At 42.1% G+C, this 61,529-nt stretch overlaps 3 long non-coding RNA genes across 7 annotated transcripts; 1 reads left to right on the top strand and 2 right to left on the bottom strand.

The window, feature by feature from the left end:
* Positions 1-1,324: 1,324 nt before the first annotated feature.
* Positions 1,325-29,379, bottom strand: LOC117803813. Of its 4 annotated transcripts, none has more exons than XR_004627906.1 (5): positions 28,782-29,379; positions 18,723-20,551; positions 18,169-18,291; positions 5,801-6,029; positions 1,325-1,384 (listed from the first exon to the last, which is right to left on the bottom strand). It is a non-coding gene; the product is annotated as an uncharacterized LOC117803813 (long non-coding RNA). The 4 variants fall into 4 exon arrangements; XR_004627907.1 differs by having other exon boundaries at positions 18,723-20,482; XR_004627904.1 differs by lacking the exon at positions 28,782-29,379 and having other exon boundaries at positions 18,723-21,628.
* Positions 25,699-48,497, top strand: LOC109489865. 2 transcript variants are annotated; one of them, XR_004627910.1, is made up of 7 exons: positions 25,699-25,775; positions 34,763-34,844; positions 36,874-37,006; positions 37,127-37,228; positions 37,442-38,214; positions 46,667-46,742; positions 47,834-48,497. It is a non-coding gene; the product is annotated as an uncharacterized LOC109489865 (long non-coding RNA). The 2 variants fall into 2 exon arrangements; XR_004627909.1 differs by lacking the exons at positions 46,667-46,742; positions 47,834-48,497 and having other exon boundaries at positions 37,442-41,544.
* LOC105238302 lies at positions 30,336-36,161 on the bottom strand. The gene is made up of 3 exons (XR_002143014.2): positions 35,829-36,161; positions 33,195-33,346; positions 30,336-32,162 (listed from the first exon to the last, which is right to left on the bottom strand). It is a non-coding gene; the product is annotated as an uncharacterized LOC105238302 (long non-coding RNA).
* Positions 48,498-61,529: the final 13,032 nt, after the last annotated feature.

The raw sequence follows: 61,529 nt of genomic DNA, 5'->3' as shown, positions 1-61,529 counted from the left end.
GGACACAGGCAGTGTGCACTTATTTTATAGGGACCTTAGGGATGTCGGCTTCTTGATTTTTCAGCCTGCCTCCTGGGGGAGGGGCCTGCCGCGCTGATACTCAGGCAACCCTGTTTGGGTAGAGTTGCCCCATCCCCTGCAAGGGGGCATGGGGGTGGGCATAATGTGAGCTGGCATTTCCGGGCTTTTGTTCTCTGGCAGCTTTCCCTGGCACTTTTCTTTCTTTTTTTTTTTTTTTAAAGATTTTATTTATTCATTTGACAGAGAAACAGCCAGCGAGAGAGGGAACACAAGCAGGGGGAATGAGAGAGGAAGAAGCAGGCTCCCAGCGGAGGAGACTGATGTAGGTCTCGATGCCAGAATGCCAGAATCACGCCCTGAGCCGAAGGCAGGCGCTTAACGACTGAGCCACCCAAGTGCCCCTCCCTGGCAGTGTTCTGTGCCTCTTCTGAGAGTCAGAGCAGCAGTGGCCGTATCCTAGCCTCTCTCTCACAGCAGAGATCACAGTCCACTCTCCACTGAGTTCTCTTGGCCACTTTTTTTTTTTTTAAGATTTTATTTGTTTGACAGAGATAGAGACAGCCAGCGAGAGAGGGAACACAAGCAGGGGGAGTGGGAGAGGAAGAAGCAGGCTCATAGCAGAAGAGCCTGATGTGGGGCTCAATCCCATAATGCCAGGATCACGCCCTGAGCCGAAGGCAGATGCTTAACCGCTGTGCCACCCAGGCACCCCTCTCTTGGCCACTTTAACTCTGTTTCTGTCGGTGCTGCCAAAAACCCTGCAGTGTCTCAGATTGTGCACCCCACAGCCTGTGTCCCAGCCCTCACTTACAGGGCTGGCATGTCTCTGTCCTTTGTGCTTCTAACACCACCAGCTGCCCCTGGTTACCAAGTGCGCTCCTGAGCCCCGTTTCAGTGAGGTCCACACGTACTCCAGAGCGCTGGTTTTCATTTTGGATGCACGCATGCTCCCAAGCTCCCGGTTTTAGCCCGGTTCCAGTGAGCTCTCTGGAGCTCCAGTTTTCAGACTGGTTGCCCACATTCCCCAGCTCACGGTCTCAGTCTGCTCTCTTGTGGGTGCCTGTCCTCGAGTCTGGCCTGCTCCCCAGTGCAGGTGGCTACTGCTTCCTGGCACCCAAGCGTGGTGGCTCCCTCCCCCTTCCGTTTATCTTCCAATATCTGTGCGTGGATTCATGGCTTTCTGTTTCATACCTCAATATTCAGCGCTGGAGACGTTCGTTTGTAGAGATCCAGATGTATCTTCCTGCATCTCAGGCTGATTCTGTGGGTTTTCAGGATGGTCTGGTACCTATCCAGCTCGACTTGGGACCAGCTGAGAAAGGGTCTCTTACTCCTCCACCATCTTTTCTCCTCCTTCCAGAATCTGCTTTTAACAAATCCCTAGTCATTCATTTGCACATTAATGTTTGAGAAACACTGGTTTAGATGTTTCATCTTAAGTTGGTAAGAACCATTTGCACCGCCATCCTGGACGGGGTGCACAGAGGGAAACTCAAAACTTTAAAAAGACAGCGGTATTTTCAAGTCATGTGTCCCCTGTCAACAACTTAATCCTGGAAAAAATGGTAAAGGGGAGATGCAGCCAGGACTCTCAATGGCACTTTGAACACCTTCAGATGGATTTTAACTAGCTCAACCTATATGGGATTTGAATATGTTTTAGTTAATGCATATCCATATTCAGGATGGGCTGCAGCATTTCTTTGCTGAAAATCTACAGCCTTTATGGTTACTAAAAAACTGCTTGATTTTTGTGTTTTCCAACTGAAGCATCTTGACTTTTACATCAAGTGATAGGGATGCACACTTAACAGACACCCTTGTGAAAAAATTCTGTAAGATATTATCCTTACTTATAAATATACTGTTCTTATCACCCACAATCTTCTGAAAAGGTTGAAAAGACTGGTGGAAATCCTTAAATTTAAATTAACAAAACTTTCAGAAATCTTTGAGCTCCCTTGGCCAAGGCTACTCCCCCTAGCTTTTATGACTATACAGTATACTCCTTCAGGGACACATCAGTTATCCCCCTATGAATTGGCAACTGCAAGATCCACACATTTGGGAATTTTATTTCTAATATTAGAGTCCACCCTACTTCATGGTGACGTGGCAAAAAATTTAGAAGGTACTCTTGTATGATACCCAGTTCTATCACCAATGTTTAAGAGTACCTCCCCAAAACATTTTTCTAAATCATCTCTTCATGATCTTCAACTAGGATATTTTGTCTATCGGAAGATACGTCAGGGGAAAACCACTGCCCTTGATCTCAATGGAAAGAACTTTATCAGGTACTATTAACAACAATTAAAACAGTGAAATGCCAGGGAATCAATGCTTGCTTTCATGTTTAACAATTGAAGAAGCAATTCAGAATTCCACACTATTGGAAGGTTATTCTAATTGGGGAATTCAAATTGAGGTTACTCAGAGATCTTGTAGACCAAATGATTTTGGGAAGGATACAGCTCATCTTTGGAACAAGGTTGTGGCTTCAGACAATGAGTAGCTTCTGCCCAGAGGGTTGGACCAAGACCTCTGCCTGATTCCTGTTTTCTCTATCTGCTAGTAATCATTATCCTTATTTCCAATAGACCCATGGCTGTCATTCACACATAATGGCCATTTCTCTCCTTTTTTCCCCTCCTTAAGTAATTGTTAGGTCAGAATATATTCATTCTAGGGGCGCCTGGGTGGCACAGTGGTTAAGCGTCTGCCTTTGGCTCAGGGCGTGATCCCGGCGTTGTGGGATCGAGCCCCACATCAGGCTCCTCCGCTATGAGCCTGCTTCTTCCTCTCCCACTCCCCCTGCTTGTGTCCCCTCTCTCGCTGGCTGTCTCTATCTCTGTCAAATAAATAAAATCTTTAAAAAAAAAAGAATATATTCATTCTAATGCTCTCATTAGACTATCTCAAACAGTAGCCACTGTCTTCAGTCTTATTGGCAGCTGGATATGCCATTTATCACTGCATTCCATGATAAAACCTCTGGGCAATTTCAGTCTCACCAAATGAGACCATAAGGAATGGTCTAATGAAACTATAAGAAATGGTGTTTCTATTTGCACCTACATGGAAAAATGACCTTAAATAAATAAGCCTGTGACTTTACCACTGTCTATGTGTGAAAAAGAACCACTTATTATAATGTATTTATCAGACCCTATATAATTTTAAGCTGTATTTCCCACAACCTTCTCAGGGTAATAGGCCAAATGCTCGCCATCCTGATGAAATTAACAGGGATCCAAATATGTAGCCTAGATGATATAAGGCCTTGGTTTTGACCTTGTGACATGTATAACTCATTTTTTCCTAGATCTCATGTGTCCCTATTAGGTACTACATTGTTTGTGATCAGGATGCCTGATTCTGTTTGTTTCAGACTAACACCTTTAAGAATAGTAGTCCAATATTTTCTATAAACAGAAACCCTAATTCTATAAATCACTGTGGCTAGAAATTCCAACTCAGACATAAGCTTCAAAATGAAGCCACTCTTGATTATTCAGGACATGGCTGTAGGAATTACTGATTCATTGTTCATCACATGTTCCCATTAGTGGGGATCACACAAACAGAAATACGTGTAAGAAACTTAGCACTAATTTGCAGAACTTACTAATGATACCATGTCTTGCTTAGATGGAACAGAGATCAGTTTCAACTAATTGGCATGATGGATAATAGCATTGTTGTAAATTCCTTTTTGGCTAGTCATGGTGGCACTTGTACTATTGCTAATAATTCTTGCTGTACTTGGATTAACAAAGCAGTCGGTGGAACAGGCTATACATTGCTTTATGGAGAAAGCTATTTGGCTTTCTAAAGTCAATCCTCATGGCTGATGGTATTTGTTCTCTTAGCTTGGGTGGAGCAACTGGGATTTGTTTTGAAGCATTTTATAGGGATTATTAATTGTTCTTGTTTTTGTCATGTGACCATTATGTCGATCTGTTGCATTCTATCCAGAACCTTACATGTTCTCACACAGCTGCTCTCTCATCAGATAATCCCAATGATGAAAGTTCAGGAAGACCTTGCATATGGTTGATTATGGAGGTAACTAACAATCTCTGATCAGTGAAGATCTGGATCACTAGCCTTCCCTGAATAGGTCAACCTACTGCAAGTAAGTTAATGACTGATATGAAGGACTAGGAGACTGAATATACAAACAGGCAATGACCAGACTACAAAAATAGAGCTCTGATCCACAGCCTCAGTAGCAATTAACCTGGAAAGCCAAATCACTATGTCTGTAGCAACTGCCCCAATGGTCAGATCTTGGTTAATAACTGTCTGCTTCCCTAATTTTTGTCCCTCACTTCCAGCTTAAGACCAACTATAAAAAGCCAAAAATGCTTCCCTAATTAGTTACATAGCATTCCCTAATTCTAGTTAGTCTCATTCCAACTTCTTCATGACAGCAACTTCCTATCAGGGCATAGAAGGAGTCTTTCTTCCCTTTTAGTCTACTATACAGCTCTCCCACTGATCTCCCTGCCTTCAGTCCCTGCCAAATGGAAGTGATGGTGGCTGACTCCCATATGATAGCAAGCTCTGAATAAATAGTCTTTGCTCATTCTCATTTGGGTGGCCTTCATTTATTTCAAAAGCAGTACTGCTTAATCAAAAGATTTTCTTCCACCAGCCTCTTGGAATCCACTAAACCTGTGACTCACAGGGTCGACTCCTAGTTATTTGTTTTAATTCAGTCTTTTATATTAATATGTTCTCTTTTTTCATTTCAGGCATCCCTGTTTAAGATGTCTGGACTTCACAATTCTAAAACAATTGACCTTGGCTATAACCTCTCAAATTATGGTTCAACTTATTTTATAGGAACAACACCAACAAAAGTCCTAGAGAGATCCTGCTTTGTCTCACTCAGGAGGTTTGTACTTGTCTTTTAGTTGTTCAGAAACCTATTATATTCCTTCATATTGAGCAAAAGGAGGGATTGACAATGTTGGACATTGTCTGAGCTCCCTATTACTGGAAAACAGTGGTGGTTAATAAATCCCCCCATCTTTTGTGTTCCAGAAAAGTATTTACTGAAAAATGGCAATACTCTTCTCCATACAATGTATATAAGACTCCCAGTCCATTCTTTTTCATGACTCCAATAAGAGTTGTGTGTCTAGGTGTCTATGGGCAATTCGTTTTTAACAAAGATGCCAAGACCATTCAATGGGAAAAGAATAGTGTTTTCAACAAATGAATCTGGGATAACTGGATATAATCATATGCAGAAGAATGAAATTGGACACTTACCTCACACTAGAAGTCATTTTAATTAAAATGGATTTAAAAATGTAAGTATAAGAGCTAAAACTATGGAATTCTTAGAAGAAAACAGAGGTAAATCTTCATGATCTCAGATGTGGCAATGAGTTTTAGCTACAACCCCAAAACATAAGCAAGAGGAAAGACAGATAAATTGAACTTCATCAAAATAAAGAAATAATTCAAATTGGCAAAGAAGAAGTCAAACTCTCACTCTTCATAGATGACATGATACTTTATATGGAAAACCCAAAGGACTCCACCCCAAAATTGCTAGAACTCATACAGCAATTCAGCAACATGGGAGGATACAAAATCAATGCACAGAAATCAGTTGCTTTACTATACACTAACAATGTGACAGAAGAAAGAGAAATTAAGGAGTCAACCCATTTACAATTGCACCAAAAACCATAAGATATCTAAGAATAAACATAACCAAAGAGGTAAAGAATCTGTACTCTAAAAACTACAGAACACTTACAAAAGACAGGGCGCAGCCCACGGCAACTGCAGTGGCGGTAGTGACGGGGTTGGTGGTGGTGACGGGGGCTACAGCCTCTCGGCTCTGGCAGGACCCGCTCGGAGATTGCGCCGCTGCCTCTGCAGTTCATTTATTGGAGGGGCGTTCCAATATGGCGGAGGAGCAGGAGTGCTAACGTTCGTCTGGTCCCAGGAATTCAGCTAGAGAGCTGCCAAACCATTCTGAATACCTATGAACACAACCAGAGAACAAAGAAAAGAGTAGCAGAAACTCTATGAACAGAAAAGTGACAACTTTCTGCAAGGAGAAGAAAAGGTGGCACAGCAATAGGAGACCCTTTCAGAGCTGGTCCCGAGTCCATCTACCAGACCATCCTGAAAACCCACGGGAATCAGCCTGAGACACAGGAAGATACATCTGGATCTCTACAAATGAACGTCTCCAGCGCTGAATATTGAGGTATGAAACAGAAAGCCATGAATCCACGCACAGATATTGGAAGATAAACGGAAGGGGGAGGGAGCCACCACGCTTGGGCTCCAGGTAGCAGTAGCCACCTGACTGGGGAGCAGGCCAGACTCGAGGACCAGCACCCACAAGAGAGCAGACTGAGACCATGAGCCGGGGAACGTGGGCGACTGGTCTGAAAACTGGAGCTCCGGTGCGCTCACTGGAACCGGACTAAAACTGGGAGTTTGGGAGCACGCGCGTGTCCAAATTGAAAACCGGAGCTCCAGAGTATGCACGAACCTCACTAAAACAGAGCTCAGAAGTGCGCTTGGGAACCGGGGGCAGATAGTGGTGTTAGAAACACAAAGGACAGAGACGTGCTGGCCCTGGAAGTGAGGGCTGGGACACAGGCTGTGGGGTGCACAACCCGAGACACTGCAGGGTTTTTGGCAGCACCGACAGAAACAGAGTTAAAGTGGCCAAGAGAGCTCAGTGGAGAGTGGACTGCGATCATTCTGCTCTGGACAGAGGCTAGGATAAGGCCACTGCTGCTCTGTCAGAAGAGGCACAGAAAACCGCCAGGGAAAGCCACCAGAGAAGAAAAGCCTGGAAATACCAGCTCACATTGTACCCATCCCCATACCCCCTCGCAGGGGATGGGGCAACTCTACCCAAACAGGGTTGCCTGAGTATCAGTGCGGCAGGCCCCTCCCCCAGAAGGCAGGCTGAAAAATCAAGAAGCCGACATCCCTAAGGTCCCTATAAAATAAGTGCACATTGCCTGTGTCCTGGTCACTAATTTGGGTTCTGGGCATCCCTGCAACCTCTCCTCATCAGAATGATGAGGAGGAGAAATCCCCCCCAGCAAAGAAAAGATAATGAGTCTGGGGCCTCTGCCACAGAACTAAAGGATATGGAAATAACCAAATTGTCAGAAATGGAGTTCAGAGTAACAATGGTCAATATGATGAACAGGCTTGGAAAAAACTCTTAATGAAAATATTAACAAGTTATAGAATCTGTAAGGGCAGAAATGAGAATGAGTCTGGCAGAAATTAAAAATGCTCTGAATCAAATGCAGTCTAAACCAGACGCTCTGACAGCCAGGGCAAATGAGGCAGAAGAATGAATTAGTGAATTGGAGGATGGGACGGTAGAGGAGAAAGTTAAAACAGAAACTTGCCTCAAAAAAATCCAATCTCAAGAATGTAGATTACGGGAGATTACTGACTCAGTGAAACGTTCCAATGTCAGAATCATCGGCGTCCCCGAGGGGGTGGAGAAAGAGAGAGGTCTAGAAGAGATATTTGAACAAATTGTAGCTGAGAACTTCCCTAATCTGGCAAAGGAAACAAGCATTCATCTGCAAGAAGCAGAGAGGACCCCTCCCAAGGTCAATGAGAACAGACCTACACCACGTCACGTCATAGTGCAATTGGCAAATATTAGATCCAGGGATAGAGTATTGAAAGAGGCCAGGGGGAAGAAAATCCTTACGTACAGAGGGAAGAATATCAGAATAATGTCAGACCTGTCTACAGACACCTGGCAGGCTAGGAAGGGTTGGCAGGGTATTTTCAAAGCTCTATCTGAGAAGAACATGCAGCCAAGGATCCTTTATCCAGCAAGACTGCCATTCAGAATTGATGGAGAGATAAGGACCTTCCAGGATTGGCAGAAACTGAAGGAATTCGTAACCACCAAACCAGCCCTACATGGGATATTAAGGGGGGTTCTGTAAAAGGAAAAAGGCCCCAAGAGTGATACAGAACAGAAATTTACAATCTATAGAAACAAAGACTTCACAGGAAACATGACATCATTAATATCATATCTCTCAAAAATCACTCTCAATGTGAATGGCCGAAATGCTCCCATAAAATGCCACAGGGTTGCAGATTGGATAAAAAGACATGACCCATGCATTTGCTGTCTACAAGAGACTCATTTTGAACCTAAAGATACATCCAGACTGAAAGTGAAGGGATGGAAAACCATGTTTCATGCCAATGGGCCTCAAAAGAAAGCCGGGGTAGCAATTCTCATATCAGACAGATTAGATTTTAAACTAAAGACTGTTGTTAGAGATACAGAAGGACACTATATTATTCTTAAAGGATGTATCCAACAAGTGGATATGACAATTATAAATATGTATGCCCCCAACAGGGGAGCAGCTAGATACCCAGGCCAACAGTTAACCAGAATAAAGAGACATATAGATAATAATACGTTAATAGTAGGGGACCTCAACACCCTGCTCTCAGCAATAGACAGATCACCTAAGCAGAAAATCAACAAAGAAACAAGAGCTTTGAATGACATACTAGGCCAGATGGAAATCATAGATATATAGAGAAAACTACACCCCAGAACAACAGAACACTCATTCTTTTCGAATGCACATGAAACTTTCTCCAGAATGGACCATATACTAGGACACAAGACAGGTCTCATCTGATACCAAAAGACTGAGATTATTCCCTGCATATTCTCAGACCACAATGCTTTGAAACTGGAACTCAATCACAAGGAAAAATTTGGAAGAAACTCCAACACTTGTAAACTAAGAACCATCCTGCTCAAGAATGATTGGGTAAACCAGGAAATTAAAATCAGTTTAAACAACTCCTGGAGACCAATGAGAATGACAACACATTGGTCCAAAACCTGTGGGTCACTGAAAAGGTGGTCCTAAGGGGAAAATACATAGCCATCCAAGCCTCACTCAAAAGAATAGAAAAATCTAAAATGTACTTTTTATATTCTCACCTCAAGAAGCTGGAGCTAGAACAGAACAGACCTAACCCATGCATGAGAAAGCAGTTGATGTAGATTAGAGCAGAGATCAATGAATTAGAAAGCAGGAGCCCAGTAGAGCAGATCAACAGAACTAGAAGCTGGTTCTTTGAAACAATAAATAAGATCGATAAGCCACTGGCCAGACTTATTGAAAAGAATAGAGAAAGGACCCAAATTAATAAAATTATAAATGAAAACAACCAACACCAATGAAATAGGAAGGATCATTAGAAACTTTTATCAACAGCTTTATGCCAATGAATTAAACAACGTGGAAGAAATGGATGCCTTCCTGGAAACCTATAAACTACCAAGACTGAAACAGGAAGAAATTGATTATTTAAACAGACCCATTAATTATGAAGAGATTGAAGCAGTGATCAAAAACCTCCCCCAAAACAAGAGTCCAGGGCCTGATGGATTCCTCGGGGAAGTCTACCAAACATTCAAAGAAGAAATAATATCTATTTTCCTGAAGCTGTTTCAAAAAATAGAAACAGAAGGAAAACTACCAAACTCATTCTATGAGGCCAGTATTGCCTTGATCCCCAAACCAGGCAAAGACCCCATCAAAAAGGAGAATTACAGACCGATTTCCCTGATGAATATGGATGCCAAAATTCTCAACAAGATCCTAGTTAATAGGACCCAACAGTACATTAAAATGATTATCCAGCAAGACCAAGTGGGATTCATCCCTGGGATGCAAGTGTGGTTCAAACATTCGCAAATCGATCAGTGTTATAGATTATATCAACAAGAAAATAGTCAAGAACCGTATGATCCTCCCAATTGATGCAGAAAAAGCATTTGACAAAATACAGCATCCTTTCCTGATTAAAACACTTCAGAGTGTAGGGATAGAGGGTACGTTCCTCAATTTCATAAAAACCATCTATGAAAAGCCTACAGCGAATATCATTCTCAACGGGAAAAAGCTGAAAGCCTTTCCCTTAAGATCAGGAACACAACAAGGATGCCCACTCTAGCCATTATTATTCAATATAGTACTAGAAGTCCTTGCAACAGCAATCAGACAACAAGAAGGCAAAAAAGGTATCCAAATTGGCAAAGAAGAAGTCAAACTGTCTCTCTTCGCAGATGACATGATACTCTATATGGAAAACCCAAAAGACTCCATGCCCAAACTATTAGAACTTATAGAAAATTTAGTAATGTGGCAGGATACAAAATCAATGCTCAGAAATCAGTTGCATTTCTATACACAAGCAATGAGACTGAAGAAAGAGAAATTAGGGAATCCATTCCATTTACAATAGCACCAAAAATCATACGTTATCTCGGAATTAATTTAACCAGAGATGTAAAGGCTCTATATTCCAGAAACTACGAATCACCCTTGAAAGACATTGAAGAAGACATAAAAAGATGGAAAAATATTCCATGCTCACGAATCGGAAGAATTAACATAGTTAAAATGACTATGCTACCCAGAGCAATCTACACTTTCAATGCCATCCTGATCAAAATATCAATGACATTTTTCAAAGAAATGGGACAAACAGCCCTTAAATTTGTGGAACCAGAAAAGACCCCAATTCTCCAAGGAATTGTTGAAAAGGAAAAAACAAACCTGGGGGCGTCACAATGTCAGATTTCAAGCTATACTACAAAGCTGTGATCATCAAGATAGCATGGTACTGGCACAAAAACAGACACATAGACCAATGGAACAGAATAGAGAACCCAGAAATGGACTCTCAGCTCTTTGGGCAACTAATCTTTGACAAAGCAGGAAAAAACATCCAGTGGAAAAAAGACAGCCTCTTCAATAAATGATGCTGGGAAAAGTGGACAGCTACATACAAAAGAATGAAACTTGACCACTCTCTCACACCATACACAAAGAAAAGTCCAAATGGTTGAAGGACCTCGATATGAGACAGGAATCCATCAAAATCCTAGAGGAGAACATAGGCTGCAAGCTCTTTGACATTGGCCACAGCAACTTTTTTCATGACACATCTCCAAAGACAAGAGAAACAAAAGAAAAAATGACCTTGTGGGACTTCATCAGGATAAAAAGCTTCTGCACAGCCAAGGAAACAGTCAAAAAACCCTAAGAGGCAGCCCACGGGTTGGGAGAAGATATTTGCAAATGACACTACAGATAAAAGACTAGTATCCAAGATCTACAAAAAATTCTCAAACTCAATACATGTGAAACAAATTATCAAATCAAAAAATGGGCAGAAGATATGAACAGACACTTTTCAAATGAAGACATACAAATGGCTAACAGACACATGAAAAGATGTTCAAAATAATTAGCCATCAGGGAAATTCAAATCAAAACCACCTTGAGATACCACCTCACACCAGTTAGGATGGCAAAAATTGAAAAGGCAGGAAACAACAAATGTTGGAGAGGATTTGGAGAAAGAGGATCCCTCTTTCACTGTTGGTGGGAATGCAAGTTGGTACAGCCATTTTGGAAAACAGTGTGGAGGTCCCTTAGAACATTAAAAATTGAGCTACCGTATGATCCAGCAATTGCACTACTGGGTATTTACCCCAAAGATACAGATGTAGTGAAAAGAAGGGCCATATGCACCCCAATGTTCATAGCAGCATTGTCCACAATAGGTAAATTGTGGAAGGAGCCAAAATGTCCTTCAACTGATGACTGGATTAAGAAGATGTGGTCCATATATACAATGGAATATTACTCAGCCATCAGAAAGAATGATTACACAACATTTGCAGCAACATGGATGGGATTGGAGGAGATAATGCTAAGTGAAATAAGTCAAGCAGAGAAAGACAATTATCATATGGTTTCACTCATTTATGGAATATAAGAAATAGGAAGATTGGTAGGAGAAGGAATGGAAGAATGAAGAGGGTGGTAAACAGAAGGGGAAATGAACCATGAGCGACTGTGGACTCTGGGAAACAAACTGAGGGCTTCAGAGTGGAGGGGTGTGGGGGATTGGGATAGGCTGGTGATGGGTATTAAGGAGGGCACATATTGCACGGTGCACTGGGTGTTATAAGCAAATAATGAATCATGGAACATCGTCTCAAAAACTGGGGATGTACTGTATGGTGACTAATATAACAAAATCAAAATTATTAAAAAAAATAAAGTTTTCTTGCCAAGGTTAAGATAATAGTCAATTCATCTATTCCATGATGAGTCGTTTCATGAAGAAATTTAATTAATATCCATTTGAACTTATCTGATTTAACGAGGTGGCCATCTTGAGAGTGCCAGAGATTATGTGAGTGAAAGATGCAACCAGATCCTTCCTTTTCAAAATCAGACACTATACATCGCTATTTTTAATGGCCTCTTGGAAACTCTCCAGAGATATACCCTTTGAGGGTTTAGGTAGGATCCTAACCTTGGTTAAGGCAGCATTTTTAGCATAAAGATCTGCTAGATCACTTTCTTTAGCTTCTGTATTATCTCTTTTTTACATGGGCCTCAGTCTTTATAACAGCCATCCTTCTAGGAATCTAAAAATTCTTTAACTTGTTGTCCATTTTTAGGAGGATACCAGAGGAGCTGAGAACCCTGTTTGCTATAATTAAAGCATCCCAGAGTCTTGAGCTACTCCAAAACAGAACCGCTATCTGCACATATGTCTATTTTCTGATTGTTAGCTAGTTGAAAAGCTCTAGGAAGTGCAATAAGTTTTGCCATCTGAGTTGATTTTACTTGAGGTAAAAGACTATATTCTAAAGAACGATCTTCTTAAATCACTGATAGCATATCCTGCGTATAACTTCATCTCAGTTGAGGAATCGTCTCTGAACAAATAACATTAAGTCAAATTTCTCAATGGTTCTCTAATACATTGTACATCTGCAAGTTACAGACAGATCCCTAACTGAATTAAGACAATCATGTTGTTGCCATTCTTTTAGGAGCAGGAGAGTGGCAAGTTTCAGGTTGTTTCAGGGTTGAAGAGTAATGTGAGAGGAGAGTAACAGAATCTCTCAAGAGGTTAACCAGCTGGCTGAAAAGTGCTGTGCATTCTCAGTCAATAGTAAGGTCTGTGTTGCATGAGGAAACATGAGTTTAAGTAGAGAGCCTAGAACTAGTTCAGCAGAAGCATCAACAAGTTTTGCTATGACACCAATGACCTTAAGTCAAGGGGAGAAAGCCTTTATAGGGTCAAGGGTGAGTCAATAGTAAGCAACTGGTTTTTGATGATTCCCATGAAATTGAGTTGAAACCCGAAGGGCTTGTTCAATTGTTCACGCACAATTTGATGAAATGGTTTTTGTAGTTAAGAGTGCCTAAGGACGGAGGCTATTATAGGTCCTTTTTAGGTTACAGAAGACCTGTTGTATTTTGGCTCCTAGATCAGAGTCTCTTACTGAAGACTTAGACAATTCATAAATAAGTGTTGAAATCACAGAAAAGTTTGGTACCCATTGCCTTTAATTTCCAGTTAAGCCTAGAAATCCTCCCAGTTGTCACCTTGAAAGAGTTCTAGAATAAGTTTGGATAGTCTTTAATCTATCAGGAGAGTGTTTCCCTTCCTTAGATAGGTCATTTCCTAAATAAAGGAACATTTGTAATTTATCTTTCGAAGCATCATGTTCCTTTCCTGTTAAGGATGAGAATAAGCAAATGATCCTTTTTACAAGCTTCCTTGTTCCCTGAACAAAGTAAGAGATTTACATTATTATATTATATTATAATATTTATTATATCAGAACTGAATCACAAGGGAAATTTGGATATTATAAATCCTGATTAAGGACCTGAGAAAAATAGTAGATGGTTTCAGTGCACCCCTGAGGCATGACTGCCCAGGGATGTTGTTGTCCTCCTTGGTGGAAGGCAAAAAGGTGTTGACTCTCTTGATCTAGAGGCAGGCTGAAAAAGGCAAAACAAAGATCCATTACAGTGAAGCAAGTGACTGCAGGCATAATAGATGACAGGATGGTATCTGAATTACATACTACACAGAAACAAAAGATCATAATTTTGTTGATGGTCTTGCAGTCTTGAACAATTTATATCTTCATCCATTTAGTTTCTTTTTTGGCAGGATGAGAGTGTTACGAGGGCTACTACAGACTATGAGAAGATCTTTAAATATAAGGATTTTAAAGATAAGTTTGAACTCTTCCTTTGTGTTTGGCCTCAAAGAATATTGGGAAAGTTTGGGTGATGGTTTGGTAAGATCTATCTGAATTTTAATAGGTTCTCTTCCAATTCCATTCCTATTCTAATGTTGGAATTTTTAGCCCCTAAAGTGTCAGGTATGGTGTCAAGATCTTTAACAGAGGAATGTATTAAATATTATGCAGAAGGCAACGGTGTATCCAGAGCAAAAACAACTTGATTATGAATAAGGAGTCCTCTCAAATCCCAAGAAATAGCTCCTCTCATGTGCATTTTCAAAGCCCATTTGCAAAATATATATCTCCCTATTAACTTTGCAAGGGTGGCATCACAGAGCAAAACAAGGAATGGTTTTCGGTCAAGGATACAAGGGTGACAGTTCAGTGCTGTAGATTACTTAAAATACCTGCTCCTGTGTGCTATGATTTCTCTGAGGAAGAGGTTGAGTAATGGTGGTAGGATTTAATACAGAAAGGGTAGTACCCGTTATCTACAAGGAATTAGTGAGGTTGACCATTTATATTTATAATTCACTTTGCTTAAAAGTAATTCAGAATATTGAATGCATTTTCCTCCCTTATTGGTCTAAATTTAAGGGGTTTTTTGTTTGTTTGTTTGTTTGTTTCTCTTGTTAAGATGAGACAATTCTTTTTCCAGTGCCCCTTCTCTTTACAAAATCTATCCTTATCAATAGGTGGCTGGTGGGAACTGGTCTACTTAACTATTTGATCTTTAGGGCCACAGTTTAAGTCTTGTCTCATTTTTATCCTAAAGCCATTTCAAAATGTTGTGTCAAGTGTTTTAGTTCAGATAATGGGACTATTTCCTTTTTTAAAAAAGTATTAATTAATTAATTAATTGTATTATGTTATGTTAGTCACCATACAGTACTTCATTAGTTTTTGATGTAGTGTTCCATGATTGTTTGCATATAACACCCAGTGCTCATTGCAATACGTGCCCTCCTTAATACCCATCACCAGGCTAACTCATTCCCCCATTCCCTTCCCCTCTGAAACCCTCAGTATGTTTCCCAGAGTCCATAGCCTTTCATGGTTCATCTCCCCCTCTGATTTCCCCCCTTCATTTTTCCCTTCCTTCTCCTAATGTCCTCCATGCTATTCCTTATGTTCCACGTATAAGTGAAACCATATGATAATTGTCTTTTCCAGCTTGATTTACTTAACGTAATCCCCTCCAGTTCCATCCATGTCAATGTAAATGGTGGATACTCGTCCTTTCTGATGGCTGAATAATATTCCATTGTATATACGGACCACATCTTCTTTATCCACTCATCTGTTGAAGGACATTTTGGCTCCTTCCACAGTTTGGCTATCGTGGACATTGCTGCTATGAACATTGGGGTGTATGTGCCCCTTCTTTTCACTACATCTGTATCTTTGGGGTAAATACCAGTAGTGCAATTGCTGGATCATAGGGTAGCTCTATTTTTAACTTTTTGAGGAACCTCCACACTGTTTTCTAGAGTGGCTGCACCAGCATGCATTCCCATCAAAAGTGTAAGAGGGATCCCCTTTCTCCACATCCTCTCCAACAATTGTTGTTTTCTGCCTTGTCAATTTTTGCCATTCTAACTGTTGTAAGGTGGTATCTCAATGTGGTTTTGATTTGAATTTCCTTGATGGCTAATTATTTTGAACATTTTTTCATGTGTCTGTTAGCTATTTGTATGTCTTCTTTGGAGAAATGTCTGTTCTTGTCTTCTGGCCATTTCTTGACTGGATTATTTGGTTTTTGGGTGTTGAGTTTGAGAAGTTCTTTATAGAGCTTGGATACCAGCCCTTTATCTGTAATGTCATTTCCAAATATCTTCTCTCATTCTGTGGGTTGCTTTTTTGTTTTCTTGACTGTTTCCTTGGCTGTGCAGAAGCTTTTTACCTTAACGAAGTCCCAATAGTTCATTTTTGCTTTTGTTTCCCTTGCCTTTGGACACATGTCTTGAAAGAAGTTGCTGTGGCTGATGTCGAAGAGGTTGATGCCCATATTCTCCTCCAGGATTTTGATGAATTCCTGTCTCACATTGAGGTCGTTCATTCATTTAGAGTTTATCTTTGTGTATGCTATAGGAGAATGGTCCAGTTTCAATCTTTTGTATATAGCTGTCCAATTTTCTCAGCACCATTTATTGAAGAGACTCTCATTTTTCCATTGGATATTCTTTCCTGCTTTGTTGAAGATTAGTTGACCATAGAGTTGAGGATCCATATCTGGGCTCTCTATTCTGTTCCATTGATCTATGTTTCTTTTTTTGTGTCAGTACCATGCTGTCTCTGTGATCACAGCTTTGTAATATAGCTTGAAATCAGGCAACGTGATGCCCCCAGCTTTGTTTTTCTTTTTCCTATTCTAATTTCTTCCTTTGAATAAGGCGCCCAGTTTCAGGTTCAGCTCCCTTGACAAAATGAGATGAAAGGGCTGCTGTGCAATCAGCATCTTCTTTCACACTGGCATGTTTTTTGGAAGATATGTTTTAATCTATCCTAAAAAATATCCCATAGTTTCATATTTACTTTTATTGCATGATTGAATGATGGTCCAATCAATGTTTATTAGAAATGTTTCATGTATGATGTTCAGGAGACTTCGCCCTACTTTTGGAGCTTCTTTTGGCTCTAAAGCTTATTGTGGAAAGAAGGATACTGTAGGTCCCATTCTGGTTGGGTCCAATCAGCTTTTGCCATATAGGATTCAGCATCTGAGCTTCCAACCAATATGTGTACAAGTTAATATAGGTCAAGTAACTCTGGGTCATATGCACCAAAAAGGGTTCTAAATTATTTTATGGGTAGCTGCTGGTCTTCTCTAGGTTTAGAGAAATCTTTATAGCTCTTAATTTAGCTTGAGTCCAAGGTTCGATTTCATAGTTCCCTACATACCTAGCATATGGGAAGGATAGATTTTTAGAGGCAACTGGCTTTGGTGGTTTTAGAAAAGTCGGGGAAAGGTAAAGTGTCTGAATAAGGGGAAGCAGATGGAGGGTTTGACAGAGCTGTGAAAGGAAAGAGATTGGAAGGATAAGAGGAAAGAGGGAGAAGAGGATATAGGGAAGCAGCTGAAGGACAAGGAAGAAGAGGGCTTACCAGGGAAATTATTTTGTTGCTTAAGTTTGTCGAATTCCTCATAGCTTTGGTCAAAGAATCTTTTAGTGAAATAATATTTTATTTAAACTTTCTTTGGAGGCCTCTGCATACCAGTCAAAAAATGCTGCCCATGTGAACTGAGAAATTGCATTCCTTTCTTTTCTAAGGAAGCTTTCAAAAGAACAATTTTGTGGAAGTCAAATGTCCCCCCACCCCAAGTGCCCAGTAAAGGCTTAAATCATACTTGGGAAAATTATGTCATTTGGAAAGATAAGTATTAGAGTAAGGACTGTCATGAGAGTAGATATATGAAACAAGAGTTTCCCCAGAAGAGGAGAAAATTGAAATTTAGATGATCCCATGAGAGCTGGAAGTGCTGGTAGAAAGAAATGCTTGTGCAGCTCACAGCTCAAGCCCCAGACTCATGATTGGTGACCTCCAAACACAGACTCGACAATCTGGGCCTTTGGATACATGGAATACCATAGCAAATGCCTCTCTGAATCAAAAAGGAAAAAAAAGCCCTCAGGACAAAAACTTGATATGGAAAGAGAACCTCATCCAGTTTTACGGTGACTTACAATAAAGTTTATCCAACTGGGCAGTTGTGGTAAGAACAGCAAACTCATTGGTCTGTGAGACTGCCATGAGCAATAGGCTTAGAAGGCATACACCTGTGATCTATCACATGATTCTCCTTCTTATGACATACAGCATTTTAAGGCAGCCCTGCACAGACCAGTAACACAAATACAACAAAAAGGGATGAAAAGAATGGCTTGATTCCAGCAATGATGCCAAACAAATGGGTGCGCACTGATCATAAAACCTGGGTACCAAACTCAGAAGAAACGACGAAAGAACTCAACAGGAAGAGAGTGGAGTTCAGGTCCGTGTTGACTTACCACTCGTTGTGGACTTGACAAGTAGCAAGCAGTGAGACACAGCAGGTTCTGGGTGCCAGTTGAAAACTGGAGGCCATGATGATGGTCAGTGCAAACTGTACCTTGATGGAAACTCCAAAAAAGCTGTGGTAATAAATGAAGATCATTGAATAAAAACAAATGCTATTTATTCAGAGCTTGCTATAACAAGAGAATTACCACCATCACTTTAGATGAGCAGAAACTCAAATGCAGGTAAAGTAGTGGAAAGCTCTAGAGTGGAAAAAGGGAAGGCTTCAGGTGTGCCCTAATTGGAGGTTGTTGCCTTGCAGAAGCTAGAGGACAAACTAGAAGTGATTGGTCAGGAGTCATATTTGGCTTTCTATGGTTCGTCCTAAGTTAGAAGTACGGGCAAGAATTAGAGAAGCTGGCAATTATTACCAGGTCCTGATTTGGGACTAACATTGAACAGGTTGTGCTTGCCTTCTTAGACTAATTGCTATAGAAGCTGTGTGTCAGAGCTCGATTTTTGTATATGGTCTGGCTGTTGCTTGTTTGTATATTCAGTCTCTTACCATTCATTGAGCTTTTTGAAGCTGAGATGTCAATTGTGTTGGTGGTGTTGTCCATAGCATTGGTTACTACTCCAATAAGGATGGCGAATTTCACCAGACGTGCTTGGTAGTCCAAACAGTGACCTATCCAGGGAAAGAACTGGACCATGAATGGTCAGCTTGGGATGACAAGTCCTTCTAGTCTTATAAAAAGTTCTTAGGCTTCAGCTTGCAATCACTCTGCAGATCTTGGAGGCAAAACCAGTTACAAGGCAACTTCAGAATCCCAATAAAAAGCTGGCAATCAATTTGTAGTTCTCAGTAACTCCACGTCAAGGATGCAGAAAAATTGGAAAGCTTGTTTACAGGCTAAGATTAGTTTGTAGCCAAATATTGAAGGAAACTAGAAGAACTGAAAATTTGGTAAGGGTTGACAAGCTGTGTAAGGTGAGAAAACGCAGTCCAATTTAGAAGGAAACATCAAATGGGTTTTTCCACAGGAAATGAGAAAGCTTGGTTACCAGACAAGACAAAGTTTGCATAGCGACCAGTTACCTGCGATTTACAGAGGTGCAAAAGAGCTCCAAGACAATGAATAGGGTCAGAATCTGATAATCCAGAACAGTAGGCTTAGTTTCCCACTGAAACACAAAATGCTCTTACAGTCCCTTTTCCCCTCTGGATCAAGACAAGCTCAAAGAAAGATGATTCTTGATCACAAAGCAAGGCTGGTCTCACTAGACATGGCCTGGTTGTTCACATACATGCAGCAAGAAGGACAAGTCTCCACATAGGCCTTCTATTTGCTTTGCTGGATGTTTTCACAAAGAACCTCAGACTGGACTTTTCAAAGGCCCTTGAGGATAGGAAGCTGAGCCCAAACTTCACCATCAGTTTTCACCTGCAGTACCTAGTGACTCAGTGGGAAGTCCTCTCTTCCTGAGGTCCCCAAAATACCCTAAGATTCCTGAGCCTGCCAGGAAGTACCTTCCTTGCTCACCTCTAAGGCTGGGAACCCTATAAAGCCGGTTACCAGGCCAGTTTTCCCAAGAGGGACTTTATAAGCACTGGCCCCAGAAAGTCCACCTTAACTCCTGAAAAGTGTCTGGTCACAGCTGATGAAACGAGCATCCTTCTCAACTATGACACTGTATGCAACGCCAGCCTTGATTGCATCACCCGTGTTTCTAATTCCGTCCTATTAACAAGGTGGACAGACTCTTACTGAATCCATGTAAATAACTAGAGTGCCACGAAAACAGGAATCCTCACTAAGAGGTCCTTAAATTTTGCAGGGTGAGTCGGCGCAGAAAAGATCACTGTTTCATTTCTGCCTTACAAGAGCACAGTCTACTAAATTGTTACGAGTGATAGATAGCTTGAGAGAAAAGAGAGAGTGGTGCCTTACATCCAGAAAACAGAGCATTAAAGCATCAGCACTGTTGCAAGCAAAGCCCGTGTCCACCCAGTTTACTCAGTTCATTTGGTGCTTTGTAATTCATTCTTGCTCCACTTGATCTGGGGTTAGTAGTCTCAAGAACACATTTGCTTCTACTAGACGTCTAGAACTCTTGACTCAGTCCACTGGTATGATCACATAGTTATTGAAGCAATGCCATCAAAAGTCTGTACCCAGGAGTACCTGGCATAGTCTTCTTCACCAGGCTCTTAGGCAGGGATCTGACTTGAGAATATTTGTTGAAGATGGAACACTCTGCCTTATAGCTGATTCCAGATGATTTCATGGAAGCATCAGGAGTAAAACAAAACATGCAAGCTTTCTGTAGATGACAAAAGACTAGAAATGTCTATTGTTTACTCACTGTTGATATTTTTCAAAAGAGAATGATCTGAAAAGAGTTCGTTACAAGAATAATGCAATTGACAAGCATATCTGATTGTTTCTTAGCATGCAAAACAAAACAAAGTCAATCCAAAAAAGTTTTTGACAAAATATGTGTAAGCACAAAGATTTATGCCTATTTTCAAAGAAGAGTAGAGATTACATCTAATTTATGAAAATAGATAAATATAATCTTCACAGAGAAAACATAACATATAAAAATCCTAAAACATTAGATACCATATATACCTAGCACAAAGTTAGAATATACCAAGAATATATTGGGATTACCAAGTAAATAGATTCAATACAGATAAAGTATGTTCTAAACATCAGTAGTAGATTAATAAAATCTATAGATAAATGTGAGTCCCCAATAGAACACTATTACCTGAAATCCACTAGATACAAGTTAAAAAGTAAAGTTTCAGCCAAGTTAATGTTTTTTTTAAAAGTAACTGAAATTTTGAGTGCTAATACAATACTGTTTTTGTCTTATAGGCAAAGCAATACCAAGACTGATAAACAGAAACATATCATGGACAGAAAAACATTGATCATTGTCTAGAACCTTCCCATACAGACTACAATTGTTTAAATATTTATGTTAATAACATCTTACCCATACAAATTTAACCTAAAGAAGTTTAGGCATTTTTTCTGATTTGAGAATATTTCCCATGTAACTCATCATCAGTAACGTAACAAACGACCGTCATTATTCCTAACATTTCTCTTTTTACAAAAGAGATTTTTCGGGGACCCTTTGGGAAATCCCCAAAACAATTTTAGGTGCTGACAGGACTAATCAAACTTTGAGCTTGACACAACTTTAAGACAGCAAGGCCCTCAAACCCATGTTTATTTTCTGTACTTTAACTTGTTTGCCCATCTCAAGTGCAGACCCCGCCCCATGTGCTTAACCACAAACCAATACTTCCCGCCTTGACTTCCCTGTCAGTAAACTATTTGATGAAGCTTAAGTTTCAAGAACCCCCTCCCACACCAGCTTTCACCTCCCCGCCTCCTACTTTCCACAGCCACCTATCCCAGGCATCTCTGCATTTAAAAGCTTTGCCTACCCATCCCTCCCCTGAGACATTTCTGACTTAGTCTTCGAGCATCTTCCTATTATTATACTCTCTTCCTCCTGTTGCAATAACCCCTTAAAGAAATCTTTCATACTAATGTTCAGATTGCATTTTTTTTTCTTTGACAGTGATGATGCTGGGACTCTGCCCCAGGACCTTGCTTTTTTCACCCAGGGGTCAATGCCGTCTTCACAGGTGCTGGGTCCTTTCCTGGCTGGGAAGTCGGGATCCACAGCGGTGAGTCTAACTCCTGGAATAGTGTTCCAAACATGTGTCTGTTGTAGCATGGTCCAGATTGGGCTTTATTCTTCATTTTTGTCTTTTTCCTTCCTTCTATTTCTCTGCCTTCTTCTGGCTTTCCTGGGTGTGATTAAAACCTCTGACTCTCCTGAGATATGACAGCTTGGGTTAAGATCCTCAGAACCAATAGGTATTCCTTTCATTATCATGGGAAATTGGCGATCTAACCATTGTTCTACACACTCTTCCCTGTGGGGGGTGTGCTTGGACGTTATTTATACTGATTTCACCCAATCTTTTCAAAATGACAACATTTCACTAAGGAAAAAAAAAAACCCATAGAATTTCAATAGCTTCTTTGCAGAACTTAGGATCTTTGTGAATTGGCTCATTCTGAGCAAGGATCTTGAATCCCATGACTCCAAGATCGCATCTAAACACTGGACTAGTTTTATTGTTTGGTACAAAGAAACAACAATGTCTGTTCCACAAAACCTTTCAAAGACCACTGCTTTGCTTCCTTCAAAGACCAGTTCCCTTCCTCAGTGTCCTCTAAGACCTATGCCTTCCCATCACCAGCCCCTAAATTCTACCTCCTTTTTTCCACCCTCAACTTTCCCTTCCGCTCTCTAGAATCCCTCGTTCTTCCCCCTTCAACACCTCTACCTCCTCCTCTCCACTACCCACCCCTGCCAGGCCTTCCTTCTCACTCAGGCCCTCAGCTCCCTGTAGACACCTGAGGCTTAAGTCCCCTGCCACTGCTGGGGCTCTGCGGAGCTCAGTGACAACAAGAGCAAAAGCCTGAAACTGGAAAAGCTAACTGGGAAAAGGCTTCATATTTTCTCCACTTAGATGGACTTTGGAGGCACATGGCCACTTGGTTTCTCCTCCATCTCCCTCCCAAAATGCAGTCCACAGCCTCCAAAGGATTACACATCAGGGCAAAGCACATCGTAAGGATCTCCTCCACAAATACCGAGGGAGCTCCTTCGGCTCTCACATTGAGCAAGTTGCTTCAGTTTGCCCCATCTGCCAAAAATATAATCTTTGTAAAAAAATAAAAGTGAGGCAAGGAGTAGAGTTAGCTCTTTTCTATGAACCAGGGAGTTTTGAGTGTTTGTGTTTATGCCTGAACCAGGGCTAAGATTTTTTAATTAAAAATTAAAGCTAGAAGCTCTTCGTGTCTGTCTATGTGTGTGTGTCTGTGCGTATGTTCTATTATGCATGTGTAATATTTTCCTACCTCCGAATGTTATTACACTGAACTATAAAATCCCTTAAAAGAGCTCCTTTTGGATTGGCTAAGAGATAAATAAGAGTTTATGTAATTTTAATATTCCTGAAGTTCCTGGAAATTAAGACAATTAAATCTCTAATATATTCACCATGGGGGGGGAAGTATTCTTATAGAAACTCACCAAAATGTTTTTAAAATTAAGGTCACATAATTTAGGTAAATCTTTGACAAATGAGACTATTTTAACGTTATTGGTGTAATAAATACAATTATGACCTTTGAGTGATCAGCCATTCAAGAATGCATTTTTATTTTACTCAAGTATGTTCTTCCTAAACTCAATCAGGTTAAGTTTACTTTTTGCTTGATAACAAGTGTATTCTAACAATATGCCTGATATGTTCATGGCATATCATGTCTCAGAATTATTATGTTGTATCTGAAATTTTTTTCTCTGTAAAGATTATGTCTATCCATTTTCACAAATTAGAAGTAATATCCAGTCTTCTTTGAAAATAAGATTCATCATTCTGTTTGGCATGTTTTGTCTAAAACTTTTTGAACTGACTTTTTTTAAGTGTCACAAAAACAATCATATTTCCTTATCAGTTGTACTATTTTAATAGTGAGCTCTGATCAGATCTTTCACATTGGAAAATTATAAAAAACACAACCATGGCTATTTTACATTTTCTGTCATTTATTTTTTTGAGTTTTACTCTGATGCTTCCCAAAGAGCCTTTGTAAATCAGCTACTGGTTGAGTGCTTTGTCTTCAACAAAAAGAGGACTGTCCTAGAGACCCATGGAAGCGGACCATGCCAAGTACTCCTGGGTACAGACTTTTGATGGCATTGCTTCAATAACTATGTGATCATACCAGTGGACTGAGTCAAGAGTTCTAGACGTCTAGTCAAGAAAGCAGATGTGTTCTTGAGACTACTAACCCCAGATCAAGTGGAGCAAGAATGAATTACAAAGCACCAAATGAACTGAGTAAACTGGGTGGACACGGGCTTTGCTTGCAACAGTGCTGATGCTTTAATGCTCTGTTTTCTGGATGTAAGGCACCACTCTCTCTTTTCTCTCAAGCTATCTATCACTCGTAACAATTTAGTAGACTGTGCTCTTGTAAGGCAGAAATGAAACAGTGATCTTTTCTGCGCCGACTCACCCTGCAAAATTTAAGGAACTCTTAGTTAAGTTAAATTAACTGAGTTAAATTAAATCCTAGAATCCTTAGAGGATTCCTGTTTTCGTGGCACTCTAGTTATTTACATGGATTCAGTAAGAGTCTGTCCACCTTGTTAATAGGACGGAATTAGAAACACGGGTGATGCAATCAAGGCTGGCGTTGCATACAGTGTCATAGTTGAGAAGGATGCTCGTTTCATCAGCTGTGACCAGACACTTTTCAGGAGTTAAGGTGGACTTTCTGGGGCCAGTGCTTATAAAGTCCCTCTTGGGAAAACTGGCCTGGTAACCGGCTTTATAGGGTTCCCAGCCTTAGAGGTGAGCAAGGAAGGTACTTCCTGGCAGGCTCAGGAATCTTAGGGTATTTTGGGGACCTCAGGAAGAGAGGACTTCCCACTGAGTCACTAGGTACTGCAGGTGAAAACTGATGGTGAAGTTTGGGCTCAGCTTCCTATCCTCAAGGGGCTTTGAAAAGTCCAGTCTGAGGTTCTTTGTGAAAGCGTCCAGCAAAGCAAATAGAAGGCCTATGTGGAGACTTGTCCTTCTTGCTGCATGTATGTGAACAACCAGGCCATGTCTCGTGAGACCAGCCTTGCTTTGTGATCAAGAATCATCTTTCTTTGAGCTTGTCTTGATCCAGAGGGGAAAAGGGACTGTAAGAGCATTTTGTGTTTCAGTGGGAAACTAAGCCTGCTGTTCTGGATTATCAGATTCTGACCCTATTCGTTGTCTTGGCGCTCTTTTGCACCTCCGTAAATCGCAGGTAACTGGTCGCTATGCAAACTTTGTCTGTCTGATAGACACTAATTAGCTTCCTTTCCTACTGTGGATAAACTAGTGTTTATACCTACTTATAAATGGGATTTGGATCTGTTACTTCACAGAGATTGACAACCCTTACCAAATTTTCAATTCTTCCAGTTTCCTTCAATATATGACTACCTTTCAAACTAACCTGTCCAACTTTTCTCCCTTCCTCTGTACTTCGAGTCACGGAGAACTAAAACACGATTGCCCAGATCCTTATTAGGACTCTAGGTTGCCTTGTAACTGGTCTTTCCCCCCAGGTTCTAAAGAAACACTGCAGCAGTCCTTGCACGGACCAGACTTGTCCCCGGACAAGCTGCTGTCTGAGTCACTAAGAAAGTCTGCTGACATGCTCAGGTCGTGCACGCCCTCATCAGGGAGGTAACGCAGACTCTGGGCACCATAACGAAGGGCAGAATACAACTCGGGGAGCAGTGCCACATCATCACACCACTTCATCCACTGATCTCCTGAATTTCACTGGACTAGATAGTCTCAGGTTTCAACCGCTGGCTCTTTACTTTAATACATTCCTTTATATTAACATTTATCTTTTTTTATTTTAGGCATCCCATTAAAGGACACATCCCATTGCCTACACACCAAACAGATGGGAAACTAACCTTCTACTAGGGATATTACTGAGAAAATGCTGACCCTGAGGTCTGTTTCACTCAGCCTTCTCCTATTTGAGTTATTCCTTTTCTCTGAATTGTTCGTGGAGTATCTCTCTGAGCCCACCTTGAACAAGGAGAGGGACTGAGAAGGCTGATGAAACTGTGTGCTTCGCACGAGTTTAGGCTGCTTTGCTGAAGACCACTGGGTCCCAACTCCAGCTGCACTTAGCTTGTTTGCTTCACCTGAGACCTGGAATCCCAAGTCCACGTGCCTGAGTACAAACCAACTTTCCTGCCTCAACTTTTCTATTAGTCCAGCATTTGATGCAATTCATTACGTTCCAAGGCCCCTCCCGCACGCCAGCTGTTAGCATGACATCATTCTTGTGCTTTCCATGGACACCTATCCCAGGGTCTTCTGCTTACAGAAGCTTCGCTCCCACTCCCCTTGCCTGAAACTGTTCTGGCTTGGGCTTTGAGCATCTCTCTGCAATAGTCTCATTCAATAATATCTTTCCTTACTCAGGTCCAGACTTGACTTTTTTTTTTTCCCTTGACAATTTCCTTGGCCAAAGGTATTTAGGATTTGATTTCTGGAAGGTAAAATATAAAAAGCAGTCAAGTTTGAACACTTGATTAAATAGAATCGTGGATTACTAAGAAACAATAGTTGGTTATCTAGTTAACCAAAACGACAATATAAATTTTAAAGTAGACATAGGAGGTATGTGACTATAAAGAACTTCAGTTCTTTTTAAGTGAAAAGTCTTTGTTCTCTCAAATAATTAAAGATATGACAAAATCAACAAGCATAGGAATTATTCTAATAAGACCCTGAATAATTATTTTCTGGGCAGATTATTCTCAAGGTAGAGAAAAGTATTTTATAAGCTCTTATTAAGAGAACACCAGTAATCCAAGAAAAAAAAAATGTCATTTGAATAGAGAGAAAACCAAATGCTAGTTTTGAAACAGCATATTTGGTACTAACACTCTGACTAAAAATCTTATAAATAAACTCATAAACCTCAGCCAGCTTTGACTATAAGAAGTAAAATTCCCTTCCCGTGAACCATCTGCAACTTTCTCCATCCAGACAAGTTTTATCATACATTTATCTCTCTCTCTCTCTCTTATTTTGTAATGAGTCATTTTACTTTGGAACAAAGCTTCTCTTGTTTTCCTTAACAAAATACTTCCTGCACACTTTGCATGCAAACTTGTTCCTCTCTGCTGCTCTCACTCCTAATAGAACCTCATTCACATATATTGATTCTAAGTTTTCACTACAGTCACTTCTATTGCATAGAGAAGACTAGGAAGTGGTGTTAGAGAAGAGGTATTCCCAGGGCATGTGTTAAAATGGCGAGGCAGAACTTATTAGAGCTACTGCAGTAAAGGAGAGAGGCTTCACTATAGCCCCAAGTCCCATTCTATGCAGCACCAACAACTGGAGAACTGCAGCCAAGGAGCCAAGTGAGGGGGTGAGTGTAAAAAATTATTGAGAGGAACTTGGTTAGATACCAAAGTAGGGGGATTCTTGCTAAACTGGCGTAACAAGATTCTTACTAAAAGCAGGCCAAGGACTTAGATATCCAAGGCAGGGGATGGGGAGCTCGACCAGATATCAAGGATGATCAGATATAAAGAGGGGTGGTTGTCAATTAACTAGCTTAGGCTTCTTTGCTAAAATGGGGTTCAGCAGGCCAAGGCCGAGGTCTCTTCTAGAAGAAGGTTCACAGGAGCCTGACTAAGGTCTGGTCAAGGAAGGAGTGTCTGTTAGTAAATAACTGTAAACTGCCTTTCATATACCAGTATTTTCTAGCAGACTAGCCGAGCTTTTAAATATTCATTTCATAACTTTTTATAGCCATGAACATCCCTTATAGTATAGCATTTCTAGGTGGCAAAAATGAACATGTCCATTAACAGACCCAAATATATAGCCTCTCTGTATTATATAAAAATAGGCAAAAAGTACATAAAAGTGAAACTGTATTTAGCAATTAATTCTTCAGTATTTTATCCTACTTAGATATGATCTAGGTATCTAATGATTCATGAATTAGCTCAATTTAGCATCAGTCCAAGGTTTTAAGTTACCCAATGATTTTGGAAACTGTCTTCAAGCTGACATTCTACAAAACATAATTACTTTTGAAATAAAGTTAGTCCAAATAATGACTTAATTTGACTAAATACAAATTTATGTTTTTTATAATCTTAAAATATAGTAACTGAAATTATAGCATATTAAATCAGCAAACCTTCACAAGTTGAGGAGAAACATGCCCGAGTAAAATAAAAATGTACGTTTGTACTACACTTAATGCTGACAACTCAGAAGATAAAGCTGTTCTTATTAAACCAACAATATTAAATTAGTCTCATTTGCCAAATTTACCTAAATTATGTAAACTTGAATTCTTAGAACATTTGAGTTACTGCCTATAAGAAAGTATTTTGAGCACATTGAAAGTATTCAAAATTTAATTTTTTCAATATTTGAGAATTTTTAGGAATAGTCCCATTTGTATAAGACCTTAGTTAGCTCTAAGTCAATTAGAGTAGAGCTCTTTTTTAAAATTTTGTAATCTAACTTAGTAATACCGTCTAGAGGTAGGAAAATATTACATACCTATAGACACATAAACATACAACTAGATCTAGAAAACATGGCTTTGATTCCAAAATCTCAGTCCGTACATCAGGGGTAAACCCAGAAATATGAAACTCACTTTCATATAAAAAGAGTTCTTTCCCTCCTAATGGGTACAAATTCATAATGGATTTGAGTTCAAAATGGAGAAAAATGGATAAACAAGCAGGAAAGAGTAATGAACTCAATTTTCCGTCATCTTTCATTCAATAGAGATAAAATATCTATAAACTATTTAAATCATTTACAGAGATAGCCAAATGGTCTAACCTTAAAAAAAAAATTCCATCACTGGAAATCAACTAAAGTACTCAGAAAGAATCTAAATCAAATTCTTACCATGCTTCCAAGAGACAAGAGTTTGGAACATATAGGACCAGGATCAGGACTCACCTTTAGATCCCTAGGTTTCCAGCCAGAAATGGAGCACAAAAGGCTCTAAATGGCCTTATTACCTGGCTGGGGTAAATGAGAATCTGAAGACAAGGTCCAATCCTGAGTCATGGCACCAAACTGTCTAAGACAAAAACCAGATAAGTTATGAAACTAATATGACAGAGACTGTCACAAGCAGTATCAATCCCAGTCTAAATGTCTTCAGAGCACCTCAGCTTTTATACACGTTTTCAAATGAGGTGGTTTACACTGTGGTTTTGCAAGCTGCAGACATAAATTTTAGGCTTCAAAACAGGAAATGGCTGTTTTTCCCAAATATGGCAAACTTCTGAGAGCACAGAGTTTTAATCTCTGTTAATCAACCATGAGATAAAGAACAGGAAGCTGAAGTTCTGTTTTGCCTTGTCAGCAGATTCAGAACAAAAGAGAGAGTTTGCTGGGTTGTGTCACACGTGATCAAAGATCTTATAGCAAAGAGTTTCAAGAAGAAGAAACAACAAAGGGAATGAAATTTCTAGTCACACCTGAAGCTAGGCTCCCATGTCTCCTTCCTCAGCCCAGCGCCCCCTTCTGTATGCAGTGCACTTACTTTCTGTGCCCCCCCCACCACACACACACACACACACACACACACACACACACACATCTCTTTACATGGAGCTTCTCTTCCCCTCTTAACACTTCTACCCACATCTCTCCATTTCCATTGATGCCTGCCCAATCGCTGTATCATCTGATCCCTTCAAGGCCACTACCTCCTGAATGGTCTCCTGCCTTCCAGTCTTTTCTACTATAATTCGGTTTCCATGGAGCAGCCAAAGCAAACTAAAGTGAAAATCTGATTTTTTTACTAATCTGTTAAAAAATTTCAATCTCTCCCTGTTAACCCTTTCAAAATGGTCTATACTGCATAGCAGAACATTCAAGCCCTTCCCGTTCTGATTCCCCTCCTTTCTTTTGCCAGCCCTGAGCAGACTTTACACTCCAGCTCCATTGAACACTTGTAGTTCCTGAACACCCCATGCTCTCCTCCATGTCTAGACGCTTGCTTGTGTTTTCCCTTCTGCCTCCAGTGCCTCTCTCTATCTAGCTAAGCCCTTAAAGCCCATACACATGAAGTTTAGATGACACTTACTCTGGGTTCATCCCTGGGCCCACTTGTTCTTTCCACTTTCCCGAATCTGAATGGACTGGAATTCCTCCATCCCATACTCTCTTCTTTCTTAGCTCTTACCATGCCATTTGGAAAATTCCTCCTTCTTTGCCTGTTTCTGCAAATAAACCAGAAACTCCCTGCAAGTTGAGACCATGTGTTCTCTATTGCTTTTTCATAGTAAGGGGAGGTGGGGGTTCTGGTAGTGTGTGGGCATCAGTGCCCAGAAGGCAGTGCCTGTTACACCACAGTCATGACTGAACACTTGTGACATTAGTAAGTGGGCGAACTTACCCTGTGCCTTTACAGTTACACAACCTAGTGGGATGATACGACACAACTCACAATTGTGTTGTGGAAACAAAAAAAGCTTATAGAAAGCTAAAGACTATATGAGGTCGAATATGAACTAGAGTGATTTATTTTTTAAAAACCATGTCGCATTTCACAAAATCTAATGAACGTTAGCACCCACCAACCAGCCACCTTAGGGGTCTGGATATACACTTCTTTGGCAGTTGCGTATCCACACTCAAAAAAACAGGAAGGAATTCCTCCCTAGATCCTGATTCCAGAGACGGTATCTGAGCAAGTTGCATGCTTGTAAATCTGTTTCATTGCTTTTTAGTTAACCAACACGACTATCCTCCTGGCTTTCATGACTATGGGATGCATTCTCCAGAATCAAATTTACAATTACAACGATCTTGGCACCACACAGCGCCCTGTGCATAAACAAGACTTGACAAATACTTGCGGAATCAGTGACTCGCAGAATAGCTTCCCACCACTTCGGGAATGATTGCGATTTCCCTAGTTTCCTTGATTTTCTTCTGCTGAAACATTCCGCTTGCCATACCACTCATGATTATTCAGACCAGAGTCAAAAGGAAAAAAATCTGTCTCCTGACTAACCGTATTCATCAACATGAGTTACGGTGGCTGCAACATTTTGCAGACTACTGTGCTCTGACCGTGCCAAGCAGCAGCACAGGTAAATTGCCTTTTAAAGAAACTGCATCTCGGTGGAGAACATTCTTGGGAATATGAAAGTGGTGAGCTTCAAGCTGTCTGTCTTCATTTGGGTTCCCTCAGAGGCAGATCCTGATCCAAAGGTTTATTGCAAAGAGACTTGGAGTAAGATCCCAGGAGACACCAGTAGGGGGTTGGAGAATGGGGACTAGCATCAAGCCAGAGCCAAGGGAACGCCCTTGTGGGAGACTGGGTCTCAGCCTCCCTGGGGCAGTGTAACGCACAGTTCAGAGACCACTGAAGAACTGAGAAATCTGAGCTGTTCCAAGCACTAATTCCCTTTAGATGAGAACTGCTCTGAGGGTATAAATTCCCCAGCATTTACAGCCCACCTGACATCAGGCCAAGCATGTCAGCTTGCCAGAGGAAGCTCTTAGAAAACCACAAGTTCTTGTAGCATTAAGTAGTTTCCGGAACCACCAAGTCCGCAGGAGACACGGGTGGGGAACACGGGCAGCGTCTCTAACCTACACTTTGTGTAGTCAAGTTCTGAACTGCAAGATGCATTCAGAGAACTTAGACTCCATCATGTTTCAGCTGAGCCAAGGCAACTGCACCAATAATTGGCTGTCTCGGTCAATACACCGCAAAAACGAATTATGAATTTCTTGAGCTTCAAAAAATGTCTGCAATGCATCATGCAATAGCCAGATTCCTAATCTCTTCTCCAGATTTTCATTCATTCCCTTTGTACCTAAGTGAGATTAGTTCCCTCAAGCAAATGGAACATGCTTATCCTCTCCTTGAAAACTTGATTCCATCCACCGTTTCAGAAGCAGACCCTGCATTGAGGAGTCCAGGGCAAGGGATGGGTTGAGAAAGTGCTCCCCCCAAGAAACCAGGAAGGAAGGAAAGAAAGTAGAGGAAGGGGGAGGAGGAAGCCAAGTAAGGGTAGGAGGTCCATGCAGCCCCCGTCTTCAGCCTGAAGCTGCAGAGAGTTCTGCAATATAAATTACACTCTGGAGGGGTTATTGTCTTCAGACAAAGGAGGAGAGCTCTTGCATTCCTCCAGTCACCCAGGATTAGCAACAGGCTGCTCTGAGGGGGTGTGAGCCCCCAGGGTCCAGGCACAGTCCTCTGTGGCAAACAGGAAGAGGTGGGAAGCTGGTAAAAGGGATCCGACGTGCTCTACGCGGGGCACATTAAGTTCACTCCTCTGTCAGATTCTTCCATTTTCTGGACAGTCACAATCTCTGGGAGAAATTTATGAGAGGAAAGTTAGTGGAATAAGCTGATCTCCTGTGAGACCTTTGGAGCTCAGACCACAGGTGGTACCCACTCCCTCCCTTCCCTATCACTCTTTTAGATTCCCCCTTGAGCTCTGGTGGGTACTTCCTGCCCTCATCTCTGAGGAGTCTGGGCCTCCAGTCGCCATGTTTTATGAGGCCGTAGCAAAGGAGTACTAAGTGATGCCCCAGTGGGTCTCCTGAGTGCCAGACATATCCCTGTCTGCTCCCTTTACACAGCAGCAACCCCTGCTTATGCCCCAGGAGCTCGCCCCTTTCACACCTCTCCTGACGCTGTAGTCCTGCTGAGTTTCAGCCCAAGATCTCACCTCTTCCATGAAGCCCTCCAGATGCTTGCAGACCTCAGAGCTTTCTTCTTCACCTGACTCACAGAACTTACTGCTATGCCTCTCCTCTGGGCTGCATCACATTCTACGCTGTGATTCCTCGTTAGGGGATTTTTACTGACTTTGGACAGTGTCATTGGGTTGAGGTCTGAGCGCATGTCTTGTCTTTCCAGGGGGAACCTGGCCAGTGCTCACTGGTACCTCCAGTGCCTCGCACAGACTCTGTGCAACCCCAGGGCTTAGTGAACACAGGTTGGATCTGCAGCTGAACAGCTTACAAAAAGGTGCCTCTGCACCCTAGGCCTGGAGCACGATCTTCTCATCAGGAAGCTTGCTTCCCCCCCGGTTCCCTAATTCACTTGGCTTTCAATGACACTCCCTGTCACTTAGTTCACAATGATCTTTCAAACAAGAACAACAACAACATAAAAGATAGCTTTGATCAATTTAACTTTTTCACATTTTGAAACTGGCCTAAACCCTTACAAGCATAAGGAGCCATAAATTTCCCCCACCCAGAGAAATTTTCTCTTTTGGGGCATTGTTTCAACCTTGAAGTTGACAAACCTAGTTTGTTTGGGGTTAGTGAGTATTTGTGAAGAAGGCATAGAAGACATTTTCAGTAATCACCTAAAAAGTCAGTTTAACTTACAGTGAACGCGTTTTTGGTGCCAGGAATTGTCCTAGGTAGTTTGTACGGACTGGATTGTCCAGAAATCTTTTTGTTGTTGCTGTTGTTCTCGTCTCCTTTCTGAAGCTCTTATGTTGGACTGTTCTGAAGCATGGCATACAGCCTCTGTGGAGCTTAAAGAGAAAGGCGAAAACCCAAGTCATTTCATTTTCCAATTAATTACTTCTTCTGGGAAGGCTTTGCCTTATAATGGTAGTATTTCCCTCTATATGGTTCTTATTTCTGATTGTTTCTGTCTTGTATACTCTACCCAGAAACCAAAAAAATGTATACAAAAATAGAACCAATCTCGACGCTGTGACTGCAAGTATGTAATCTACTCTCCACGAGCAGTACTGGAATGAAATAAAATATTTATATGACTATTAATAAAAGGCAAGATATATTGAATGCTTGCTGTGAGCCAGGCATTCTGTAAAACACTTTTTACACACCATCTCATTCAGTACTCATAACAAGTGCCAGCAATGGGCACCGTTATTAGCTCTGTTTTATAGATAACACAAACTAAGGCTCAGAGAGGCTGAGTCACTTCCCAAAGTAACACAGCTAGTAAGGATAGAGGCTGAGATAAGACTGTAGAGGGAAAGAGCCCTAGTTCTCTACTTGGAGATGGCTCTCGGAGCTAGCTTGCTAGCCAAGAGATCAAAAGTCAATGACAAACTCTTTGCGTCTCTGTTTCTTCACTTACTGACTCTAACCACTGACACCCACACTGTCTATTCACATTGGTCCACCCATCCGTTTGTCTGTCTTAGAACCCTTTATTCTCATTGTTTTATATTTTGTTTATAAGAGTTACTGGTGGCTCTCAAAGAGCAGAAAATTTATCATACCCACCTTCATGCTCATAGCTCCCAGGCCACTATTCCATACACTTAAATGTATTAACTCATTTAATCCTTAAAACACCATAAGGAAGCGGTTTATTATTATTATTATCATTATTGCCACTTATTTCACACTTAAGAAGGATACTGGACCCCAAAAACAATTGTATAAATAATGTCAGATGATCTGAATCTAGGTTGTCTGGCTCCAGAATCCGTACTTTTAAGGACTATGGTATCCAAGAGAGGAATTTGCTTTTCTTTTTAAATCCATGTCTAGTTCAGAGTAGGTTTTTAAATCGTTTCTATCTCCCCTTTCTCGTGAGTCTTTTACTCCTGTTTTTACTCTGTGATCTGTACTTAGTTTTGTGTAATCAGAGATGTGATTTTCACTGCGCTCTGTTTTTAAACATCCAAATACTAAATTTCATATATGCACTAATAGTACTTTCTCATTGATCTTTCTTAGGAGAAATATTGAAAGAAAAACGTCTTCCTCTAATTTTCAAGTTTTATTGCCTTAATTGTGAGGGGTAGCAAAGTTTGGCCACTCCAAAATATGCCATCTTGGCACATGGATTATTTCAGACTGAAGGCAATTAAGAATGAGCAGACACAAAAATGCTCTCTGCTCTCCTCCTATTTGCCTAAAAGCAAGACATAAATTTACCAAAGTGTCTCCTTCCCCTTCTCCACCAGAAAGGACAAAAGCTAATCACCAGAGACAATTTCAGTCCCTCGTCCAGCCTGGAGGCACAGGAGAAATCTACATACCAGACTGGTAACTAGACTTTATCTACCCTTAGTTTCCCTTGTTGTTTTCACACAGTTTGTTGCCCGTGGAGACCCAAAGTCCTTTTCCTTTGTCTTGTCACTTCCCAAAAAATGTCTTTCCTTGCTAACACCAGGCTCTAAATAAAACTTTGAGTCACTTGTCCCGGAGTTTCTCCAATGCATACATAAGATAAACATGTTAATAAAACTTGTTTGTTTTTCTCCAGTTGATCTGCCTTTGTTACAGAGCCCTGATGTGGGGCTGTGAGCTGGCTAAGGATCAGGAAAAAATTCTTGAGCAGTTTCTGGTGCAAAACAGTGCTTTTATTACAGCACGAGGACAGAACCCCTGGGCAGAAAGAGCTGCACTGGGATTATGAGGAGTCACTAATTATATACTGTTTTAGTCAGTGGGGGTTAGGGATAGCATTAAATCTCTAAGGAATTTAGAAGCAAGGTTTCCAGGACCTTGAGGGGCTAGCTACTGTTAAGATAAGGTTATTTACTACCATCTAGTAAAACGTTAGTCATGAGACCCTTCAGATGTATATCAGTGGGCCATATGTTTGAAGGATGATTGCTAACATAGATGGGGCTGGAGGGATATTTACAGTTACCAGAGCGAAGTAACACTAACCAGAGCAAACTCTAGTGGTAAAACATTAAAGGAAGTCCTTGGGGTAGCTGTAGGAGTGTTGTAACCTGTATGCCTCAAGAATCTGGCCTTGGGACTATAAACCACAGAAAAGTCTGGTCTTTGTTCCTTTTTCTCCCATCCAGCCCTAGCTGAAAACTTAGAAGGGTAGAAAGAAAAATATGTTTTTCCTCCCCTACAAATTCAAGGTCATAATCTTAACACAGTTCCAGGAGGAATGTAAGTAACATAAAAGATACAAGAATATGAACGACTATAGATTTTGCCTCTTTGATTATGAGAAATCCAGGGTTTAGATAAAACTCAACAGAAATCTAAGATAAACAAAACACTCACCATGAGCATTAGGTCCCAGATACGCTCATTTTGGCCTAGCAGGCCATGTAATACCTAGGACTGAAAAAGATTGTCAACTCCTTAAAAAGATAAAAGTAATAAATAGTTCAAGAATAAAACTAAGTGAGAGATCATCTTAAAAAATAAGCACTCTTGGGGCGCCTGGGTGGCTCAGTCAGTTAAGCGTCAGCTTTCAGCTCAGGTCATGATCCCAGGGTCCTCGGATCGGGTCCTGAGATCGGGTCTTCGGATCAGGTCCTGCATCGGGTTCCCTGCTCAGCGGGGAGCCTGCTTCTCCCTCTGTCTCAGCCTCTTCCCTTTGCTCTCTCTTTCCCTCTCTCTTTCTCAAATAAATAAATCTTTAAAAAAAAAAAAGCACTCTTAGTTTTTTTTTAAAGGAAGTGGCAAAGTGTCTGAAGAAAACTAGTCGATTAGTCATTTCCTTGTGAAATCTTGAGGTAGAACCAGAGAGTATCCAAGAGAACTTCTGACAATCGAAACCGCCCCCAAAGTGTTCTATCAAGAAACAAAGGAGTCCGGGCTTAAAGAGAAACAGATTCGTGACTTTAATCATTCACTAAAGAAACTGCACTAGGAAATATGAAAGGAACATTCACCAGCCACCAAGTGACTACTTCCTCACAAATTTTTAACACATTGCAGTTCACTGTTAGAGGCATTACCAAAATCATATGTGCATACCTTCTACCCAATTGTTTTGGGATCCACTAGGAAGAGAGGCCCTTGTGGCCACAAGCTAAACAGATTCAGAATGGAATGAAGTGGATACAATGCAGAATGGAATAGAATAGAGTAGAACAAAACAAAATTCAAGCGTACAGCTTGAAACTACAGAAGCAATAATATACAAGGTAAAAGATGATAGATGATAGATAGATACATGATAGATAGATACATGATAGATAGATGATAGATAGATACATGATAGATAGATACATGATAGATAGATGATAGATAGATAAAGAAATGTGGTGAGATTTCAATACATGTGTGTTTAAAAAGGTTAATCACCACATTCTCTCAGGATGTTGAACTTCGCAAAGTGATCTCCGAGGCTCTCCACAAACCAGAGCAAGGCTGCAAACCGTTTCTCACGCATCTGTGAGGAGACAAGTGCAGATATTGAGAGTACGTCTGGCGGAGACATTTCATGCCTGGTGAGTTTAATTATGCCTTTTAAGTTTTCGAGTCATTCATTTTTATGATATTTTATAAAAGAATCAGGCTGTGATGGATTAGAAACTTAAAAAATAAAACTGTCCCTTTTCCACCGGTAGCCTGAGAAGCATGGAATAAAGTTACGTTTGGTCAAGGGGTCGCTGTGGATTCCTCCCCTCTCTGTGGCTGTACAAATCCCCACTGTCACCTTTCCTCGAATTGTGAGTTGTCACTGTTCCCTTGCGCTGTAGGAGAAATGAGAGGAGGTGGGCAAGCTGAGGGGAAGGGGAACGTGGCCTTCCTGCCCAGCAGCTACAAGCTAGAACTGTGATAAACGAGGGGCACCCTCAGAATTCCGGGGGGCAGGCCGAGTTCCGTAGTTTGTCCATTTATACTAATGGTGCTGATACTATTTTTCTCACCGCTCCACACAGTTTTTCAAAACGTTGTCCTGGACTTCATTCAACCAGTGACAGACGCCACAAGAGAACCTCTCCCTTTAACGTCGAGGCTGACGGGCAGTGACTGTATGGGGACCCTTTCTGGCTTTGGGGGGTGAAAGCGGCCTCTATGATTCGGCCCTTGTTGGTGGCATTCGTCAGGGAGGAGCTCTGCTGTCTGTGGAGGGCAGAGAGGACTCTCGGCCACGCACGGGTGTACCAGACTTGCTCAGGAGTGTGAAGAGCTAAGTGAGGTTTTCTGCCAAAGCAGAGCCATAAGTCTCAAGCTTACAACCCCCCCCCCATATATCCTGCTCTGCTCCACACCACAGAAAGTACAAAAGGTACTTTCTCAGATATGTTGACTTTTATGTCAGATTTTCTGAGAAGACGCAAGGGTTAACTCTCCAAGTCACGTCTCAGAGAATTGGTGACAGTGCACTGGCCTGAAGGGCCTGAGCCTGCCCCCCATCCCATAGCCCTACTGCTCGTTCCACTTGTTGCAGGACACGTAGGACCTCGAACACATCGAGTCTCTGCTAATTGTCAAATGTCAGCACCATTTCACTTCTAGATTGGCCCTCCTTCTGGTAGCAAATAAAGCCTTTTCTTTTCTCGCCTCTATATTCTTCACTGCTGGGCAGTTCTTTCTGCAGAATTCTGTTATGCACACGCCGTCTGTGAGCTGGAATGTTGAGTTCATGCTGCAGAAGACACTGACGTTGAAAAGGACCTGGGAATAGAAGGGATGCTCGTGTGTCCTCCAGGTGGGAGCTAGAACAGGAAGAGTTCAAATGATCACTGGCTGAGCCCCACCTGCCAGTGATCTGTAGCCCCCTGGTCCGTGGGGACGTGGGGACAGTTGGAAGCCCCCCAAGGGCACTTGCAGACACTTTAGTTAAAATCAACACAGTTTAGGCCAGAAGGTTCCCTCAGAGACTACAGAAGTGGTTTCTCAGAGAGTAGAGAAGTTGTATGATAATTTAAAAACAGAAAAAAAAAATAGGAGAGAAAATAGAGTTCTAAAAACCCATTAATAATTTAAAATAGAAGGAAAATGAGATGAGGTAGAGTTATCTTTCAAGTGAGTTTAAAAGATGAAGGAAGAGTGTAAAGCGTCTATTGCACATAATATAAACAAGTGAAAAGAAAACTCTGGGAACAGGAACAGTAAACTTGTAGGGTAAAAGAGAAAATCCAAAATGTGTCTGATATATACCTTTTACTGTGAACATCCTTGTGGTTTCTGTTAAAAAGAGCCTCTTTTAAATGTCAAAATAAAACACAACTAATTGCAGCCTATATAGAGGAGGAAAAATCCCTCCTCCTGTCCTTCAAACTCTTCCAGCTGGACTAAAAATTAAATTGACATGAGATAGATTAATGGGAGGAAAAGAAACCCAAAGTTTTATTATGTGCCCATGGAGATCCATTATTGAAATTGAGACCTAAAGAAATGACCAAGACAGGCAATTTTTATGCTTTTTAAACAAACACGATAAATCTGTAAGGAATTGATAGGGCAAAGAAAACTTAATTTGGGGAGCTTTAATTAGTGAGGAATTATAAACAGAATTTGGGCTGGGGTAGTAAATTAATAAAAAGTAACAAAAGTTGTTTATACAGCCTTCTCCGCTCTAAATTTCCCGTCTCTGGTGATAAGGATGTCTCTTTACCTCCTGGTTCAGAGAGGATACCTTTCATGGGAGATTTATTTCCTGCTTTTGGGGGGACAAAGTGTGGGGCAGAGTGTCCTTCCTACACGAGCTGACTCATGAGTAAGTTTAATGCAAAATAATCAATGTAACAAAGTGGCACATTTTGGGGTGGCCTGCCCTTGGCTCATATACCCACAAAGATATGTTTAATGTAACAAAATGAAGACATACATTCAAAATATAGGTGATAGTACCAGAAGGGCAATTAACCAGCAAAATGGAGTAAGTCATGTTATTACTACCGGTAAATAACATAAAAACTTACCCTCAAATATGTATTAATTATTTAATATTTTAATATTATTTACTTATGTAAATACTTAAAAGCCACAAAAAGTGGGAAGGAAGATGACAACACAAAATCATGAATAATAAAAAAATAAAAAGTAAAAAACAATGAAACCATGAATAAAACAATGAAAAGATAAAATTTATATGATAATGTGATAGCAATATTAATAGTGCTTTAGAAAAAAATTATAGAGTTTATATATCTAAATTTAGCCATTGCATAAAAAACTGAAAAATGAAACAATAAAATTTGGAATAAAATATGATAAATCTAGTAATTTACTTGTATCTGTGTAAGATCTATGATTTTACTGTATCTACGGTGATTTAATTCTGTGTCTGACTCCCTTAGTGATTGAGACCTTCATGGGGATGGGTGGTAGGCTATGTTCAGGATCTGGTTTCCCACATAACAAATGCTTGGTAAATGTTTTTAAATGAATAAAAAGGGGAAGAAAAAGATTTTTAAGACATAGAACAAAATCGAGAGATTTAAAACAACATAAAATGTTTACAGCAACTTAAAAACAAAAGCACCGAAGTCTGACACATTTACTGGACAATGTTTCCACACATCTGAAAAAAAAAGAGAGAGAGAAAAGGAATATAAGAATGAATGATTATTTTGGAGGAGATCATATGCGCCGGACCTCATGCTCAGACACTACATTTTAGAAGAGGTGTGAGAGTCAAAACAGAAGACACTGAAATAGCAATGTTTGTGGCTGAGATAATTGCATAACTAGAAAACAAGAGAAAAATAAACCCAAAGACAAGCTAAGCTCTTTTTGCTGTAGCATCGAAGGAAACCCCAAGCTTTACAGTTAAACTTTAAGCACTAGTGATAGCTAGAATGTACAAGAAAGAGAGCCCATTGTTGGCAGCAAAAACTGAGTACATAGGAAGGAATGTTTTAAGAAATAGATGTTCATCTGACACACACACACACCACCCTAAATGCACAAGAACACACACATCTACGAAGAGGGAAAGTCTCGCCAAGGTTGAAAAGACTTTTTTAAAAACCTGTATTATTCTAAGTATCAGTCCATTTCAGTGAGATTAGGTCTGAGTCATATCATCCCCTCGCTACACCCCCTCCTAACTTCACCACCAGATCAATGACCCTAAAACAAAAATTTATGATGCATCCACTAGCTCAAAACTTCCTCATCCACCAGACTCCAGCTCTCCCATAGCACAGAAAAAGTTCAGAATCCAAAGTCATGAACAATGACCCCATTTATTCTTGAGGTATCTCCACTTACTTTTTTCAATTCATAATTATTTTTTTATTTTTTTTAAAGATTTTATTGATTTATTTTAGACAGAGAGCATGAACATGTGAGCAGGGGCAGGGGCAGAGGGGGAGGGAGAGAATCTCAAGCAGATACCGCCCCGAGTGCAGACCAAGGCACAGGGCTCAATCCCATGACCCCAAGACCATGACCTGAGCTGAAATCAAGAGTCAGAAGCTTAACTGAGCCACCCGGCACCCCTTTCTGATGTTTTTTAAGTTGTAGAACATTCAGAATGAAATTTACTCTTTTTTAGGTGTGCAATACGGTATTGTTAACAGTAGGCACAGCGTGCAGCAGATGTCTAGAACTTAACTCATCTCACGTAATGGAAACTCGATGCCCATTAAATAGCAACTCCCCATGTCCTTCTCCCAGCCGCTGGAGGCCACAAGTCTTCTATAAGTTCGACTATTTTAGGTTCTTCCTGAAAGTGGAATCATACAGTGTTTGTCCTTCTGTGACAGGCTTACCTCACTTAGAATACTGTCCTCCGCATTCATCCGTGGCGTCACCCTTCGTTTTCATATTCATTTTCTGACTTCTATATTGTTGCCTATTAACTGATCTCCAATGCCCATGCCACAGGCTCCCCACCCTTGCATTTTTCTATTCACATACCTTCATTAAGCTTTTCCAGATTTTTCCAAGTTAGGCAACCTGTCCCTTCATCATACAATATATGCCACCAGTTACTGAAATCTTACACTTCATTAGGACATTTTTTGAAGATTCATATTTATTTATTTGAGAGAGAGAGCACAAGCCAGGGGGAGGGGCAGAGGAAGAGGGAGAAGCGGACTCCCCAATGAGCAGGGAGCCCAACTCAGGGCTTGATTCCAGGACCCCGAGATCATGACCTGAACTGAAGGCAGACGCTTAACCAACTGAGCCACCCAGGCGCCCCCATTAGGACATTTTTTATGGGCTTCACTTGTACTGCAATGTACCAGTCTGTGTGTTTCTGTCTAGATTTCCAATTAGGTTAAATATGTATCCCATCCAACATTTATATCCTTCATAGTATTTAGCAGAGTGTCTTACACATAGTAATTATGCAGTAAATATTGTTTAATCGATCTGATGGTTGTAAACTCAAGGGAACATTTAACTTACCTTAATATCCCCAAGTCTAAGACCTACTTGACATATAATAAATGCTCAATAACTATTGTGTTGTGTACGGGGAGAAACAGAGAGAAAGTGAGATCATTTGCTGAGACTGCGTTGTTGAATATAGAGGTCAATTCTCAGTTCTCTCCTTACTTGACTTAGCAGCAGCATTGACCCAGCTGCTGGCTCCTTCCTACCTACTTGACATATAATAAATGCTCAATAACTATTGTGTTGTGTACGGGGAGAAACAGAGAGAAAGTGAGATCATTTGCTGAGACTGCGTTGTTGAATATAGAGGTCAATTCTCAGTTCTCTCCTTACTTGACTTAGCAGCAGCATTGACCCAGCTGCTGGCTCCTTCCTAGTGGAAACACTTCCTTTGCCAGACTTGAGGACCCCCACTTTCTTGGCTTTCCTCTTATGTCACTGCATGCTCCTTCTCAGCCTGATTGTCTGTCCCTGTGTTGTCCCAGCCCCTTGACCTTGCAATGCATCAGGGCTCAGTCCCTTCTCTTCTCCTCTCTTCTCTCCTTTCTCTTCTCTTCTCTTCCTCTTCTCTTCTCTTCTCTTCTCTTCTCTTCTCTTCTCTTCTCTTCTCTCTCTTCTCTTCTCTCTCTTCTCTTCTCTTCTTCTCTTCTCTCTTCTCTTCTCTTCTCTTCTCTTCTCTTCTCTTCTCTCTCTTCTCTCTTTCTCCTCTCCTCTCCTCTCCTCTTCCCTTCTCTTCTTTTCTCAGCACTCACTCCCTACGTGATCTCATTAGTTCCTGGCTCCAAAGCTCATGTGCTGAGAACTCCCATATGTACAACTCCAGCCCTGATACCTTCACTATGTGCTGAGAACTCCCATATGTGCTGAGAACTCCCATATGTACAACTCCAGCCCTGATACCTTCACTAACTCCAAACCTACAATGTCCTACTGCCTACTGCCTATGGGGACATCCAACCCATGATCCAGATGGAATATGTCCTGAGCTGAGCTCTCAATCTTCCTCCCTATGCCCGCTCTTCCAGTAGTGCTCCTCATCTTGATTAAGAACAGGAACATTGTTCTTCCAGTATCACAGGCATTCTTGACACTTTCATTCTCTCACATCCTAATCCATCAGGAAACACTTTTGTGTTCTACCTCCAAAATATGCACAGATGCCAACAACTTCCTACCTCCCATCCCTCCACCAGCCTGATCTGAGGCGCCATCTTTGCTTGCCCTGATTGTTACAACAGTGACTGTGGTTAATTCCCCACACAGCAGCCAGGGAGATCCTTTCAGAATGTTACTCAGATCATGTAACCATGCTCTCACAACTGTGTGCCAGCCCTCCACTTAGCTCAGAGCAAAACTCAAAAGTTTTTATGAGGCAATACCCAACTGGACTTCCCATATACCTTTCCACCTTCATCTCCCTGTGGACTAATCTCCCTGTGGCCCACTTCCCTCTCCCTACAATGTCCTCCTTCCTATTTATCTCTGTCATCTATTTTCCCATAACAAACTACCCCCAAATTAAGTAGCTTAATACAGTTTATTTTCTCCTGGTTGCTCTGTAAGTTGATTGACTTCAGCTGGACATTTTTGCTTAAGGTTTCTCATGGGGTTGCAGACCACTGTCAACCAGGTCTGAAGGGATCTACTGGCTCAAAGAGCTGGGCGCCCAAGATGACTCATTCTCATGACTCACAGTTGGCGCTTGGGTTTTAGCTGAGCTGCAGACCAGGCGGCCTCCCTATGGCCTCTCTGTGCACCTCTGCCGTCTCATAGTGTGACACCAGGGGAGTCTGTGTTCTGGGAGACAGTGTCCCAAGAGCAAGTGCACCAGAAACCAGAAAGTGGATGTTTCCCACCAGTTAAGAAAGGGCCACACCTAGAAATAGACACAGTGACACTTCTGCTATATTCCAGTGGTGTCGGCAATCACAGAGCCTGGCAGGATTTCAGGACAAGGAGAAATAAATTCTCCCTGTTCATGGGAATGTGGCAAGATTGCATTGCAAAAAAATAAAACAAAACAAAAACAAACAAACAAAACGTGGGATGTGAGAGATGGTGGAGGCAATCTTTGGAAAATATAATCCGTTGTGCTATTTTTCAAACAGAGTAGCTGTACTCCCACCTCAATACCTTGCATTAGCCTTCCCTCCACCAGAAATGCTCTTCTCTCAATATCAGCTCTTGGTTCCCTCATTGCTCTGAAGCCTTTGCCTCTTCACTTACTTCAACTCTGACAATATGCCAATAAGCCCACCCTTGACCACCTTATTTGACATTATACATAAATGTTCTTCCCTATGACCAAGTGCACACAATTGCCCATGGCATAGCCATTGAACTTTACTTGACCAAACAAACTTCAGTCAACCTCCTCTCCTCCACACGGGCCCCTAAACATTGGCTTGTCCTCAAGTTTAGGCAAACATTAAACCACTACAGTGCAGAACTTCCGCCCTTAAACAGCTCATTCTGAGAATCTGCTAACCATAAAAAAAATTGTCACTGTGAAAATACCCCAAAGATGTGGCCTACCTACCCCATCCACTTGCTCTACTCCCCTACAGACGTCCTGCTAGTTGTTCCCACCCCACCCTATAAAAGAAAAGCCTTTTATTTTTGTTTAATTTTTGAGATACTTGCGGATTTCTGGGATCAGAGCATTCTGCCTGTTGGAACAGTATTTTTAAATAAAGTCTCTCTTTATCTAAGTCTGTATTGACTTTGATTTGACACTCAGCATTCCCAAGCTTTTATACCCTGCACCATTTTTTCATATCACTTCTTCCCTTCTAATATACTATATATTTATCTATTTATTGTGTTTATTGCCTCTCCTCCTCTATTAGAATATAAACTGTATGACAGCGGGTGTTTTTCTATTTTGGCTACTAAATTTCCATCACCCTGTACCAACCGTTGCAGGTGCTCAAAACGCATTTGTCAATTTTGCGGATAAACTCTCACCCGTGATGTGATGCATATCCATCTAGTGCATAAAGATACAGAATAAAGAAATATTTGCTACTAATCTTCTAGGATCTTATTCTCCACCCCCAGATAATTGAATCTCTGATATGTTCCTTGAGCCAGCTTCTCATTTCAATCATGTGGTTCCTGTAAAACTCTTATTAGTGTGGTCATATTTTTCTTAGTCTCCCCTAAGTTTTTTCTCTGTTCTGGAATTTAGCTCAGAAACTGGAGCCTGGTTTTGTATGCGAGTCATTTTCTCTGATGCCTTTAGCCACTGGATTTTCCATCATTTCCTTTCGGCATACCCCTGCTAACTTAGGTTAACATGTTCTGTTACATGTTCTCCGATACTGGTCTGGATGGTCTTTCTTCTTGTCCAGCTGGTCTGTTCACCCAAGCTTGCCCAGCCTTACTGGGCAGGTACAAGGCTGTTTCTGACACCCCCTAGTCCACATCCTGCCTGAGTGATTTAAGTCCCTCATAGACACTTCCTGAGGCAAAAAAAAAAAAAAAAAGAAAGAAAGAAAGAAAGAAAGAAACATCTTTCCTTCGTGATCATGCATAAGGTAATATTTATGGAGTGAACTTTTATCAAAAAGATCTCAGGGTACAATGATTTTATGTTCCAAATTATTCCTCCACTCCTAGGTTCTAGACAGAGTGAGAAAGAAGGAGAAAAAATGATCATATGATCATAATGAGTTTCAGTTCGTGATCACATAATTCATCTTGTTATTACACACTGCTGCTCCTTTAAATAAAGTACCAGGGCCTGATTAAAATGAATGAGATACCAATGCCTCAGAACTTCATCCAAGCATTGCTAAGCAGTTGGTTTGTCTTATCTAATATATAAAATGTATCATTAGACTAAAACAGTAATTCTCAACTGGGGACAGTTTTGTCTCCCAGAGGATATTTGCTAATGTCTTTGAGACAGTTTTGCTTGTTGCTGCTGACTTGTGGTGAGGGCAGGGCATCGAGGAGGGCAAAGCCCAAGGTGCTGCTAAACGTCCTGCAGTGCACAGGACTCCTCTCCTCAACAGAGAATCATCTGGCCAATATGCCAGCAGTGCCGAGGTCAAGAAACTGAGCTAAGGGTCGCCTGGGTGGCTCCGTTGGTTAAGTGCCCGCCTCTTGATTTCGGCTCAGGTCATGATTTCAGGGTCCTGCGATCAAGCCCCGCATCGGGCTCTGCGATGGGTGTGGAACCTGTTTAAGATTCTCTTTCTCGGGGCGCCTGGGTGGCTCAGTCTTTAAGCATCTGCCTTCGGCTCAGGGCGTGATCCCCGCGTTCTGGGATCAAGCCCTGCATAAGGCTCCTCCGCTGGGAACCTGCTTCTTCCTCTCCCACTCCCCCTGCTTGTGTTCCCTCTCTCGCTGGCTGTCTCTCTCTCTGTCAAATAAATAAATAAAATCTTTAAAAAAAAAAAAAAGATTGTCTTTCTCCTTCTCCCTCTGTCCCTCTTCCCCTCTAAAAAAATAAATAAAATTTAAAAACCTGAGTTTAAAATATCAAAACTAATGGTGCAGGCATGAGGACTAATGAACAGAGAATGAAAGAGGCCAAAAGTCCAAATACATTCTCATCTCTACACAAAATCATTACATATTATAAAAATGTTTCACTCATTTAGTAAAGTATTCAATAAATGTGAGTGGATTAATTGGCTAATGGATTGCAAGGGATAGTGTTAAAACCTTATTTTACACAAAAAGAGATTCCATTTTTTAATAAACGGAAGTAAAAGAAAAATATGTAAGGTGAATAGTTATTTAGCCTTGGGATTGACAAGCTATTTCTGAAAGTGACATTTATTCTATCCACCCTTCAGGGTCAAGTTTGAGTTCCTGGACCATGTTTCTGGGAAGTGGCAAGAGGGAGGAAATAAATTTCTATTGCCCAACAATGTAAGTTTCAGCGCTGGGGAGCCTGGTTTATGCCTGCAGATAAGCAAGGGGCCTGATTAAACAGGATTTTGTCAAAGGAGCTTAAGTTTCACTTCTCAGTCCATGCTTTCACACAAGGATAAAGAGTGTTCCCAAAAAGATATGGATGCTGGAGACTTAAGTCCTGGCTGCAGGGTTCAGTTTCCTTCTAGAGAACATAGCCATCCAGAAATGCTCCCATTTCTTCCCCTGCTCATGATTGCATAATTCCATTTTAGCCCTTGTGCCTGTTCTGTTTACCCCCTTGAAAACCAGATGGGTTGGCTCACCTCCATTGGTGAAAATAAAATCAATGGCTACAGTGTCATTTTCCAAGAGAAAGGGGGATGTATAAAAATGAGAGTAAAAGGACACAATTAGAACGTGACACCTCCAGCTAAAGACAAGGACAACTTTTCTTTAATATGGCTGCAAGCCTTCCTCTTTGATGTTTCTTCTCTAAGTTCCCCATATTACTGTTCCTGTGGGCATAGCTAGAGAAAGATGCTTTGGTCTGGTCTCAAACCAATAACATGCAGAACGGTAGCTGCATCTATTTTCTTCCACGGGGCCACGTAAATCCAATGACAGTTTTGGGTGTGTTTGGAGATGTTCTTCCTGGTCATTGTTCCTCATTCACTTACGATCTGGGCAGAGAAGTCCATGTTGGCCAATACCCTTGTTCAGAATCAGAATGGGGGGTGCCTGCATCACAAGTGAGGAGGCAATAACAGAGTGGAAGCTCGGGGTCTAGAAAGCAGAGGAGGTTCCTTACAGAGAAAAAGAAAGCAGAGCACAAGGGTGGTGAGTTATGTGTTACATAAGGAGACACCGTATTGCATTTCAAAGAACAAAGCCCTTTCCAAACCTTTGCATATAAACACAATCATGGGGTTTAATCACGGAGATTTTTTAGGCTACATTAGTTATACGCATGCAGTGTTCTTAGAAAAGATTGCTCAGCCCATTCCAGTTCTCAGTTTGTCCACATTGCCTACCCCAACCTTATGCTTCACAAAATTTCCTGTATGTTTTACATTTCAAAAATTTGGAATTGTCATTTAATTTTGCAGGTAGCTGCACCTGGGTTTTCCACCATATACCTTGAGCAACTTGAAGGCAGGAAGTTTGCTTCTCTCCTGTTCTCCAGAGTATAAAGCACCGTACTTTTCCCCAAAATTGTGGCACTTGTGATTTTAAACTATAACCGTTTAATGAAGCCACACAAAGGAGTGGAAGATAGAATAATATCTCATCTACCCAGAATTCACTGCTCTAGAGATCTCATCTTTTTGAAGCAAAAGAAAGAACCATAAGAAAAAAGAAAAGCTGTTTCAAATATCCAAAATGGATGTTATTAAGTTCATTTGTACCATCCTAAATGAGAATAGCATAACTAAAGGGAAAATCCTGAGATTGTTACAACTGGGAATTATTTTAACAATGTGACCCAGGAATTGGTATAGGGTAAATAACCTTTGACCCAGTGAAACAGGTTTTTTTTTTTTTTCAGATCGCATGAAATTGGATTATTTTTTTCTTTTCATTAAAAGCCAACCAGCCTCTAGAACGCTCTCCTGGCGGTACAGAGGAGACACTATTCCCAGATAACAAGGAGTTTTAGCACTGTGATTTTGCCAAAAAAGAAGGAAAAAGAAACCCAAAACCTTATTTTTCGACATTTTCATGGATGTGTGCAGTACACAGCAGGAACAAGAATGGCTAAGAAATGCAATAAACGAAGATTCTGTNGAGTTTTAGCACTGTGATTTTGCCGAATATACTCTGGAGGGGAAAAAGAAACCCAAAACCTTATTTTTCGGCATTTTCATGGATGTGTGCAGTACACAGCAGGAACAAGAATGGCTAAGAAATGCAATAAACGAAGATTCTGTTCATAATGAGTATACTCCAGGGAATTACAGACAAAGCACCTTAAAAATTCTCTGGAGCTTGATTTTCTTTTTTTTAAATTTTATTTATTTGAGAGAGTGAGAGAGGGAGAGAGAGAGCATGAGCAGGGGGAAGGGGTAGAAGGAGAAGGACTTGGGGGACTCGATCCTAGGACCCTGGGATCTTGACCTGAGCCAAAGGCAGACACTTCACCAACTGAGCCGGCCAGGCCCCCTGGAGCTAGATTTTCAATACAGGTATAAAGGCATGGTTTTTATGAAACAGAATTATCTGGCACAGCTGGCAGAGACAAGTGTAAAACACAGGAAAAAGTCAGGAAAACAGAAAGAATCGTGCATGAATCAGTATGAACGTGCAGGCAGGAGCAGAGAGCGGTATTATCTGGAAGGAGTTACCGAAGGACTCCAAGGACACGCCAGCACCTGAGTGAGGAGACGGGAGGGGCCAACCAGTTATGTCATCTGCGCCGTGAGATGGTAGCGTTGTGCTGAAGTAAAGCATAGCTGGTCTTCTGCATTAAATTAGTCATTCTTAACTAGGTTATTATGTTATCTTTAAAAAGCATCAAATAAAAAAGCCCTGTTCAGGTACTTTAGAAACAGGTTTTATACAGCAGTTGAAGTTCAATTTAGTTGCTCAGAGTGATGGAAGTTCAGAAATTGAGCGAGAAAAACTGACTCAGTAATTTTTCTCTTTGAAGTTCATAAACAGTAATTTTTCTCTTTAGAAATGCAAACAGGGGCACCTGGGTGGCTCAGTCGGGTAAGTGTCTGCTTTCGGCTCAGGTCATGATCCTGGGGTCCTGGGGTACGGGGGTCCCTGCTGAGTGGGGAGTCTGCTTCTCCCTCTCCTCTGCCCCTCCCCCCACTCGAGTTTTCTCTCTCTCTCTCTCTCTCAAATTAATACAATCTTTAAGAAAAAGAAATGCAAACAAAAATTGAGTTAAAACTGCTGATAAAAATAAACACATTTTGTTAAATTTTAAAAATATGCATTTTAAAACCCAGCTTTCCAAAACCACTTTCTTCTGTTTGCTCTTAGTAACTTAAATAGGAGTAAATGAGAAAGGAGGACTTTGGGTGTGTCCATGACAGAACATAGGTTCTAGACTGCTCCCTGTTCCCCCTCCCGTAAACAACTTTAAAAGTGGGCAAAATAAGTGAAGCATTTTTGAAGGAGAAATTGGAGAGGAAGGGGTGGAGTCCGTGCAGATTTTCGAGCCAGCCAAAAACCAGACATCTGTGGCGAGCTTAGTGTTTTCTCAACTTCCCGCCTTGGGGACCCTCAGGGTTCCTGTATGTCACCAGGAAAAAAGCTCAAGGAGAGGACGGCACTCCTGCTAAGCTGAGGAGGTAGAGATCAGAGTCCAGAGCTCCTGAAACCACTGGAACTCACAGGGCAGTGTAGTAAACGGAAGGGAGCTGTGAAGACAGGAATTTCCAGAACGGAGCATGGGGAAATGGATTCCTGGCCCAGGGCTGCATTGTACCTATGGAGGGAGAGTTTCTTTTAGAGCAGAAAGGAAACACCACTGTGCTTCTAGACTATGTCTCTGAGTACAAAGGCGAAAAAAATGGACATTTCAATAACTAAAAAATAAAACAAAAATATGCAAACATTTGGAGATTAAACAACACACTTCTAAATGCTACATGGGTCAAAAAAGAAGTCACAAAGGACACTGAAATATTTCAAATGATCAGAATGAAAAGGCACCATGTCAATTTTAGGAAGCATCGAAAGCTGTGCTGGAGGGAAACTTACAACTGTACTTATATGCAGACCAAGAAAAGAGCTAAAAACGAGTGACTTGTATTCCACTATAAAAGATAGAAAAACAGCAAAATAAATCCAAAGTAAATAGAAGGAAGGAACTGGTAAATATGAACTCTAAATCAATAAAGTAGCACACACATATAGGAAGTAAGAAAGCCGGGAGCTGGATCTTTAAAACTTGTACCACATATCGAGCCGGGTGAATGGTATGTGCCACACGTTATGCTCTATGTTAATCACATGGATTAAAACAACGCAGTCCATTGTGCTCCCGCTCCCCAGTTCAGCATATATGAGGTTTCGCAGATGGAGTTCTCAGACGGTTCTGATGTAAAACATCCACCAGCTCCTCTAGTCCAGCAGTGTCTGCAACCTATAGTAGGAGCTCGAGAAATATTTAGTGACTAGATGATTTAAGTGTTTCCTTTAACAGACGAGGAGGAGGCTGAGAGACAGGAGAGAACTTCCCCAAGGCCACCAAAGCCATGATGGGTAGACCCTGGGTGCAAGTCACATCTCTGGACTGTGGTTTTGTCCTCCCCACAGCCAATGTTTTCGGCCTTAGCTAGATCAGACTTTAAACTTTCAACCCTCTATAACTTTAGGGAACCTCAATAACTAATTCTGTTTTTAAATTGTCCTGGCAGACCGTCTCACAAAGGCCTTTCATGAACATTCCTTTTCTTTTCACATCAGCTTGCTAGCCAGGAGTCCGATAAGGGGGAGAAAGGAGAGTGGTAATGCACACGAAAGCAAACACTGGAACTTAGGCAGCCCTGCTTAGCATAGTGGAACTGAACTCCACCCACCCACGTTGGCAAAAGCCGTCTTTCTCAAGCCTGCCCACCTCCCAACACTGTTCCCTCCAGTCGATTAAATCCATTGAACCAAATCTTCCCGGGGGTGGGGGGGGGGCAGGACTGAGGTTTAAGTGGGACTACAGGGCCATTTTCTACCAGTGGAGAAATTTCAAAGAAAATCATATTGAGGGCACCTGGATGGCTCAGTCAGTTAGGTATCTGCCTTTGGCTCAGGTCATGATCCCAGGGTCCTGGGATGGAGTCCCACATCGGGCTCCCTGTTCAGCAGGGACTCCACTTCTTCCTCTGCCTCTGTCCCTCCCCGCTGCTCATGCTCTGTCTCTCGCTCACTCTCTCTATCTCAAATAAATAAATACATAAATAATCTTTTTTCAAAACTCACATTGAAATTGAATTTGACATTGAAATTTTAGTTTTGAAATTGAAATCAAAATTGGAAGGAAATTTTCCTTTTCAATTGAAATCACCAAGAAAAAAAATTTTGTCATCATAATCTAGGCTCAGGAAATGGCCAGATATTAGCAGTTCAGGTCAGAAGGAAGGCAGAAGCAAGAAGGAAGTGGCTATAAGGGCTGGCACCCAAAAAGGTGTAACATGATCTACTCCCTAAACAAGTAAAACAGTAGCTAGCACTTAGAGAGCATGCACCCTATGTTGAGAGTGGTTCTAAAACCCTCACAAAGCAAATATTAAAATACTTAGTCTTCACAACAACACTACAACATAAGTACTATTATTAACCCATTTTACAGATGGCAAAACTGACTCAAGGGTGAGTTAAGTAACGCACTTAAATTCATGGAGCTAATAAGTGGTGGAGTCAGGCCTTAGATCCAGGCAGTCTGGTTCCAAAGTCTATGCCCCCTATATTACACAAAGAATCCCTTTTACTATGGACACCAGCTCCTAGTTGGATAAGCAGACCAGCCCTCAAATTCTCCTCCAGAGGTTGAAACCCCACAACATAGTAACAGGTGTGCATTGAAGGACAAGCCTTGCAAACAGTTAAGTGTATGGTAAGAACCAATGATACCCAGTCCTTCTTTCCCCCATTTATTCCTTATTAGTCATTTGATCCATTAAGGAATGTACAGCTAGGAACTGAATTTGTGTTCTGAAAGAATGGAAGATAGTTTTTTGAGAGTGAACCACGAATATTTACTTATCACCCACCATGCACTAGTTTCACAGATTGGAGACTGGGATTTAGAGAGTGTTTACATGGGAGGTGGTCCGTGATCAGAAGCTCTGCGCCCCCCATGTTAGACTGTCCCTGCTCTTCTGAAGCTTCCAGTGGAGAAGGAAAGACAAATATTAATCAACAAATCCATCAGAGAATGGACAGCCACAGAGCCAGTCCAGTGCTCTGAAGGAACAGAAGACAGGGCGGTATTAGTGACGCACAAAGGACACCGCGCTGGTCCCAGGGCAGCAGAATCACCTGCCTTGAGAAAAAGATGCTTGGCTGAGAGCTGAAGGGTGAAAAGACGACACAAAAGCCACGGGGAGAGCTTTCCAGGCAGAAGCAGCCGCAGGCGCAAAGGCCAGAGGGGGCAGACACAAGCTGCTGGCGTGAAAGCCCACGGAGCAGGGTCTGGGGAGCAAGGTCTGGGGCAGCAGGGTCCGGGGAGCAGGGTCCGGGGTTGCTGAGGTTGCAGCAGGAGGCCGAGGCAGGCCAAGCCGCATCTGACAGCATCGTGATCTTTGTGCAAAGGACATTAACAAAGTACGAAACCGGGAGCACCCAATACACCTGATGAGTGACTAAACAAATAAAGAGACTCCGCTCCTTTGTCTTCCTCCCAACCTGCGGCCTCGCTGGTGTTCACACCGGCCCACAGGATTCGGCCAGCAGGGGTCCTCACCAAGCCACCAGGTCGCTGAACCTGGGTGTCAGCCTGGAGTGAGCCAGCATCTAGTCCCACCACCGGCTGGGCAAGCACTCTCTTGTCCCCTCGGAGGCCCAGGCAGTCTCTAATCTCTGCAAAACGAGATATCTGGAACCAGGGTAGGCTTAATAGCTGGGCAGCCTCCAGCAAGTGAAATCGTCTCCATGAGCTCCATTTCTTCAAATTCACAGAAGGCGACTGTGGTGTCAATTGATTCTGAAGATAATGAAGATAGAAATGTTTCTGGCACTACACTGGGCCTTTGGTATATGTCTAATAAGTGGCAATTTAATCTGAATTCAGCCCTTTATTTGGAGCTCTAAGTTTCTCCCATTTGATCCTCAAAATACGGGATGGCTATTACCCACCCCCAACCCCACCAAGCCATTTTGCAGATGATGGAGCAACCAAAGCCCGGACTAGTGAAATAGCCCACCAGTTGCCCACAAGCAGTGGAACTGGAACTCAAGCCCACTTCATTCTGCCTTAAGCCGAGTGCCCAGCCGGACTCTGCTCTCCCATTTCGTTGGAAGAGGCACCAAGAACCATGTGTGCCTGCTGGAGACTCACAGACCCTGATGAGGCCTGGGCAGGTAAGAGCAAATATTTCATAAAAGGGGATGGCAGGCCGAAGCCCTGCCTTTCCCAGCGGGCAGGGGCAGTAAGCGGCCAGGATGCATGCCTGAGCGAGTCCTCATGGTGCCGGCTGGGCCCCCATGAGCTCAGGCAGCCCTGAACCTGGCGTCTGTAAGTGGCCAGGCTGCTGATTACGCCAGTCAACCCTGCAGGGACCTACTCCGGCAGAGGCGGCCACTAGAGCATTCAGAGCTTCTCGGGATATAGGACGTTTCAAGGCTGGAGTAAACAAGTTCAGGTTTCCCTAAAGCCTCTCCGTCCTTCCCTCCCTCTGTGCTCTCCACCTCGGATTGGGGATGGTGGAACAGACCGAAGTTTTGGAGACTATTTTCTGTCTGTTTGTATTCCCTGGGCCACTGCGTTGGCTGAACCCTTTTGCAGTATTGGAGGCCGGGACCAACGCAACCTGTCACCACCAGCCTCTGAGCTCCGTTTACCTGCATGTCCCTGGTGAGAACATACATCATAGATGTGCAATAAATAATTCCTCAAGTAATAGGGAATTAATGAATGCAGCTCAAAAAGTGTATATTAGATTTGTTTGCATGGAGTTATCCTTATAAGCGGTAAGGCCTGACTCAGAATCTTCGCAACGTGAAGCATGTAGCAATGGCCTACTTGTCCTCTGAAATCCTGAGCGATGCTAATAACCATGCTGAAGAAACAGCCAAATTTCTGCTTGCTCTGAAACATCTCTTGCTCTTGCTCTCTCTCTCACACACACAAACACAGAATCCTTCAATCTTCTTATAAGTTTCAACAAGAAACTGAGTGCTGAATAGTTTAGCAAGCTACGAGTGACTTCATATTTGCTGTCGAAGTAGGCAGACACATGGTCCTAGGGAGTGTGCATGGGCTTTGGTGGCATATGATGGGCCCTACACTCTCTTGGTATGTCACTGGGGCAGTGACTTAAACTCCGAAACTCTATCTCCAGCAGTAAAGTGGAAACGATAATAGGCATTGATGGCAGGGGAAAAAACCACGATGCAGTCATAAGGGGAAGGACATGCTGAGTTCACAGCCACTTCACTGTGGTGGAAGCCGTAGGGCTCCAGCCAGAGTCCTGCCTCCCAGGACTGAGAAACCCATTTCTGCAGCTGCTGGATGTGTTGGGGTGCTGACAGCTCACAGCTGACTTCCTCCCCAGGAACTGCCCTGCCCTGGCCTTGCCCAAAGGGACACCGCTCTCCTGGGGATGACCTGCAAGGGTTCGAAAGCATGACCGACCCTCTTTCTCAATTCAGGGCAGCTCTGAGGCCTACCCACCCCCCACCCCTCTACCCCCAGCTCCAGAAATGCCCAGAGGAGTAAGTTCAGGTTGGGGGCAGCCGCCCTAACCCAATCCTGCTTCTCTCCCCCACCCACCCCCCCGGCAGGTACCTTTACAGAGAAGCTTTGCCAGTGAAGTTTCCACCAGAAAATTTCCATTTCAGAGCCTGTCTCCTGGAGAGTTCCTATGAATGTTACTGCTTATGGCCGACATTTCTGCAGAGGCCAATGTGTCACATAGATAATTACACCTGGTGAGGTTGGAATTCTTAGAAGAATCCTGAGATTTCAAGTCCAGGCCTCCCCTTGGCCTCTGTCCTTCTGTCTCTACATGTGAAATAGGGTGAAAGAAACCCGAATACAACCCTTTGTTACAGCTCATTAGTAATCACCATATTCAGATCTTAGTGGTAATTTTTGTCAAGAAGTTGGATGTGTCATCATAATCAGGGTTTTGTCCAGTTTTCCCACCACAGAGGGGCAGACAGTCTAGGCCCCAGTCAGATACACTAAACTTTCTAGAAAGTCTTCTTGAGATTCTCCTTTACTTTAAAAAAAATCGTATTGAACTAATACTAAATATGAGCTTGACTGATCAGAATTTGGGGGAGGTAATTGTACAAATGAGTAATGGTCTCTGCCAGTCATTCACTTCTTTTTATTTTTTTATCCCCTCATCCACCCATCCATCCATCCATCCATCCATTATGTATTATATGCATTCTACGTGGCATGAAACATTCTAAGCTTTCCATACATGCTCTCCACTCATCTTCCAACAACAATATGAAGCTTAGGAGGTGTTAGAACTTGTTCAAGATGACCCAGATAGGAAGATGCAGGTGCCCCCAAAGCCCATGCTTTCCTAACCTTTACATCATATTGCCTTCCCCCCTCAGAACGTAGCTAAAATAAAACTCACATTATGAGAAATGATAGAAAGTACCGTCAGACATAGGAAAGAAGTTACATATAGATAGCTGAGCCATGCAAACCTTCCTGGGGAGGCACAAGATGGCCTTTGGAGTGACCAAGACTCACTTCCAGATAGAAAGCTCAGCAATTTGTGTTTGAGAGAGAGCACACAGAAGGGGCCAAGTCTTCAGCATGCTTCAGAGTCCTGTCTTCATCTGTTAATAGCTGTGTGACCCTGGAAGCCTTTCATAACCTCCCTGAACCTTCATTTTGTCAACATAAGAGACCTCATTGACTTTTTGAAGAACTTGAAGAAAGCATGAAACACATCTAGTCCAATACCTGAAACCACAACGGACATTAACAAATGTTGCTTGATTTGAGCCAACTCGAATCTCTAGCTTACAGTAAGAAATGGAGAAAAGCTCATTAGTCAGTTTCTCTAGTTTACCCCTTAAAGAAGACCAAGCCAAAGAAGGACTTCGCTCTTGTCCTCATGTCTCATATCACACTCCTGTTCATGAAGACCGTACATTCGCACATGCACACTGGTGAACACACACACGTGCATACATATTCATACACGTGTGTGCATACACACGTGCATGGACCCTCACGCATGAGCCGCAGGCCCAGAGGAAGAAGTACTTAGAGTGATCTGGCACCGTAATAAACTTTCACATGAAGGACGACGTGTAGTGTTCTTAATTAAAATCTCTAAAGAACTCTTGTTGTTGGCAATATCACCACCCAAAGCCACATTTACGTTGTTAATTATTCAAGTTACAGTGAATAAGAAACAATGCCCAGGCTTCACATAAAATTTCCAAAAATTAAACCAGGGAAATGGGCAATAAATGTCATCGGAAATGGTACTGATGCGAGTTAATTGCAAGACAACTGTAAAATAATGCGGCATGGGGTGCTTTAGCACTGCCTAATTAGTAACTATATGGACATTTTCTTGGAAAAAAGGGCAATTACAAGGTGCAAACACTTAGCAGTCATCATCAAAGGCCCTTTACCAATATTAGCTAATTAATCTTCCCCTACAACGCCCGGCAGGAGGCAGCACACATCCTCACCCTGACCGAGGGAAGGAGAAAAAGGCCAAGAGATACAAATGGCTAATCCTCTTCCTGTTTTGCTTGTCTAAAGTACAATTCCACACATTGCACCTAAAAACACCCGAGAGGGATCCCCAGGCAAGGGGAGAAGGATTTCTTTCTCAAACAGCCCTGCCCAGGTGCTGTGTAAGGTTGGTGCAGTCAATTCCTGGCTTCTTCCTGCTGGCCAGCCAAGCCTCCCAGCCTGGCTGTCCCTGGGCGCTCCCCCACACCGAGCTGCTGTGCCCGGCACCTGTGTGCCTTTTTTCGTAGCAAGAAGGCTTTTGATCTCAAACGTCCTAACCCAAAGAAGGGGAGCAAGAGCTCTGCCTCTTTCTGTTAAAACCATACTGACTTGCTTAGAACATAGTTCTCAGCTTTTGGATTCAATCCAACTCTAAGGTTTGGTATTATTTCTGGAGAATGGTTGATTTTGATTAGTGAAAATATGAAAAAGGAATGAATGGTATCCATATACAGTAATAAATCCACATTAAAAATTGGTGAGCAACCTGGGGGTGCCTGGGTGACTCAGTCGGTTAAGCATCCGATTCTTGATTTCAGCTCAGGTCATGATCTCAGGGTCTTGAGATAGAGCCCTGTGTCGGGCTCCATGCTCAGTGGGGAGTTTGCTTGGGATTCTTTCCCTCTCCCTCTGCCTCTGCCCCTCCCCCCACCACACCTGCTCTCTCAATCTCTCTCTCTAAAGTAAGTAAATAAATCTTTTAAAAATATTATGAACAACAATGAGAAAATGAAGAAGGGGAGAATGGAAGGTGACAGAAAGAGGGGGAAGGGAAAGGAATAGGAAGGAAATTCGGTGACTTTATTCTTTATAGCAGCACCATGAGGTGAGTATAGTTACCATTCCCATTTTATAGATGATGAAACTGAGGTATGCAGAGGTTACATGGCCTTCAAGGTCCTATACCCAGGAAATTGATGAACCAGGCCCTAAACCCATTTCCATTTGATCCTAAATTCTTAGTCTTTCCCCACAACACTGGCTTTTCGATAAGTTTTTTTTTTTTTTGCCACCTCCTATCCTTCCTCTAAATGGTTAGTTAAGCAATGGCCAGTGGGCAAGCAGAAAGCATTCTGGAATGTTACCATCCAAACAAAGTTTTTGATGAGCTGAGATCCAGTTCCAGGTCAAATCTAAGTACAATTTTCCTAGAGCAACACATACCTTTTACAGAAGAAGATTCATTGTTCACCTCTTCAGTATCACGAAAGAGGGATGACCACATAACATTGGAAGGATGAGCTCTAGGAGCCAATAAACCTCCAAATCCTGGATCCTTATCTATAAAAATTCCTTATTTATAAAATGAGCACAGTAATAGTACCTACATTATGAAGCTGCCAGGAGGATTAAGTGAGCAAATACTTAGTGCCTGGCACATAGAATGCACTCAGTAGTCGTTAGCTATGTTTTGCGCATATACCGTCCTATTAATGATTGTTAATTGTCACTCCGTCACTCACAGTATAGTGTGCTGATGAACAGTGCTGGCTTTGGAGTCCCACAACCTACATTTCGATCCTTCATCATCTAATTGCTCTCTATGTAACTGTGGGGGAGCTGTTTAGCCTGTGTGCCTCAGTTTCCTCATTAGTAAAAAGAACGTGATAGTAACATCTGCTTGACCTTTTTAGTAGGCTTGTTCGTGGGGTTTGAATGAGACACTGTATGTAGGGCATTAAGCTGGGCATCTGGCCAATAACAAGGGATTGATAAATGTTAACCCACTGGTTTTCACTCCAAGTAGGCATATCTAGTACACAAAAGGGACTCAGTCCATCTCTAATCCTAGATACAAACAATTAATTTGAGACTCACTCAACAAACATTTATTGCACACCTACCCAGTAATAGGCAGTGTCCTATGGGCTGGAGATTCGGACATAAATAAGCACATAGTTCCTGCTCTTAGCTGACAGAACTGTCTTCCAGTACAGACCATGGGGTGAGGATCTTTCAGTAGGTGGGCAGAGTGGGGAGACTGTTCTTTTCCAGAGCATCCGAGTATTGAATAAATAAAGTATGTTGCAGTTCATGGAGTCTCAGGAAAATACGTTTTATCCAACTTCCTTCCCAACTAAGAGATCATTTCATCTAAAGTGTTACTTCGAGAAGGAACCACTGATGACTTCCTTTCTACCAAGTGGCGGCTGGTCTTTGAATACCACTACACACAGGACGCTTCATAAAGCAGCGGTTTCCACTGTCTGATAGCTCTGAAGTCCTTCCACCGAGTGCTTACAGTGAAACCCGGTGTCACCGTCCCTCCTTGGAGCTGGGGTGGAGTTGGGGCGACCCCTCTCCTCTCCACAGGCCTTCCCACATGTCCACCCCACGTCCCAGGCTTTGGTCTTTGTTTCTTTAAGTTGAATTTGCAGATGTGCTGTGATGGAAGTCCAACGCATATGAGCATCTTTTCCCAGTGGGGAGCTGCCGGTGCAGGGGCCACGAGACTGTCTCCGAGTCAACCTTACTGACACTTGTGAGCTGGGCAGCTCTGGCAGCCTTGTCTTTACTGGTGGCCTAACTTGTGCTCCAAGGACAGCCTCTGCATGAAGAAGCTGTTACCAAACCTACCCTTGGGGCCTTCAAAGATTTCCTAGCCAAGAAAGGGACTAAGTTAGAAATTTCTGTGCCCAAAATAGGGCCAGTGGGGCTCCTCAAAGGATTCCCTGTCAGCTAAGGCCAAAGCAGTGTGGTCTAAATCACATCCTCTTCCAAAGGAGAATTGTTCAGTTCACCTGTAAATCCCCAGGACGGGTCACCCTTTCTGTAGGGGGGCTTGTGGGCTGGCATTGATCAGTGACCGTTCTTGGTCTCCTTTCTCTCCTGCCCAGAGAGCAAAAGTATAATGATGTCCTAACCCCTCAGCTTTCCCTTCAGGGCCTCCCTGAGCTTGGTTCCTACTCACCTGCCCAGGCTTCTTTCCCACCACATGCCCCCTGCCAGCACCACGAGCCCAGCCGATCTGTAGCCTTGTGAATGTCACCTCACTATCATCTTTATGTTTAGATTCATTTGGGGATCCCTGATGGCATTCAGTTCTTCACTCCAAAATTCTGATAAGGCCTTATCATACCCTTATTATAAGGTTACATCAAGTATTACTTAATCTTCCCCCAAAATCATATGAGGCAGGCATAATAATGCACCATCTTTTTTTTTTCACAGATGAGGATGCTAAGCCTTGGGGCCATTTAGCACTGTGCCAAGATCACGTGGGTTGTGAATGGTAGAGTCATTTCTATGTGTCTCCATTGCCTGTGCAGTCGGCCCCGGGCCCTGCTCTTCACTGACCGTCCTCAGGTACTGGAGGCTCAGAAGCAAAAGCCACTGAGGACGAGTTCCTGGAAGCCAAGCTCCTTGCGCGGAGCAGAAGGAAGAAGTGTTCCTGTCCGGAGGTGATGGAGAGAGGACGGGAGGACGAGGACGGGAGGTTACAGGCAAGGCAAGCGCAAGGTGGACCAGCGCTGAACCGACGCCCCCTGGTGGCACACAGGGGAGGCACGGCTGCCGTGAGCGAGCTCTGAAGTGCTCTGGGGAAGGAGAGAGCACTTTGAAATGCAAAGGTAGGGCTCACGTGCTGGGACATGGATGGAGCTAGAGAGGATTACGATAAGCGAATAAGCAAAATCAGTCAGAGAAAGGCAAATACCATATGATTTCATTCATATGTGGAATTTTAGAAACAAAACAAATGATCATAGAGGGAAAAAGAGAGAGAGGCAAACCAAGAAACAGACTCTTAACTACAGAGAACAAACTGGTGGTTACCAGAGCGGAGGTGGGGGGTAGATGGGGGGAAAAGGAAATGGAGATTAAGGAGAGCACTTGTTGCATGTAAAGTTTGAATCACCATATTGTACACCTGAAACGAATATTACACTGTATGTGAACTAACTGGAATTTAAATAAAACCTAAAAAAAAAAAAAAAAGAAAGAAAAGAAAAAGAAAGAAAGGTAGGGCTCGGTGTGGAGGCAGTGAGAGGAGGTGGGCATGGGCCTAAATATAGAAGGGCTCTTCCCCCCCAAAGATTTATTTAGTTATTTGAGAGAGAGAGAGAGAGAGTACAAGCAGGGCGAAGGGCAGAGGGAGGGAGACAGAGAATCCTCAAGCAGACTCCTCACTGAGCAGGGAGGCAGACACGGGGCTCGATCGGAGAACCACAAGGTCATCACATGAGCCCGAACCAAGAGTCAGGCGCTTAACCAACTGAGCCGCCCAGACGCCCTGAAGCACTCTCTAAAAAGAAACAAGGAGGGGCACCAGGGTGGCTCAGTCAGTTAAGTGTCTGCACTCTTGCTTTGAGCTCAGGTGATGATGATCTCAGGGTCCTGGGATCGAGCCCCACTTTGGCCCCATGCTGGGTGTGGAGCCTGCTTAAGATTCTCTCTCTCCCTTTCCCTCTCCTCCT

The sequence above is a fragment of the Ailuropoda melanoleuca genome, chromosome 9 (genome assembly GCF_002007445.2).
Source record: "Ailuropoda melanoleuca isolate Jingjing chromosome 9, ASM200744v2, whole genome shotgun sequence".
Lineage (NCBI taxonomy): Eukaryota > Metazoa > Chordata > Mammalia > Carnivora > Ursidae > Ailuropoda > Ailuropoda melanoleuca.
Note: the sequence above shows the minus strand (reverse complement) of the source record. Positions and strands in the feature narration are given on the sequence as shown.